The following is a 71,083-nucleotide window of genomic DNA, read 5'->3' as shown; positions in this document are numbered from 1 at the left end:
TACACGATGATATATATACTTGTTGAAAACTAAATAAACTCACTGTTGTTACCCATTTCGTCAGTTTCTATCACTTTAACGGATTATTTTACAGTGGTGATGATTTTATAAAAGAGGAGGAGCTTATAGAAAAATGTTGCCCTCGTGGTCATTTTCTACCTCATCTTGCAAGAGCGAATGAAAACCGACCATTTCATTAACGCATAACCCACTCGATCACTCTGGCTGCTCGAGAAATAGCGTGATCGAGTGGACTATACTTAAAATGAACAATTTCTTAATACCTTAAAGCCTTGGCTACTTTTTCACAGCAATTTTGAAATTTAAGTAAGATAATGAATGTAAATCAGTGTTCAACTGCATAGTTTTCTGACTAGGAGGATGGATACCATTTATACCAGGAGGCCAGGCTACTTGGCGTACAAAGTGCAACACCAAGTAGCCTCGACTCCTGGTGTAAATTGTATCAATTCTCCTAGTCTGAGAACTATGTATACATTTAAGTCACGTGACTTAAGAGACGAAGCAACATTCCAACAAGATGGCCAAGACCATAAGGATTATTTTATAAAACCAAGTATTCTGTTGCGCGTACGCCCATAAAGCTCCCGATTTCCGTGATAGTATCCTGGAAAAAGTTGTGCATGAAGACCGAGGTTTCTTTATCGGAGGGACATGACTATTCCAGTAAAAAAGAGGATTTATCGACTAGTACGGTAAGACGAATGGCAGAAAACATCGTTAATGTCGGACCCTTTGATGGTAAAACGGAAAACTGAGAGTCATACGTTTAAAGATTTCAGCGGTTTTCTGAAGTCTACGACTTTCCTGAAGCGAAGAAATGTCAAACGCTGCTTTCGTTGCTCGGCAAATGAACTTATGGGCTGGTAAGAAATTAAACGGCACCGGACAAGCCCAACACCAAGACATAGACTGAAATAGTTCAACTGGTAAAGGGCCACTTGAATCCTACTCCGCACCTTACAGACTGCGCTAAGTGCCTTCTGGTCGGGTTTTCGTCCTCCACTGGGAACTTATAGCGACAGGCGACCTACCTTTAGTACTTCCAGCCCTATAAAACGCCTGTTTGGCCCGGGACTCCTCGTGTACCTGTGAAATGGGTGGGAGTAGCGAAACACACATCTATATCTTTTAGGGTTAATTTATTTATTTATTTATGAAGTAATTATGGCTCGTTTATTGTCTAGGGGATTTAGTTAGGATTATTATTAAGTTTATTTATATTTATTTTTATTATTTAGATTGCTTCTGGTTTAACGCGCTTTGGTTGCCATGCCATTTTAGATTTAATAATTGAAGGGTAATTATTTACATTGAAGGGTCAATTTATTTACAGTGCGCGACTTCCATTCATTGTTACTAATGTTAAAAGTACTTTACGTTTTCCTGGTCGGAATAGTTCCTCTCGCTCTTCCTTGCGTTAAGGCAATCCGCGGCTCGGCAATGATCAGTGGTAGTCCACTGGGGAAACTTTCTTTTTCTTTTTCGGAGTCAACTCGAAGGTGACTGTTTCATTCAAAGTCTCAGGACCAACTCCTCTTTTCTCCTTACCTTTTTCTTCGTCTTTGAAAATTTTACGTTCACCACCAGTCTTACTATAACCAGTGTACCACTAGTGTGTCCCACGGTCGTGGTCAGCCTTCTCCTCTACTGATTTTCTTATCAGTCCACCGATCATCTTGAACCCTTCGACCACGGCCAATGCCTTGTTTCCTCGCGCCATAAAGTCGCGCACCTTTCTTCTTACTCTTTTATATTTTGGTCCGACTCACTGTCGTCAACATCGCGCACCTTTCTTCTCTTTTCTTTAAGTCCGACTCACTGTCGCCATAGTTCAAATTATTTTTACCCTTTGACCCCCTTTTACTTTTATACATTACTACAGTATTGGCAACCATATGAACGGTTTTAGCATAGGAGTGCTCTATTTTAAAAGTACAACTTAAGGTAGGGCTAAGATGTGCGTCGTGCTATTGTTAGGTTTGGTAAAAGGGTTTATAGATAAAAGGAGGTCCAGTACTGAGAATTCCTTGGCCGGAGGCCCCAAGAAGTCCGTCGCCGTCTTAAGCCGACGCAGTACCACTCTGATTGTATAGACTTTTATTAATTGCTTTACTATTTTATATATATTATACTATTTTCAGCTAGCTATATGGTTTATTTTCAATTTTGACGCTACAAACTTGAGTGCAACACTCGCCCAAAGTCGCATTTTCCACTGACCCGAAAAAATTGCCAGAGAAGTGCTCTTTCTTGCTCTGAAGAATTCGACGTGCTCGACTGTGACGTAGTGGAATGTTAAATTGTGTTCCACTGACGAAACGTTCTCCGCCAAAACTCGCGTAGTTCGACAAAGTGTTCCCAACCTGAGAGCACACTTGAAGCATCTGGAAGAATCCAGTGGAAATCGCTATAACTCTGCAACTTAATCACATGACCTACTACTTTTCGCAAAGAGAGACCCGTGTACTGACAGAGCTTCCCTCGCTAGATGTTAATTTCGTTAATTAACTCAATCATTTCACGAGTTGTTCCAATTTGAAATAAATTTCTCAATCGTCGATAATCGGGAATTGCTTTCTGGTACAACATTTATTCTTTTTTTTTTCAGATATGAATATATTTACTTACATTTAGCTAATTTTTATATTTTTAAAAGTGTTCTATTTGCTTTATATTAATTGAAGCTTCATCTACAAAAGATGTACACTCAAAGCTTTTGTCTATTTACAGTTATTTCTCATTGCAATGCATATAAGGGCCGCAGCTAGCATACAGCGCCCTACACTAAGTATAAGGGAATTACAATAAAACTTAGGAAGATTTAATAGGATAGATAAAAGGACAAAACCGCGTATGAACGCCAGGGCCGTCTTAAGGCGTCATGGGGCCCAGGGCTAATTATTTCAGCAACATAAAAAATATTCAGTTGTAAAAGACTCGAGACAGCCTATTATATTAAAAAGGCAATTTCATGTCGTCAAAAATATACAAATTCCAAGAAAAGCGTCCATGTTGTTTCTTTACAGTAGCGATAAGCTTGAAACATTTTCTTTCTTATCTTTTCATGAGTTCTGATTCTCTTTGATTGTCACGATCTCTGGCTCATCCTGAGATACATTACGCTTTTGGTGTAAATGAGAATCCGATGATGTTGTCCAAAGTTTTGTTGTTAAAAATTAGGTTAATTTCGTTATTTTCGAAGAATTTTCCATCTCCTCTAGCGCCGTTTTTCTCTTTGTAGCTTAACTTTAAAATTTGCGGCTCATAGTTTTTACTCGTCTGAAACCCACGATGATTAAGGATATTTTGAAGTTTGAAAAATATACGCCTGAAAAGTCCATGCGTTCTCAAACTATAACCGACTCCTTTGCATGGCTGCATAGCGTTTGAGGGACAATGCGTCACGTTATCAGTTAGCGACTTAGCGTTAGGAAAGGTAAACAAGAAAAGTCGATTAGTGTGGTTTATTGAAAATTCAAAATGAGTGTTTAAATAATATCAGAAGTCCATAACCCCCTCGAAGTACTGAGATGTAACGGTTTATACCCTGGCCGTCTTCAGTGTGGATATTTTGTTCCAACCCCCCCCCCCGTTTTCCGACTAGTTTTGGGGAAATATTTTCCCCCCCTTTCAAGCCGGGCTTGGCGCCAAAAATATTTCTGAGAGGGTGGTTTTTTCACGAACGGGATGACGTTTTGTAGTATTGTCCAATCGAAACGTTCCCTTCTCTATCGTTTCCTCTTGCCACTAGTCCCTACCACAAAAAATGGTATACGGAAGGGGGGGAAGGAGTAGAATAAGGCTTGGCGGGAGAGTTCCACAAGTGCTGTTTTTTTCACGTACGTAAAATCTTAAATTTTGGATTTTTTATCAGTTTTCGGCTATTGTTACCTCTATATTTTTTAATATATTGCTCATATTCAGAAGACTAAATTAACTAAGTTATATAATATTCTTCATAAAATGTTTTGATCTTAACTTAAACGATAAAAAAAGGTTTTTTCGTATTTATAAAAACTACCGGGTCCCTAACACTAATATCCACGCTGGCCTCTGCGCCGCGTTGCGTTCTGGGGAATTTCCGTTGTCATTTTTTACAACCTCTCAGACACGCCCTCTGTTCTTATAGGCTCCCTTATGTTCGGGAAATTCAAAAGCCAAAAAGAAACACCCCTTTAGAGACACTTTTTCTCTCTTGGAACCGCCACTATCGCACGGCTCTCTCAGAGACGAGAATTTATGTGGTGGCGTTAGCGTCGCGTTGTTTGACTGAATTGAGCCCTGAAGAGGGTATGGGGGAAAGCTTGATTTTTGTACTTCAAGTGTGATGGACTCCTGATAATATGATTTGGCAATCATTTTGTACTTGTTGTATGTTGTAAATTACGTATATATTTTCTATGTAAATATTTTTACGAATCAGAGCTAATGCGCTCGCGCAAATATTCATGTTTTGAAGAATTAAATTCACGTTTTAAAGATTTATTTTCATTAATTTCTATAGTAAAATATCTTAAACTGTCCTGCTAAAGGGGATGTGAGTAATCAGGACAATTAAAAAAGAAACTTTGAACGAAGGGACCGGTTCCCACGACAATAAAACTACAAAAACTTGTAAGCATCAATATCGGATAGCATTAGGGTTTTCTATCCATTTTACCGCGAGATGGCATTACGAGCTGGATCAAAACGTGCGCGAAAATGAACATTTCAAATTTCATGCTAGGGAAAATGAACATTTTAATTTCCTTAAGTCCAGCTAACAGGGAATGAGGGAATTCGGCAACATAAGTTGCCAAACGAAAAATGAAAATCGGCGCCGCGCACAGGCCTTGATTAATGTAGGCAATATATAAAGTAACAGATTAAGTAAAGTAGAGTGAAAAGACAGTTTAGATTGGATTTAATATACCGTTTGAATTCGGCTAACCGCTAAAGCAAAATTGGGTGACGTGTTACTCATCAGGCTTGTTGTTTAATTCCGACTCCATGCATGACGCAATCCTATGTACCAAGAGGCAGAAGAGTGCAGGGCCTAGGGGGTCGCCTTGCTGGACACCGCGCTCAGAGGTGATTAAATTTTCCCCGAAAGCGAGTTGCGACGGCGTCTTGTAACACTGTCTCAGGTATAAATAAAGTTCAGGAACCTCCTTGTATACACATTCCAAGAACCGATCTCTACGAGCCAGATTGAAAGCGTTTAAAAAGTCTATTTTTAGTAGTATTTTAGGGCATTTATGCGGGTGATTGACAAATCTCCTAGCCGCATGGGCAGCAGCTTCGGCCCCTTCTCTAGTACCAAAGCCCAGTTGAATTGGGCGAAAAAGCGGGCCCAGTGTTGGCATAATGCTCTTGCATCCCAGTTTAGAGACCAGACGGCGGATGGTGCTTCCCACTGCTATGGGCCGGATACCACCGTCCTTCTTCCTTAGAGCGCACAGAGGCACCGTACAGGACGGGGCAAATGTCCTGAGGAACAAGGCCACCTAGCATCAAATTGCAAAGGGCCGTGAGAGATTTTAACAGACCTTCCCCGGCCGCACCCATGCCCGCGCCTGTTAAATCCTTCAAGTGCTGGGGTGTGATTAAGTCCACACCCCCCGCCGAACCAGCGGGGAAAGAAACCAGCGCAGCCCGAACCTCAGCCTCGGTGGCCATTAAATGTGGTAGCGATGATAAAGTGTCCTCAGTTTCAAAAGAGAAGTCGTTATGGTTAGCGCCAGAAGGATGCTTACCTCGGAGGGTCGAAAGTGTGGCAGCATCGTTTGGGGCGAAAGAGTCATCCGAGCAAACGACCCGGACGGCCCCCGTAATATCCCCGTCTGCAAGTTTAGCTTCTACCACCTTAGCGAAAGCGTGTTCTTGTAAAACAGACTTTTTCGAAATTTTTGATCTGCAAGCGACTGTGGGGAGGACAAGGCCCTCCTGAAATGTTAAAATATTTTGTTTGACGCGAGTTGCCAGAGAAACCACCCTGCCATCCGTTTTAGCGGGAATTTGCAGGCATGCTGCCGCGAAGCAAAGGAGAGCATGCCAAGACGCAACAGTGTTCTCACGTACCACCTTGTTTAAAACATTGGACAAGGAAACCGCCGCTTGGTTCCTGGCTCCCTTGGGGATACGACGTAGGACACGGCGGCTGGACTTGAGATTAGCGAGAAGAGACACTATATTTACATGGTCCGAGGCAGCCAATGAGTCCAAGATACACGGGTCGGCCGTTGAGGGTTTGGAACACGTTGAAGACTTGCTGTAATGGCCGTTAAGACTCTTGAAATGCTTGCCGCACTGCGGACATACACTTAAAGAATTGTTTTGGGAAGCCATATCTAACCTAAAAAACTTATTAAATTACTTAAATTAGACTAATTTATCAAGAAAGATAAGAAACCCGATAACGTGGCGAAACATTGAAAAACCGACAAAACCGCGGAGCGCGATAAGAGCATGACCGTACTCGACGAAATCAAAACTAATTTTCAAATTCAATATGTATATTGACAATATTATGCCTTTAATATAAACCCATTTAAGCTTATAGGAGGCAATACTAAAATGAGCCGATGATGTGCTTTATAAAATTTTATAACACACCATGAAAGTAAGCCTCAAACGAATTGGTATGAAATTATACCACATTTAAAGAATATTATTTAAGCATCTCAAAAAAAATATATTTTATTTATCCTTTTATTTCCTTTTAAAGTACATTTTTATTATATCAATAATTTTTTTTATTTATCCTTTTATTTCCTTTTAAAGTACATTTTTATTATATCAATAATTTTTTTTATTTATCCTCTTTCTTCCATTTAAAGGTACATGTTAAAATATTTGAAAATTTAATACGGGGTGTAAACCCAGGCCCCTCTTCCTCGGCTGCTACCTGGTCCTCCTGTTCCTGGGTCCTTCTTTAAGGTATCCATACATTTCCTATCGGTCATAAGCCGGAGAGTTGCCATCCATTGAGGGCCAAATTGTCTGATTTCTCCCACACGACCTCTTTGAGCGCCTCAATGGTTGCATCCTCCAAGTTAACGTGGCTTATTATGTTGTCACGACGCATTGGTTCAACAGATGTATTGTCTTGGAGGATGCTGGCAACCTCTCCGGCAAAAAAATTGGCAAGTGTTTGCTGTCCTTCGTTGTGGTTTTCATTTGCCTAAAAAATATTTTTATTAATAGATAAATAATATGAATTATACTAGAAAAATAATAAAAATAATAAAAGCTTGTCTCCCATACGACCGAACTTTGCGGATTTTTTAATCGGTCCAATGAGACAAAAATCTTTGCTTCAATATTCCCGATGGGGGTAAAAAAAATTACGGAAACGCAAAGATTCTACATTTACCCGCAAAGAAGTAAAATGCTTAAAATTTGGAACCGTAGATCTTGACGTCACCTAACCTAACCTAACCATAACCTAACTTAAGCTAACCTATCATAGCATAAAATAAAACAAAGCAATCGTCTACTTCCTAAGCAATTGGAGCTTAGACTTTCACATCTTACTAACATTAATTCGGTCCTACGGGAAATGACCATAATGCTTATAAATAATAATGAGATGAAATGAAATGGATTTTTATTGTGCATATAAAAACTAAACAAGTAGTTCACTAGAATAATAATATATATATATGAATAATAATAGTTATAAAAATTATCTTTTATCTAACGAAAGAATATCCACGATAATATAATTAAAATAATAGAAACACTTACGTCCAAACTTCTGTGGGCCTCCACCCACCGTTTCCACTTCTGACACAATTTGTGTTGATGATCGAAAAGTCCGCTTTCCACCTTTGCGGCTTTTCCCGTAATTTCTTTTTTTTTAAAGATCGTCGACGGTCGGTACATGGTATATGACTTCGGGTAGCTGAAGAATAGTTTAAAATGGTTATTATTTTATGATAGCATAAATGGAAATTTATCAAAGGATTACAGTTGTGATCAGTCGGACTTTCTGTAAACTGGAAACTAAGGCGTATGAACGTAAGATCTCATAGGCAAGAAAGTAGTGACTGACATAACTTATAGGAGTTTAAAACCAGGCTTGAATTTGTATTAATCTGGATTAACTAGTCACAACATATTCAGGCATGAGAGAGGCCATGTATTTGTGACGTCAGTCAAGTTCCTGGAAAGGTACCCCCATCCCAAACTAACATGATAGAAGGGCTAATGATTATATACATACTTTATAGATTATACATATTTTCGCAATTTAAAACTCCTATTATTTGACATTTTCTATAATATATATAAAGTTTTGGGGTAAAATAGCTAGGTGACTTAATTGCTAAGAAAGAATATATATACCAGATTATCTATGTTTAATGCAGCCATTTCTTCGTTCAGGTTTTCTTCGTTGTTTCCGTTTGACATGATTTTTAAGGGTATGTTTGAAGATGAAAGGTTTCGGTCGTATTTATAGACTATTCGATTTCAAGACGAAATGGCAGTACGTACGAAGGTACGACGAGTCATCCTTGCTTTTATCAACAGACCAACGATTAGAAATAAGAATTACCTTAGCTTTGTATATGCAGACTTCTCAAGGTGGAATTTAATATAAGCTAGCCCCCGGTTCCTGAAGAAACCCTCAGAACCGTCAAAAACCCAATTTTGGGCACGAAAATGTTAAAGGGAGGGTGAAGAGGAGAATCAAGTGATTTTTAATCGATTCTTCTACTAATTATAAAACCTAGCTGCATTGTAAAACATTCAGGAAATATCGCGTAACGGTTTTATAAATCAAAAGAGATTCAGATTTCACTGTTAAATTAGACGAGTATTTTGTTTGCTGGAAGAAAGAGCGTTTCACGATCTTGTTGGAGGCGTTGCGTTTAATTTATCAGTGAAATCAGAATCTATTTTAATTTTTAAAACCGCTGGGAGATATTTCCTGAAAGTTTTAGGTTTTACAATTAGCAGCATAATATATTAAAAATCAATCGATTTTCCTCTTCACCCTCACAAATCTTGAGTTCTGATTTTCCCCCTTGGAAATGGAAGAGGGTTTCTTTAAAATGGTAACATCATGGAAAACCCCTCACTAAGCGAAACTTAGCTATGGGACGTTCCCTGAGAAACCCACGGGTAATTTTTAGACTTTAAAGAGCTATTGCTATAAACTATTTTCATTAAATGGCTAGTAGCCTATAATTTTTAATATCATAAGTCGAAATTGTATGTAATTTATTTCTCCGAGGGCTAGAACGTGTGGGGTTTTTATGTACGCGTTTTTGAAATTTGAGAAAGATTTTGGATTTTAAAGCAACATAGAGGGATTTTATGAATTCATTGTTAATTCTCCATCGAACATATTTAAAGATTTTTTCGACCAAAATTTACGAGGTTTTAGCAACTGTCTGACCCCTCGAATATCTATATTTCATAAACGATTTTTGCTTTGAAATGGATTCCTTTGATTTTAATATTAGGACGTCACAATAAGTGTATAAAATATATTCTTCAAGTCTGACACTTCCTATGACTCATAATGCAAAAAATTTAGTGAAAACCAGTTCGACGACGACGACGCGACAATTGACTATACGCGGCCTTGCAGTCCATCTCCGTATTTATAAAACAAATGTTTTTGGACCTAACCTATATGCATTAACCTATAATTTCATAAGATCTCCTATAAAACCCTATATTTCTGACTGAGTCTAATTTTTCAACATAATTATATTGTTTAGTAGTATAGCAAAAACATTTTCAGAGTTCTCTTATTGACCCGCATTTTCCAAAAAATATAAACCTACTAAAATCCAGGCTTAGTTTTTAGGGACTTAAAAGTTATAAAGTTCCTATTTATTTATATTTTTTATAACTCATCTGATTGTCGGATAATCATAAAAGTGATACTATAGGTTCCATTTGAGATATAAGTTCATCATTTTAAAATAAAATTTAATTTGTTACAGTTTTCAAACATTTATTACATAGTTTAAGCGAAAAATAGTTCTATAATCGTCTATACGTATAGGAGATATTTTAGTCCTATATTATCTTATAAAATAAAATTTTTGGTCTTATAAAACAGACCACAAAATACTATTTTTCCTATAAAGAATTTCATTTTTTAACTGGCTCCCTGTAAGCCTTTGGCAATGCCTCACCAGGCGTCGCTTCACGAGAATCTATGACGTTCCACCTGCGTCACTCCACGACTAGCTCTTAGTAACCAGCGGCACACTTATGGAACATATCTTATAAACTTATGGCCCAAATTTACCACAGAAAACCCGATTTCACGTAGGATTTTCCTCAGCGAGCCAACTACCAGAGCAACCATTTGAAACGTAGAAAAATTTCCAGGGAAATAACAGGCGTGAGACTCTGCCTTCCATCTCGCTTTTCGGCACCTGCGCTGTGGGATCTTTGCACAGAGACCGTGATCCACCCCCATGTATGACACGATATTAAGGGTTCCCTACCCCCTTTTTCCGTCGAAATGGTCAATAGACGAGGGGGGTTTGGGTATACTGTTTTTAACGTCACGTATTACTTTTACATTCCACATTTCAAATTAATTGATGTGGAGGCACCTTAGCTATACACATCGGTGATACTAAGTTAATATGGGGCCAAATAGTAGCCATTTCGTGCATAGTACTAAATTACGCCCTCCCCTCGACGCGTTACCTTTAACAGAACTAATTATAAAGTCAGGGTCGTCAACCAACCATCTAGCCAGCCGTAAGCTATCAACCCAATACCTTTGCAAACCCTAAAGGGTGCAAAGGTAAAAAAAAACGAACGAAAACATCATCATCAACAACCCAGGTCAAACTAGGAGCCTCATCGTATATTACGATGTGGCTAAAAAAGGTTTTACTTGAATGAAAGCAAATATTTTTTATGAAGAATGAAAGTATAGGGTTTTTGTATGTTTGACTAACATAGCCTTAGGCAATAACAAACATAGCCCTACCCTTGAGGTATTGTTATTTAAGCCAGTCACCATTCCTACCTTTGTACAGGGAAATTTTAAGAATGGGGTAAGTATAGATTTTTTGAAATGAGAAATGGCAAGTCTATACCTTCTTCTGAATAAATCGCAATTCGTTTTTATGCGTACTGCTGCCTGTAAAAAAGCATAGAGTGAATAGTCCCTCGACTTCTTAAAGGCTAAAGTAACAGCCGTAAGAGAAAATTTTAGTGAATAACCCCTCGATGCGCTGCGTTTAAGAGTGCTGAAAGGCCAGAGTAATAGATATAAGAGAAAAACATTTTTAAGTGAACACTATTTTACAGAAAATGCTTATATTTAAGTTAATTAAGGGTCATTTTTAAGTGAACACTATTTTACAGAAAATGCTTATATTTAAGTTAATTAAGGGTCAAATTTGTTTAAATTCAATAGTTCTATTGAGAATATTACGCTGTTTAATATAAACGCGTTTAAAAATTAATATACACCCGTGTCTTTTGCGGGGGGAAGTACTTCTGGCACCACCATGTACCACAGAGATTAATAGAATCACGGAGGCTAGGACATTTCTCTTCGAAACAGTGATAAACAACTTTATAGGAATGCAACCCCTTTGAAAACAGGTAAAATGGCGCTAAGAGTCCATGTCAAAATTTGCTATTCATTTCCTCTTTCTTGTTGGTCGATCCGATTCTCTCGCCGCGACGGCGACATACGCGAATCTTCCCTGTTCAAGGTTGGTTGGAGCTTTGTGGTTCCGTGTTCTATCTTTTCTCGCTAGAGAAGATTCGTTTTTATTTTTGCGCGTATTGAATGTGCGAAAGTTTTTGTCACTCCTTTTTTACTGGCTGGGTGGTGGTATATCTTCATTCTTTGGCAATTGAATGCCAAATATTATTTTTCTTCAAGAAACTAGAATCTTGGGACGTTTTGGTCTTAAGTTAAAAACACTTAATAAGTGACCCTGTGGACTCGCAGTTTTTGCGTTCTGACCACATAAAGGGAATTTTAAAAAACTAGAATCTTAGGCCGTTTTGGTCTTAAGCTCTGCTAGTTCCAATCACTAAATAAGTGACCCTGTGGACTCGCAGTTTTTGCGTTCTTACCATATAAAGGGAATTTTAAAAAACTAGAATCTTAGGCCGTTTTGGTCTTAAGCTCTGCTAGTTAAAAACACTTAATAGTGACCCTGTGGACTCGCAGTTTTTGCGTGCTGACCATATAAAAGGAATTTTAAAAAACTAGAATCTTAGGCCGTTTTTCTCTTAAGCTCTCCTATTCAAAACACTTATGAAAGTGACCTGTGGACTGTCGATATAAAGTTAATTTAATACTGAAATATGATTCCTTGTGAAACTGATTTGAACATTAGCATCTCTAAAGACCGCGCATTGGAAATTTTTACGAAAGCGAAAAATGGCTCTCTCAAACATATGTCAGATCAAATTCCACGAGAGTTGATCAAAGGCGGAAACCTATTTGTTTTAATGGTAAATGATGATCGCATATACTAAAGCAAGATGGCAGGTTATGGAGAGCAAGGGCATCCACCAAAAATAGAGACAATCACGCAGTGATTAAACGGTACTTCCATATACGAACTGGTAATGGGCGAGAAGCTCACTCAGTTAATTTTAAAAGGGAAATTTATACGCTACGGAATGTAGATAATGAATATCCCATCATTATTCTCTTCATTGGTGATGAGAAAGTGGGGATATCGCGCCAAAATAATAAGAAGTCAATGAATAAACCTTGTCTAGTACAGACCCTTGATCAATAGCCAAACTCTCATAAAGAGACGGAGTCTACAATACCCCTCATAGAAGGTACAGTTTCAGAGTCTGAGCAATTAGATAAAAGCCGTAGTGAAACATTTCACGCTTCAGATATTCATAAAGCAAGACTCTGCCGGCCTTCACTTTACTCTGTAAAGGCAAACCGTATTTCAAGAAACTATACGAAATTTCTCAATAGAAAAAGATGTTAGAGTGATTGGCGTGCACAAAGAAGCCATAAATCTGGCCAATCACCTGCTTAAAGCGAAACACGCCAAGCAATAAAGACCACTCAAAATCTTGGTGGTTTTTATGTAACAACTATTGCAATGCGCAATATAGAAATGATGGACGATCCACAATTCGATGTGTGCTTCCTACTTCATCAAAATGTTATCGTGGCAACGTCATTTTGGGACGAATTCCTTTTAAATGAATTACATTTAGCTTTAAGATGGATAGCTTTATTCAGTGCAATTTAATGTATCGTGAAACAAGTGACAAAAAAGTCACAAACCATTTTAAAACTTAATTCCGAAACTAATTTACTTTAATTTAAGGGTGCCTACAACTTACTAATTTACAGAAAATGCTTATATTTAAGTTAATTACGGATCAAATTAATTCAAATTACCTACATCTACTAAGAATAATACGCTCTGTAATATAAACGCATTTAAAAATGAATTTCTATCAAATATACTTAAATTTAAGGGCGCATACAGATTTTGTACTCGGGAAAAGATGACTTACAGGAGGCACTATTTTACAGAAAAAGCGATTATTTAAGTTAATTGCGGGTCAAATTAATTCAAATTCACTATACATAATCAGAAACGTGTTTGGTTTAATATACACTACTTAAATAGTTAATAACTTGCTATTATCTCACTTAAATTCAGGGTGATTACAACACACTATTTTACAGATTCATGGGTGCCTCGAAATATTTTATTTTACAGAAAATGCTTATATTTAATTAAATTACGGATCAAATTTGTTTAAATTCAATAGTTCTATTGAGAATATTACGCTGTTTAATATAAACGCGTTTAAAAATTAATTTCTATTAAATATACACCCGTGTCTTTTGCGGGGGGGAAGTACCTCTGGCACCACCATGTACCACAGAGATTAACAGAATCACGGAGGCTAGGATATTTCTCTTCGAAACAGTGATAAACAACTTTATAGGAATGCAACCCCTTTGAAAACAGGTTAAAATAAAATGTTTCCTGTCCGTGTGATGGCGCTAGGAGTCCATGTCAAAATTTGCTATTCATTTCCTCTTGCTTGTTGGTCGATCCGATTCTCTCGCCGCGACGGCGACATACGCGAATCTTCCTTGTTCGAGGTTGGATGGAGCTTTGTGGTTCCGTGTTCTATCTTGTCTCGCTAGAGAAGATTCGTTTTTATTTTTGCGCGTATTGAATGTGCGAAACTAAAGCATGGTTTTCACTTGGCGTAAATCACGACGTTTCGCCCGACATCAAGCGACGACCCAAAAAAACGTAGTTACGCTGGACAGAAATTACGTTGAGTGTGGCGATATTAGCTTTCTATTTTTTCGGCCGCGTTCAACGTTAAAGCTCTGCGCGAGCCAATCAGCAATGAGCTAGAGTCGTGACGTCATTTTCGACCACGCTCCAAGGAATTGGAAGATCACGAACTTCCATCAAGTTGCGGAAGCGGGGAAATGTTCATGCCTGAAGAAATTAAAAAAAAGTGACTTAAACTTGAGTCTGGCAGCTGTTGGGCAGTCACCCGTAAAGAGAGTTAGTGCTAAGGAAAAACCCGGATATATTAAATCAAAGATTTCAAAACTAAATACCTCGGATGAAGATGCAATGGGAAAACTGATTGGTGAAAGTTCTACTGAAAAACATTTACCTGCTTTTTTTCAAAAATCCTGTAAAAACTGCGAAGGATTAACTAATTTAATGAAAGACCTGAAAATCAAAATTAATAATTCTACACGCCAAGAGAAAATAAATTTGTTGACCTTAGTTCCAGAGAGTTACACCCAACAAGAAATAATTAATGAATTTAACGTTTCCAAATATATGGTGAACACCAGCCGGAGGTTAAGACGGTATTCTACCTGGTTGCCCCACTAAGCAAGGGAGAAATCTCAAAAGCACCGTAAAAGAAAAAGTGATCTACTTTTACAACAGTGACGAGTATTCAAGGATGTGCCCTGGAAAGAAGGAATGTGTATCAGTTAAAGTAGCTGGTACAAGGCAGTTGGTGCAAAAGCGACTGATACTGGTAAACCTTAAGGAACTACACGCCTCATTCCTGAACTCAACTGATGATAAAGTTGGATTTTCTAAGTTCTGTGAGCTTTGACCAAAGCACTGTGTTATTGCTGGGAAACCAGGCACACATACTTTTTGTGTGTGTGAGTATCATCAAAATGTTAAACTGACCCTCTACGTTTTTCCAAATCAACGAATTTCATACAAAGACGTATTAGAAAAACAAGTGTATGATATTTCAAATCGAAACTGCATGCTGAACCGATGCGAAGTTTGCCCTGGCTCTGAGGCACTGGAAGCGCACGTTGGAGCTGTCTTTGATGATAATAACATTGATGATGATGACTCATAGAAGTAAAGCTATGGGTCCATACCCACCATGCCTCATTGGAGAAATTTCAACTTTCAGCCATTGAGTATATAGAAAAACTTTCCGCAATTTTCAAAGTTTTAGCCCCGCATCACTTCATTGCGAAAGAGCAGGCTAGTTTCCTAAATACCAGCAACGATCACCTGCCGGGAAATGAAGCGATCGTTCTACTTGACTTTGCTGAAAACTACACTTTTCGAATACAAGATACTATTCAGGGTCATCACTGGACCAACACACAAGCGACACTTCATCCATTCGTAATACATTTCAAAGATGGAACTGGATTGGCTCATTTCAATTTTTGTATCATATCGGATTAGCTTCATCACGACGCAATTACTGTGCACTCTTTTCTAAGAAGATTAACAACGGAAATAAAGGCATCCCTTCCTATGATTAAGAAGGTGACATATTTCAGTGACGGAGCAGGCAGCCAGTATAAAAATTACAAAAATTTATCGAACTTATTACACCATTATACCGATTTTTGTATTCATGCCGAGTGGCATTTCTTTGGTACGGGCCATGGAAAAAGCCCCTGTGATGGGATTGGGGGTACTGCCAAGAGACTACTTTCCAAAGCCAGCCTTCAAGCAGCGTACGCTAATCAAATTCAGAATCCCAGAGAAATGTATTTGTACACAGCTGCAAAAATAGCAAATATAAAATTTGCATACCTTTCCAAAGAAGACGTCCTACTACACGTAGAAAAGTTTAAATTGGCGGAAAGGTATGCATCCATTAAAACTATACCAGGAACTCGATCCCACCATGCTTTCATACCATTGTCAGAAACACTTTTAGATATGAAAAGAGTATCATCGGATGCTTTTGCCACCAAGGTCGAGCTTTTCACTCCTCCCAGTAAAGCTAAACAGGCCGATTGGGATAAATGTAATCCAGGCAAATACGTTGCTTGTACCTATGATAAAGAGTGGTACATCGGAAATATCAAGGAAAAAAGCGTAGAAAACAATGATGTTTTGGTGACGTTTATGGAGAGAAACGGTAGAAATCTATCTTGGCCAGAAAGAGAAGACGTATTCTGGGTTCCTTTTTTGAACAAAATAGCTTTAGTTGAACTTAATAATTTTACCTAAAGAAAAATGCTCTCCTTGTCATCTAAAGATAACAAAAGAATTCCATTACTTACAAATGGTAATTCAAAATGATACTTATTCTCAGTTATAATAACATTAAATTTTTCACACATGTAGTGTATGTTTTTAAATGATTAAAAAACCTGTGCTAATAATTCATTTCATACAATAACGGTAGTAATTTCTTATCTACATTGCGTTCATAATCATTTTCCAATTGTTTGGCTAACTTAAAATTTTAACTTTTTTCAGATTTTCTTTCAGGTTTGATGCCGCGTTTACATACGAAGAAATTCTATATCATCCTTGGAATTTTGATATGTTATAGATTAAAACAAGGGCTTTCAGATGGTCTGTACTTTGGTACATACTGTATTTCAACTGTGGTGGTACTTGGCACGGCTTCAAAGACCACCATGTTTTTACTATTTTTCAAATCTTGGCGGTGTTCGAAGTCAAATGGCACCGCATCCCTTCGTCGTACCATAAATCTAGAAACGTTTTGGGGTTCCCCGGTTCAATTACTACCAGAAAGCGTTATCTTTGATTAATTTTAGCTTGGTTTTTGGAATCGGGAGATATTAAGTTATAGGCTACTTTTCGCGTTTGGTTGAATTCAAAGAGCGCTTTGATGATTTATAGAAATAAAATGTTCTCCGCAAACTATTATTAGCTTAATCTAGGCTTTACCACCCATTTGAAGAGAAAAAAGGTTGTAAGGTTATATTTGGTTTTATTACCTAGATATCGGCTGTCAAAATCGCTGGAATTGGGGGTGAAAAGTTTCCTTCACCCATGTGAGGGTTTTTAAATTATTCATATCTTAAAATCTAGATTGAATTTTAACTTGCAAACTTGGATTTCCCGATGAAATAGTCTATATTTCAACTGGTTAAAGTTTCCTCAAAATCGGTAATGGTGCCGTCGGGACACTACCTAATTTCACCTGAAGAGATTGAAAAACATTTCGAAACTCAGACCTGTGCAAACATAGCTTACGCGGATGTGCTTCAACCCTTACGAGATAAAGCTCCACCTATTTGTATTTCTCTTTTCGGCACCGACAATCGGCTTGATGCTCAATCGGTTTTAAGAAGATGGAACTACATACAGCGTTCGTTTCAAGAAAAGGGTGTGAAAATACTTGGTGTGTCAACTAATGGTGATAGCTGTTGTCTACGTGCTATGCTTGTTGTAACTAATATAGGCAGCAAGACTGGAAATAATGATTCTACGATCCCAACGCACTGGAGAAGCTGGTATTACACATATATCAATGAGTCTTCAGATTTAATCTGCATACATGACCCAATCCATATGGAGACTAAAGCTAGAAATAGGCTAACTAAGCCATCTGTGGTGCTACCTTTGGGAAATAAACTTGCAAGTATAACCCATCTCAAAACACTCCAGAAGAGCGTCTCTAAGAACAAACACTGTCTTTGTGTTCAAGATTTGGATGGATCTGACCGAATGAACTTCAGATCAGTCGAAAAACTTTGTTCTACTCATGTACGTGAAAATCTCCAAGAACTACTCATGTACGTGAAAATCTCCAAAAACATGTGCCAAAGTGTGAAGGAACATTGGCTTACCTTTCTCTCATGACAAACATGATCGAAGCTTTTTTGGATAAAGATCTCAAACCATTAGAAAGAGTAGCTTAAATATGGTACGCCACTTTCTTCTCTCGCATATGGAAGACTTGGGTCAAAAACCATCCCAAATATACCTTAGAAGCTAATTTCCTCGCATCAAATATCTATTCCTGCATTGAATTAAACGCGCATGGAATGGTCAAAGTAACCAGAATACCAAGAGATTGTGGATGTTGTGAAAATCTTTACCCTGGCTATTTTCAAGTCAGGCTTGTGAAGAATGTTTCTGAGCTGTTAGATAACTGACAACAACGTTTTCTACCGTTGTTTGTTTTACCATGTTAGATCTGGTTCACAGACTCAGGCGCATTGAGATTCAAAAATACATAGTTTGTAAATTATCAGGCGATTTTGTTTTTGCTCATAATAAAAGAGCTGAAAGGATGAAGCTAAACAGTGGTTATATACCCGATATTTTGTAGTCAGATCTGTAAATTATAAGGGAGGTAGAATTTTCACTGGTTTTGGGCCAAAAGAGAGGCTAGGAATTATTTGCAAAACTAAATTCCCACGTGTGGATTTCCAACCCTTATGCACCAAATCTTCCGAAGCAGACACCTTATATATTCAAAATGGCATAGATTATCACGACATCGAAAATTCGATCCAAGAAGCATCCGAGAAAACAAGCCTACCCATTGATGATGCTTTTAACGTAGACCCTTCTTTACAGCATGATTACCACACTCTTTCATCGGTTTCTGGTAATAATTGACTTTCATTCTCATAAGAAAATCAACACTGTGCTGGCATTTGCGCGACGAAAAATGTGCATTAAGTAGTGATCGTTTAAAGCGTGTAATAGAGTACACTCACGTTAAACCGTCCTAAATCCCGGCAAAATTCTAGTCAAGATTCTTGGAAGGCAGGTGAAATAATAAAAGCCGAATGGTATGCCTTTCTCAAAGAAAAGTCAAAAGAATTTCTTATTGGGTGTATAATAGATTTCAGCTATTTGTCAGGAAAAGGGAAACAACAAATGTATTCTTTAGACATCGCCCCGATTAAGCCATCTCCTTTTATCAAATGTAAAGGTCTTGAAGTCCTCTGTAATTGGTACGAAATGAATAAAGCTGTAAATTAAAGGAGATATTAGTTGCGGCTCACGGTTTCTATGACATCAAAAGTTATTTGTGTCTTAGTTGCGGCTCACGGTTTCTATGACATCAAAAATTATATGTGTCACCTACCAGACCCCATTATTGAAGAAAAAAAACTTCGCTTTGAAGTAAAAATTCATTTGTCATGTCACACTATTTATATAATAAACATAATAAACGAACAAGAAACGAAAAACATCTTTATAGTTTATTTTCTATATTCTTTATTAAACAACATTAGGCTAAGATTACTTGCGAAGTTTTAGCAATTTTTGCGAACTCGTGAAAAGTCTCGCGAACTCTTGAATATTCTCGCGAAAACTCTCGCGAACGCCTTGGAACTCGATGAAAGCCACTGTGACTTGCGAGAACTCTAACAAACTCCCGGCAACTCTAGCGAATTCGCGAGCAACTCTTGCGAACTCGGGGCAACTCAAAGGAAATTCAAGTCCACTCTCGCAAACTCACCCCCACACACACAAACACACAGACGGACACACACGATCGTTACAGAACCTCTCCGTGACTTACGTCACTCGGCGAGGTAAAAAACATTGATTGTCACGTATTGTGGAAAAATTTTGCCTTTTTACGTTACTTCTAAGACTTCAAAACAACGCTCCCGGGTGGGGTCGAACCACCAACCTTTCGGTTAACAGCCGAACGCGCTAACCATTGCGCCATGGAAGCTTAGAAAAAGATTGATTGTCACGTATTGTGGAAAAATTTTGCCTTTTTACGTTACTTCTAAGACTTCAAAACAACGCTCCCGGGTGGGCTCGAACCACCAACCTTTCGGTTAACACCCGAACGCGCTAACCATTGCGCCATGGAAGCTTAGAAAAAGATTGATTGTCACGAATTGTGGAACAATTTTGCCTTTTTACGTTACTTCTAACACTTCAAAACAAAGCTCTTGGGTGGGCTCGAACCACCTACCTTTCGGTTAACAGCCGAACGCGCTAACCATTACGCCACGGAAGCTTAGAAAAATATTGATTGCCGCGTATTGTGGAAAAATTTCGCCTTTTTACGTTACTTCTAAAACTTCAAAACAACGCTCCCGGGTGGGCTCGAACCACCAACCTTTCGGTTAACAGCCGAACGCGCTAACCATTGCGCCACGGAAGCTAAGAAAAATGTTGATTGTCACGTATTGTGGAAAAATTTTGCCATTTTAAGTTACTTCTAAGACGTCAAAACAACGCTCCCGGGTGGGCTCGAACCACCAACCTTTTGGTTATCAGCCGAACGCGCTAACCATTGCGCCACGGAAGCTTAGAAAATGATTGATTGTCAGGTATTGCGGAAAAATTTTGCCTTTTTACAATACTTCCAAAACTTCAAAACGTCGCTCAGTGGTAGGCTCGAACCACCAGCCTTTCGGTTAACAGCCGAACGCGCTAACCATTGCGCCACGGAAGCTTAGAAAAAGATTGATTGTCACGTATTGTGGAACAATTTTGCCTTTTTACGATACTTCTAAGACGTCAAAACAACGCTCCCGGGTGGGCTCGAACCACCAACCTTTCGGTTAACACCTGAACGCGCTAACCATTGCGCCATGGAAGCTTAGAAAAAGATTGATTGTCACGTATTGTGGAAAAATTTTCCCTTTTTTACGTTACTTCTAAGACGTCAAAACAACGCTCCCGGGTGGGCTCGAACCACCAACCTTTCGGTTAACAGCCGAACGCGCTAACCATTGCGCCATGGAAGCTTAGAAAAAGATCGATTGTCACGTATTGTGGAACAATTTTGCCTTTTTACGTTACTTCTAAGACGTCAAAACAACGCTCCCGGGTGGGCTCGAACCACCAACCTTTCGGTTAACACCCGAACGCGCTAACCATTGCGCCATGGAAGCTTAGAAAAAGATTGATTGTCACGAATTGTGGAACAATTTTGCCTTTTTACGTTACTTCTAAGACGTCAAAACAACGCTCCTGGGTGGGCTCGAACCACCAACCTTTCGGTTAACAGCCGAACGCGCTAACCATTGCGCCACGGAAGCTAAGAGAAGTATTGACTTTCACGTATTGTGGAAAAATTGTGCCTTTTCACGTTACTTCTAAGACTTCCAAACAACGCTCCCGGGTGCGCTCGAACCACCACCCTTTTGGTTATCAGCCGAACGCGCTAACCATTGCGCCACGGAAGCTTAGAAAATGATTGATTGTCAGGTATTGCGGAAAAATTTTGCCTTTTTACGTTACTTCTAAAACTTCAAAACGTCGCTCAGTGGTAGGCTCGAACCACCAGCCTTTCGGTTAACAGCCGAACGCGCTAACCATTGCGCCACGGAAGCTTAGAAAATGGTTGATTGTCAGTTATTGTGGAAAAATTTTTCCTTTTTACGTTACTTCTAAAACTTCAAAACATCGCTCAGTGGTAGGCTCGAACCACCAGCTTTTCGGTTAACAGCCGAACGCGCTAACCATTGAGCCACGGAAGCTTTGAAAATGGTTGATTGTCAGGTATTGTGGAAAAATTTTGCCTTTTTACGTTACTTCTAAGACGTCAAATCAACGCTCCCGGGTGGGCTGGAACCACCAACCTTTCGGTTAACAGCCGAACGCGCTAACCATTGCGCCATGGAAGCTTAGAAAAAGATTGATTGTCACGTATTGTGGAACAATTTTGCCTTTTTACGTTACTTCTAAGACGTCAAAACAACGCTCCCGGGTGGGCTCGAACCACCAACCTTTCGGTTAACAGCCGAACGCGCTAACCATTGCGCCATGGAAGCTTAGAAAAAGATAGATTGTCACGTATTGTGGAACAATTTTGCCTTTTTACGTTACTTCTAAGACGTCAAAACAACGCTCCCGGGTGGGCTCGAACCACCAACCTTTCGGTTAACACCCGAACGCGCTAACCATTGCGCCATGGAAGCTTAGAAAAAGATTGATTGTCACGTATTGTGGAAAAATTTTGCCTTTTTTACATTACTTCTAAGACGTCAAAACAACGCTCCCGGGTGGGCTCGAACCACCAACCTTTCGGTTAACAGCCGAACGCGCTAACCATTGCGCCATGGAAGCTTAGAAAAAGATTGATTGTCACGTATTGTGGAACAATTTTGCCTTTTTACGTTACTTCTAAGACGTCAAAACAACGCTCCCGGGTGGGCTCGAACCACCAACCTTTCGGTTAACAGCCGAACGCGCTAACCATTGCGCCACGGAAGCTTAGAAAATGGTTGATTGTCAGGTATTGTGAAAAAATTTTGCCTTTTTACGTTACTTCTAAGACTTCAAAACAACGCTCCCGGGTAGACTCGAACCAAAAATATTCATGTTTTTTGTGTTTGTATTCATTTGTGTTTATATTCATTTGTGTTTATATTCTTTTGTGTTTTATATTTTTTGTAAACCTTGGATTATTATCGTTCCTTGAAAAAACAGTATAGAAAGCTTTAGTCGGATATTTGTGTAAGGAAAAATAAGTATAACTGCTTTAAACAGAATCTTTGACCGAAGGGATCGGTTTGCTTGAAAAACAAAGTAATAAAATTTGTTAGCTTGGATAGGACAGATCAAAGATTCAGAGTATTATATGACATGCACGTGCATTAGTAAAAAGTAGAGATGGGCCGATACCAGTTTAAACCGATACCGATATGATCCGATACTTGGGAAACCGATACGTACCGATACCGATATTTTACCCGATCCTTCGATTATACCGATATCAAACCGATACCGATATGGTATCGGTATCGGCCCATCTCTATAGATGATTCTCGATCCAATTTCGGTACTTGAAACTATAAAACTGGCTTTTCATACGAAAAACCCATTTTAGACACTAGTTACGTTATCCAAAAATAGATGAAAAACTGTGCTGTCTCAGAGTTTAGGTCTTATGGCGCCATCTACTCTCAACATAAGTATTTATTTTCTTCAAAAAATATCGGTTAGAAATATCGGTTCATTTTTAACCGATACCGATATATCGGTTAAAGCCAAATATCGGTACCGATACCGATATGGTATCGGTATCAGCCCATCTCTAGTAAAAAGTGAAAGATAAGATAAATAAAAGAGAAAATGAGGGGATAGAATAATAAGGGTAAAGGCCGATGCTCTGGCCAAAATTGCAAATTGGTAAAAACATAAACTGAACTTTGAATATGGGGGTGGAAAATTGAAATGGAACTTTGAAACCTAGCTAGGAGTCCTGACTTGGACGTAAATAATAATCACTTTGGAATGGGCTAGCGAAGAAGTCGGGCATAAGAAATAAAAAGAAATGAAGCTCCGACCTAGGCAAGGAGCTATAGTCTTCGGACATAATAATTAAAAAATGGAACTTAGGAAAAGAAAAGGCATCACGGAAATAATGGAAAAGGTTTAGATACCCAGGAAATAATAATGGAAATAAGGAAAAGGTTTAGAATACCACGGAAATAAAAGAAATGGAAAAAATTTAGATACCACGGAAAAAATAATACAAAAGAAAAGTTAAAGTAAAGGAACAGTTTGAAAATAAAAGAATTTGAGTTGGTTGGAATTGAATAAAACGTTGAATTCGTCTAAAGCAAAAAACTGAGTGACTTTGTTATTGATTGGAGTGATTCTTATAAGTTACGCGACGAACGGGGATTTAAGGTTTCGATTTTTCAGTCGGTCGGAACACTTATACAAATTTTGAGCTCTCCCAAAAAATTTAGAGTAACGGATTAAGAGAATAAAGCTATGAAAACGAAACAACTCATAGTTAAAGCGTGAAACAATATTTAATGTTAACATTCACAGGGTCATGATTATTATAGAGCAGAACTTGATCCACTATAATTCAATACCGAAGAAAATCATTTATGATATGTCGAAATGAAGGCGACCTCCGGAGGAATTATCACCTTTGACAATCGAAGTTGTCAGTGGATCTCTAATCTTGTGGCTAATTGGTCTTTCTATTTCAACCTTCGTATTCATCGGAGAAATGTTTTCGATCAACAAAAAGTATTACTAAGGGAAACATTGAGATTCAAGTAAATTCACTACGGTGATAGAAACCAACATTTTTCTCCCCGTCATATTCATGAGTGCGTAAATATAATACTTGGATAGTAAACTGAAATTGATGGCACATTCGAGCAAATCGTGCACCCAAAGAGAGAAAAATCTATCATATATTTACCTATATTAGTAAAATTACAGACATGTTATTTGACATCAAATCATTTTTTCTGCCATTTTAAAAGATGGCGGATAATTGCTCCAAAGGCCATTAAGCCCGTCTGAAGTTAATAGCGATCCGGTATATTAAATTTTAGCGAAATCGGTTGAAACGCGCTAACGTTGTTCCTTTAAGGTTATTACATTTTTGGAAGACATTTTAAAATATGGCGGCAAATTGAACCCAAAAAGCCACTGCAAAATTTTAGCTTTTAGGTAAAGTGGCTTGGGCTGGGAGTTGATTGTCTGTCAGTCAATCAATCAATCAATCAGTCAATGTGCCAGTCCGGACTTTGACTTATATAAATATTGATAGATATATTTGTAAAATCAATATGCTGATATACAGACTGACCGCTGCCTTCAGAACGCCTTGAAGTTGCTAGGAAACTGAACATAATTTGTGAACTTCCAACAGAATCAAGGCACATCCGCAAATTAGCCCCCCCTAAAACGGCTGTAAATAGTTTAGCTTCACTACATATTGTCTTTAGTCTCACAGTTTTAAGTACACCAACTAAGTCCGCAATGGCATTAAATTAAATTTGTGTTCTTGATGGAATTCAGAATTTTTGAATGTACGCCATCAACATAAATGGAAACTTACAGATAATCCACGAAATATATTTGTGAAATCAATCAATTCATTCACTTACCTTTTATTGAATCCCAAAAGCGACTTCATTTTAGACGCTCCTTAAAAAGTATCTTAATAATTCGATGCAATCCTGAATCGATATTACAAAACGTGACTACTGTAAATATTTTCAATATTCAATTTTTGCTTTCAAATTTTAAGTGTTATATCTTTCTTATCTTTATTTCTCTTAAAAAAATGTTTAAAATCTTGAACTGAAAATTCACCTACAGTAATTTGAAGCGAGTGAAGGAGCTTTCATTGTTGTTATCTTGTTCGGAAAATTAGCAGTAGAGAAAACAGTTAAATGTAAAAGGTTTGTAGCGAATAAAAAAAGCCATAAGTTGTCTAACACAAAATGAACACTATTGTCTCCTCATGTAATGGTTTCGTAATTATCGTGAAGTAAGAGGATATAATCGACACTTTTCCATGAGGTTATAAAAAGAGCTTCATACAGGGTTATTCTGATAACCATGTTGTAAATTAGCCTAAAGGGTGTGTTTTTAGATCACACTTAGTGAAAATAGTCAAAGAACATGGGGTCTAAAAGATTTAATTTCGGGGTTAGGGCTTCTAAAACACGGAAATAGGACTAAATGGGGAGGAAGGCCATATCAGCCTGCTCATCTTGTTTGGACAATTTCAATAGCTTCCAATCTAATAACGCTAATGAGCCTTTAGAGGCAAATGTTTTGGGGGCCGTAACCCCGAAACTAAACCTTTCAGAGCCCATGCTCTTTGAAACTTTTCACTCAGTCATGTAAAACACTCCATAACATCCTGTTTTAGTGAAACAAATTGGGAAAACCTGATATAGCTTAGATAGGCAAATTCATGGGTGTTTACTAATTTCTTGAAGTCTTACTTAACTTAAACCTACTTTGCGAAAACAACCTGCGTCGTAAAAATGAATTTCAAGGGAGAATAAACAAATGTTGAACATTATTGCACTTCAATGCCTGCACTTGTGAAAATGGGTTTTAACAGTATTTATAGTGATACCTTAACTGAGATTAAACAGGAATTTTCACTCTTATATTTTTAAGGTCAAACGTAATGGAAAAAATTTCATTACGTTAATGAACATTTTTCATTTAAAAGTTCGTTACTAAGATATCTTGATTAAAGGGATATGAAATGATCAAGAAAAAGGTTATACAATATTTACCGTTTCGAATATGTTTAGACAAGAGGTTGCACTAAATCCCCAGTTGGCTCAGAAACAAAAGCAATTTTGGTCTCATGGATCTATTCGATAATAAGTATTTCATTTAATATAAGTGTTGTTTCTAACTTATTTCTTGGTTTACATTTTTACACAATTTAAGTTTCATCGTGAACATAACAATACACTTGGTTATAAGTTAATAAAATCTGGGAAAATATAGCCTTATACTGGGTTTAATAACTGTCACCAATGCCACTAAAAGTAGCTGACACTACCAAGAAGCTAGTGTTGTTTGGATGGATATCTGTAACGATTTTACTACTGAACTGTCGAGAAAGTCTAATTTAGTGTCCTCTCAATATGAATGCGCGATAACCATTTTCTTGAGAACTTTTCTTGGCGTCTTATCAATTATTTGAATTTCTTTCACTTGTTAAAATTCAAAGATTTTGTACCAAGTTTCGACGATAAAACAGTTCAGAATAGGAGCTGTTTTTAATTCAAAGCATTGGAATTACCGAATGACTGCAAAAAGGAATTTAACAATTTTCTACATTGATCAGTATTATGTTAACTTTTACTTTTAAGGCTACATTATCAACCTTTCAATAACAGTGTCAAGTCTCTTTCACGGTTTTTTAAGAGTATCAAATCAACAGATTCTTTTTGATTTAAATTCCAAATTTTCCCTGAATACAATTGGAGGGATTCTGCTAATCTTTTCTCTATATTAATCCCAGTTACCCTTTAAAATTCCAAATTTATCTGAAAAAAAAGTGTAATTACTCTTATGTAAAATGTTTTAACTAAAAATACACCTAATTACCTGTCTAATATTACACAGTGATGGGTACGTTTCTAAAAGGCATTGTAACGACTGGTTTTCAATAAGATCTCGCCTATGAGAGTATGTCCGATCCTTCATTTGGTCAATGGCCACCCAATCTTTATTATTTTTACGCATTTCCAACTGCATATATTTAATGTGTTGTTTAACACTAATCCCGTCTTCCATATCTTCCAAAACCTTAAATAAAAATTCCATTAGTAAAGATATTTGTTTTTCTCATTTTTAAGTAAAGATAAATAGTTTTCCCAGTTTTAAAGTAAATATATATAATTTTCCCAGTTTTTACTTTAAAGGGTTAGTGACTCGTTTATTGAAAAATGTCTAGTTTTGGTTTTCCTAAGTAAAAGTAGTAAAGTATATTCAAAGAAAGTTATTCTTTTTGTAATATGAAAAACAAACGCACATTTGAACATACTTCAACAAAAAATAAATTCATTTGTACCCCTGGGGACGTCAATAAGGGTACCGTTTGTTATTAAGCCTAATTATTAAAGTAGTGAAAAAGCTGCCGATAAAGAGTTTGGGGAACGTGCTCGCGCGCTCTTGATCATGACGTCACCAGGGGACCGTAACTTTAAACTGATAGAATAGTTGGAAAAAATTAAATTTCCAAGCTTTGAAAACGGGCTTTTCAACAAGACTTAAAAAATTATAATGGACTGAATCAATTAGATCTGTTCTATCAGATAGGATTATAATGGTTTTATTTTAAGAGATTCGATTTTTGGTGACACTAACCCTTTAAGTAAAGATAATTATTTTTATTTTACTTACTGGAATTTGTGGAGATGGTATTTCCTTTGAATGGTTTGCTGACTTTCTAGTTAGTTCTGCTGTTTTTCCTGATACGGGTGAAAATGATTTTCGGGAAATTGTCAAGGCTTCAGGTTCTTTGTTTAATGATTCTGCATTTTCAGGTGCTAGACGTTCAATATCACATGTTTCCAAAATTTCAGACCCAATTTCCGATGTTCCCAAGTTCAAAGATTCTTTATCCAGAACCTTCGATGTGGTAGATTCTTTGTCTGGGGTTTTCGGCAATGCAGAACCTTTCTCAGGGGTGGTCGAGAAAGTAGAATCTTTCTCTGCGGTTTTTGCTGTTATTGAATCTAAGTCTGACGAAGCTGTACTTTTTCGTGTCATTGTTAGACTTGAATCTTCATCTTTATTAGAGCTATCAGTTGGAGGACCAAGTCGTTGTTGGTTATTTGCCTCAGCAATTTGATGTCAGGTTTCCAGGAGCGTGGATTTTATATGAGCTTTTCCCATACTTCTTTTTCGCATTTTGAACTGCCGGAACTCCTTTCAAACTGAAACGAAAGTTCTTATACTTGGCTCGAAGCTGCTTGTACCATGGCTCCTATAAAAAAAGCTTATTCAATTAAACATAATCCTAAAGACTTTTATTGTCTTGGTTCATTATACCTTTGAATACACGAAACAAAGGACTACTTACATATGTTTCATTAGGATTCTGTTTCAAATGTGGATATACAGAAACTAGTTTTTGAGCCACGAGCATATGTGATGGGGGATACCTTTAAAAATGAATATATTGTGCGATATAAATACTTAGGCTAAGAAAGAGCAATAACAGTATGTTATTCAACTTACAGAGAATATTTTTTTAGGTTATCATGAAAAAGAATGTTGATAAGTTCCCTATTTATCAAGCCTTTATTTTCCTTAGGAATTGCAGCGTAAAGCTCTGCCTTCGTATATGTCTCAGAAAGATCTGGCAAAGTGTAGGTTAGTGAAAAATTTGTACGTGATCCGGTGCCAACGCTCTCCTTTTGAGTATTTACAATCCTGTAATTAATAATTCATATTCATCTCTATAGAACGTACTTGAAAGTACTACTTCAGATTAATAAAAAATAACAGTTGTATATTATATTACCATGAAGTACATGTTGCTTGTGGCACTTCATTTTCTGCTTCTGATAATTCATTTACTGCTTCTGACCCTTCATTTACTACTTCTGATCCTTCATTTTCTGTTTCCTTTGCTATCATTAGGTGAGATTTCTTTCGAGGTGAACATTTTCCTTCCATATTATCTCTTTTTTTCTGTGTGGATAAATTTAAAAACAGTTATATGAAGAATATTTTCAATACTCTTTTTATGTTCAAGGATGATCGACGCGAGGGAGGATAGACCGTATTTGGTTTTGCAGTTCATATACTCAACTAGTCAGTACTAGTAAGCCTTTGACAGAGCCTCTTCTAGGCGTCGCTTTATACAAGAACCTTTCACCAATCAAAGAACTGCCTATGACGTATGACTTACGTCACTACACGGCTTGCTCTCAGTAACCAGTATCAATCTTATGGAACATCTTTTAAAATTATGGTTCAAGGATAAATAAGCTTACCGTTACAACTTTAATCTTCATCTTGTTTTCAAATACCGTTTCATTGTCAAGCTCCACGAACTCGTCAAAGTCATGATCATAAACCTTCAAAATTTTTAATATTATCAAGATCAAAGAAAATAACTGTACTTAGTTTGCAGACAAGTGTTGAGGGTCCTTTGTGACCGCAATTCAAGCACAACATACATTCTGCCGAATGGCATGAAGTTCAGTTCAGTTCAAATAGCTTCTGAAGGACACGGTTGCCAAGAGAGAGTAATTTCAGGACATAACTAAAAGCTTGTTAGGAGTTCTCATTATATTTTCCAACTTATCTAGCACATCATCTAATGTTCAGCCAGATGACATTCCCATGGCGAAAAGAAATGAAAATAGCCTAAATAGGACATCCGAGGAAGACAATAATGCAGCTGCGTTCGAGGTAATAACCTTAAATTTTTTCTTTCTGGCATATTCTGTTCAAGTTCCTTCAATCCTAAGATTGTTACAATTGTAATTTTTGGTTGTTAAAAGATTCTGTCAAACCTGGGGCAAGGCGGTATCGATATCGATATCGAGATTGAGGAAAATGATGCTTTAGATCCAACTGAACCAGGAACCGCAAAGAACAAACCAAAATCTAACACCGCACCCAAGAAACGCAAAACAAATGAGAGTGCCCCGCATATTAATACGTTAGATAGGGAAATTTCAGTTGTTGATGAGTACGTGGAATTAAATTGAGAAAGAAATATTTGGTTTTATCTATGGGATCCTGATTAAATGGATGGAAACATATTCTAGATTATTGAAGCAAACAACTGCCCAAGATGACGATGAAGAAAAATTTGGTAAATATATTGCTGTTTTGTTGAGACGTGTTGGGGCAAAGTACAAGTCCAGATGTGAGTTCCAATTACTTCAAACTCTATATGAATATGCTGAAAACCGCTCTCCTAGAATAATTTCCAAATTCTATCGCTGCAAGTTTGGACAAAATCTGGGTTGTATGTTGTTATTTGCTAAACTTTATAAACGAACCACTTCTGAACAGAAACGAACAAAACACAACAGTTACTGATGACAGTTTTTAATTGTGTGTCAAATTGTTAATTGCTTTTTCACAATGAAGTAACGTACATGATTTTTGTTTTCATGACTTAAATTTGCTTTTGAGATCAGAAAATGTTCAAAATTATACTCTTATACTTGGTTATTGCTACCCAATTGATACTCAATTTTATAAAGCAAGTCTAGGACTATAAGACATTATTGCATCGTGCCCCACTACTTTGGCTATCAACATTTCTTTACAAAACCACAATAATAATTAATATCACAGACGTTTGCAAATTGCAATCGTCATAGGAACCTATTCCTACACGTCGTAAAATAAAATGAAAGTTTCATCGCGTGATTTGAAATTTTAAAAATAATAAATAACGAAAACTAAAATCAGGTACAGTCAAACTAAAAAACTAAACCAAAACATCAGGTACACTCGGTTATCTTAATTCTTAAATAATGACAAAATAAAGCATATTGCGCCATAAATATAATTATATAAAAAAGACTTGGTTTGCTCAAGCCTTAAAAACAAAACGAAAAGAGTTTTTCCATTTGTTCAAAGCGCGGATATTATTTTTTTTTTCTATTGAATTTTAAAGACAATCCGTATTTTACTACTCTTTAGAATTTAATTCAATCACCTGATTTTACTGCTAATGGATTAGTTTCCTGTAAATTAATTGAAATAAAAAATTACTTATCTCAGATTTTTCAAGAACAATTCCATTTTCCTGAAACATTTTATCATGAAATCTTTTCTTTGCAATGGAGAACGTACTTTAATTTTCAAATAATACTCTCATTAACAATGTATTATATGCGGTCTTTTCGAATACAAAAGGGGGCTGTTATCACCTTTCTTATATTTGATAAAGGTGTTCGTTTCATCTTTAAGCACAGTCACAATTATTGAACTGTGCATATCAGTACTTGTGGGGAAGATTTTAGAAGTGTTGGTTGAGTTGCTATTTAGTTGACAACATTATGAAAATTTGATGTGTTTAAAACCTTTTGAAAGGAAAATTCACAGAAATTAAAAAAGAAAGAGTCAATTTGATTAAATTTACATGATATCCCTCAAAATAATAAATTTATGATAAAATGTTTCAGGAAAATGAAATTGTTGTTGAAAAATCTGAGATAAGTAATTTTTTATTTCAATTAATTCATAGGAAACTAATCCATTAGCAGTAAAATCAGGTGATTGAATTAAATTCTAAAGAGTAGTAAAATACGGATTGTCTTTAAAATTCAATAGAAAAAAAATAATATCCGCGCTTCAGACAACTGGAAAAACTCTTATCGTTTTGTTTTTAAGGCTTGGGCAAACCAAGCCCTTTTTATATAATATCTGTTCCTTCAGCGTTATTTTGTATTAATCATTATAAAAATAATAATATGCTTGTCAAACGTCATTAATTCGATGTTCCAGTAAGATGTTCCTGAGCATATTGGCTCACTCCAAGTGCCTCTCATTATTTTATGGGAAAGATTAAAATTTTAAATCATTTGGCAGGGGAGTGGTAAATTAATTCACAATTGGTAGGAGGGTGGTAAATTAATTCACCATAGATAGGCGGGTGGTAAATTATTTCATATAAAAAGGCGGTTGGTGACTCAATTAAGTTTAGTTGACCTTTTTGTATAGATTTAAAAAAGGTTGTTTCTAAACCAAGCGCCAGCACTCGCACATTTCATTGAAAGTTTGTTATTTAAGAACTTTACCTTATATATACTAAGATTCTTCATTAAAAATAGACAACGAGCTTTCCAAGACTCGAACCTGCAATGTTTTGCCTCGAATGCAAACGCGTTATCCATTACGCCACAAGCCCGTACTTCGTAACGAAAAAACTATCCAAACATTGTATTTATGGGATTATTTCATTTATGTTGAATAAAAGATCTGTAAAAATAAACACCGAGTTTGACGGGACTCGAACCTGCAATCTTCTGCTCCATAGGCAGACGCGTTATCCTATGCGCCACAAACCCTATGGAGGCTGAACAATATATATGTCCGTAATAAAATAAATGGAACGGTTTTACTATGATTTATAAATTAATTAAAATAAAATAATAAGACTTAATTGTTCTTAATCAAACTTCAGAAGTTCAACATTCAATAGTTGCTTGATAATTCAAAAGTGTTCCGAACCCTAACTTCGCAGTAGTTTCTGAGTTATTCGATGGAGTGGACCACCAAAAATCCCATGCTTTTTCTATGGGACACTAAGCCTAAAATCTGTGAATTATTTCTTTAACATTACGGGCGGGTGTGGGTTCTTATCTAGAAGGGCCTACCGGCCCTCTAGAATAAATAAAGAAAACTAAACTTAACATTTCGATACAGTGTGCATTCTTAGCGTAGTTTGAATTAATAAACCTATGAAAAACATTAACATGTACAAAAATGGACCAAGCCTCGCTTCGTGCCCTCTCCGCCGTAAATCGTTCTGAGATTCCATGTAGAGCCAAGTCTGTCTTTTGTTCTCATTCAATCGCCAATTGAACAATTATGTTATAAATTAAGTCCTTTTCCTAATTAATAACCAATAGTATTTGACTCTATCATTATTATACATCTTTGTTCGTATCAAAAATATCGTGACTTGTCAATCGCAGGTGAGTAATGTTAAAAGGAAGTCGAGGGGATATTCACTAAATCGTTGTTTATGGTGACTTATGCATAACCCTATTTACAAGTTTATAAGGCGAGTTATGCATAACCTTATGTACACGTTTATAAGGTTCTTTAGCTTTTGATAGGGTTTTGATTTTCAAGAGGCCAAATTCTTTCTCCTTTTCATCAAACACCAACCCGTCAGAAGAGGCTCCTAAGACTGGTAAACCTGGATTGATAACTAATCCTACGTTGAAAACCTGCACTTCTTGGTTCTTGTAGTTGCAGTATTTGGTTTTTGCCTTCTCTTCATTTTCAATTCCTTCTTTGACATACTTCATGCGACTTATATCAGCGCCACTCCTGTAACTATTGAGAAATTTGTCAGTTACTTCAGCACGCCTCTTGATGATTTGTCCAAAATGTGACACTGTCAGCCTTTCGCGTCTTTCAGCTTTCCACAATTGTGATGCAGCTTGATCTCTCGTTTTTTCCTCAATTAATTGACAGTCATCCGTAGAAACCATTAATGATTCGGGAAATGTTATTTTTTCATTTTCTAACTTCGCTTAGATTATTTGGACCGGTAATGAAATTCTACCAAAATCACATGATGACTGCTCTTCAGGAGGAACTTCGATGTTTATTGGTTTGAAATCCAACGGAGTATATTGCGTCTCCATTAATATTTGTTGCCACATTGGCCTTCTTTTCATGGATTTAAATTCTTCCGCCAAACGTTTAATTTGCGCCTTATCGCCAGCCAGGTTTGATCCCCGAGTTACTGATATATAATTACAAACGCACATCTTTCTAGCGCTCCTGGTACTTTTCTTCTCCCCAGGGTTGTGTTTTAAGAAATGTAAAATGCTGAAACGTGTCGTAGACAACGTTTTTTTAACGTTTAACTTACCCCATTTCTGGGCAACATCAGTGGGTGAGACGTCATTTGGTACGAATGTTAAGCGTTCTAAAGTTCAATCCAGGATAAACCACAGAGTCGCAGCTACATGGCAACATACACCACATCTTCCCGATTTACAATCACAACATCCAGCCTTGACATCTCCACTCTTTGCATTTAACGCATCATGTACATTGTATATTTTATGCGCTTTGAACGAAGCATGTACTTTTGATTTCACCTGTGTAATGTTTTTCGAGCTTTCAAGTGAAATAAACACATTCGCTTTAAACATGCGATACCCTTTAATTTTGTGTTTGCTACTTTTCCTCGCAATATGGTGATCATGGATAATCTTATCACTAAAGCTGAGTGGAATGGCTTTTATTAGCTTCGTCCAATTCCCTTTTGGTAATTTCAATTCATTTGTGACGTCCGACAATAGCCCTGATCTATAAGAAACAAACATTACAAACAATATATTATTTTATAAGCCTTGGCTTAACTAACAATATTTTAAATCGAAATAACATTTCTAAAAGAAATGGTTTTCTTCCTTACCTCTCACCGGGGATTTTTCGTCCATATTTTCTCGTTCACAACATTAAGTAAATCTATATATAAGTCAAGACACCTTAAAAATAAAATTAATTTGATGTTTTACCATAATATTTACCACCTCGATTCCATCGAAGTAAAGGTTGTCTGCATAAATTCCCACAAACCCACCATCAAGCATCAACCAAAGACAAAAAACGGTGCTGTGTTATGTTCAGCACTGAATATTGTAACCTGCGTTCAGGAATATTAACCATAAATGTCAACGCCGTATACTATAAGACTTCGGTTTTATCGGTTACAGTTGACTGAACGCAGTTTAAGGAACCAATCAGGTTCGCAATACGGGTTGTCTTTTCCCAGCAAGCTCTGCGGCTACTGGAAAAACCGTTGGGATTTTTGAACGATTAGTTTTAAGCGCGTATTTGGTCTCTCCGAGCCTACTTATACGGACTATGGCTCGGCCATGGGAACTTTAACATTCTTCAGAGGGAAAGGAGGAGGGAAGGTAGGGGAGGGACCCAGCCCATGTTTAAAAATAAAATCTTGAGGGTGTGAGGCTTACGCTCGGGGGAGTGACGACCTTCGACTAAAAATGAAATAGGTACTTACAGTGACATCAGTAGTGAGTTTTTGAACAAGAACCAAAATTATGTTTTAATTCAATATCTCCTCTAATTTCAAATATTTTATCACCAAATTAATTCAGGGCACGTAGGATTTAAAAAGTCATCGATCAATACCAATTTCGAAATTTTCGGCTAATTGGTTCGCTTTAATCAACGGAAAATGTCATCACAAATCCTTTTCCATTAAAAATTAATTTCAAAATTAATTAAACATATTTATATGTTGAGATTACTTTTACTGAAAACCGCGTATTTATAAGTAAAGTGGTTGCTTCTAATCAACGTGAGAAAAATTACTAATTTTCTATAGAAATTTAGATAAGCTTTACCTTCCACCTTAAAACTTGGTTGAAAATGGGGTCTTAGAAAATTTTACGTATAGCAGGTCCAAAGCGAAGCTTGTCATATTTTTACAAATAATTATAATTTTACGGATAACTTGTTTAGAAGTTCACATATGATATTCTTCTGGCTTCTTTAATTTTAACTCACAAAATGTCAAGTTACAATTAAGCAACCTATTTATGAGCAACTGCGAGACGCTGACCGTACCACTTGTTGTGTTTTTTAAGTATTAGACCACTTTTCCTAAACCCACAACCATCATATTTGAAGTTAGAAAGCTGTTGGTATATGACTTACTAGCTTATTTTCTATTAAATTATATTTACGCCTGGCCGATCGTCTACAGCAAAGAAACAATTGTAAAGAGTTTTTTCAGTGGCTTAGGCTGATTCTTTCGAGAGCCAAAAAACTTAAACCTGCGTTTAAATTCTACTTTGTGATTAGTTTACGCAACGGTTTTGCCGTCTTGGGTAATACTCTTAAACATCATGTTCAATTGACAATTTGCCCTGGTTTGAAAACACTGGTATTTTGCTAAGAGACGAGACTAACTAATTTAATTCGATCCTATCTGCTACGTAACGACGATTACTTTTCACTACGATCTTTTTTCTCGGTTCCACAGACAACTCGGACCTTCTGCTTCCCAAAGAAACCTTTATGTTTTTCTTATTTTGTCCAAAGTTTCAGGTTTTTTCTTAGTATTTGTGCCTTTTTAACAGACGTATTGTTACAATTGTAACACTACAGACCTTGTATTTCTAATGGGACCAGCAATACTGCAACACTGATCCGAAAAACCAAGATGGTAATTGTTTGGACCTATCGGGTTAGGACATTGGAGGACAAAACATACCGTGGTGTCACGTGTCGAACGTTAAAGCGACCTTCACTACTATACACACCATGACCTGCTCAAGCTGGCAATCTTTGAAAACTCAACTTTGAGGAACTTCCGGTCTTTTTAGATATACAGGGTCTTTCAGTGTCGCAGCTAAGTAGTAGAATTACAGTAGTTAGTCTCGTTTCCTAGCAAAATGCCAACCTATTCTAACCAGGAAAAATTGGACAGCACGATTATTTTGGGTGAAGGTCGGGGTAACGTTCAACTAAAGGCAGTGCTTTATGCCGAACGGTCTCCACACCGACAACATTCGAGTGCGAGCACCTTCGTGATTTCGGTAGTGCAAGATCGTGAACGTAGAAGAGACTGTGTAGTCTGTAATGAGGATAGAGACTTTGACATCGTAGATAGTTTTGAAGCCAATCTCATGCTAGTAGTAGAGCGGTGGAACATGATGTTGCACTAAGCCATTCTACTGTTCGTGCCAGTTTACAAGGACAATACTACCGGCATAATCATATCCCCCTACATCAAGCCTTAACGGACGAGAAGTACTTAAGACGGCAATACCATTAGTCTTACCATACGTCTCGAGTTTAGTGGTTGCAAATGTAATGTAAGACACGGACTGTCCTCTGGAAGAGTGCCTCAACCACAATGGTAGACACTTTGAATATTTACGTTGAGTTGTTTACCAAAACAGTTTAGAGGTTGCAATTTGAGACCCAGGTTCTAAGACTAATCGTAGGACTGTGCTTTAATATATTTTGTTGCATTCAGGCATACAATAAAACATGAATTCTAAACATTTATTTACACCCTGTATAATTTAGTATGACATCTCCCGTTGGCGGTATTGGGGGTTTTACATAAAGGAAGCTGTTGGTCTGATCTCGACAACACTGTATATGTATACAGTGTACGAAAAAAATATTTTTCTTCCATATTTCAAATACCGTCGTTTTTAAACTTCTTTCATAAATAAAGTAGCAATGGGGAATCCATTATCAGCACCAATCGCCAACCTGGTAATGGAACATATAGAGGAAAGTATACTAAAAAAACGACAATTAAAAAACAAGTAAAATTATGGCGAAGATTCATCGATGATATATTTATAATTAAAAATAAAACTTAAATAACAGAAGAATTACTAGGGATAGTAAATAAGATTCATAAAAACATACAATTTACATATGAAGGAGAAACAGACAGAAAATTACCTTTTCTAGACATATTAGTAGAACATAATAACCATAATAACAATGTATCGAAAACCCACCCACGCAAAACTATTCCTTAATTTTCAGTCATCACACAAAGATAAAATCAAGATAGGTATTCTAAAGTCATTTAAAAATAAAATAGAAACAATATCGGACAAACCAATAGAGGATAAGAATAAATTTAAAATACAGTTCATAAATAGCCGATACCAAAAACATTTAGTTAATCAAATTTTTAATAACCATGAAGTCAAAAACAATTCGATAAAAGAAAAACCAGAATATATTATTTCTTTACCATATATAAAGGGGATTACAGAAAAGACTAGCAGACAACTAAAACTACATAATGTTAGTTTAGTAAATAAAACCCAATGCACGATTAAAACAGAACAAACCAAAAACGAAAGAATTAGACAAAACGGGAGTGATATATGAAATAAAATGCGAATGTAATAAAAGTTATATAGGACAAACAAAAAGGAAATAAAAGAAAAGACAATCAGAACATAAGTACTGTGTTGAAAACAAGGACGAAAATAATGGATTAGCATTGCATGTGAAAAAAGAAAATAATCATAAAATTAACTGGACCTCAACAAAGGTTTTATGTCAAGAAACCGGATGGTACAAGAGAAATTTCAAAGAAGCAATCTATATTAGGGATAGAGGGGAGTTAAATTTAGATAAGGGAAATGTAAACATAAACGGGTGGGGGGATTCAAAATTAAATAAAAAATAAAAAATAAATCAGGGAAAAAACTAGGGTACATTATGGTGCAAAAATGTAATTAATAAAAGAGATAGGAAATTAAATTAGAAATTGTATCGGCTGAAGAAGGACCACGGTTCGAAAGCTCCCATTATTTTAAAGTAATAAATAATTTTTTTTTAAAAAAATCCATGAAGTAGCAGTCCTTTTATAAAAGAAAACAACGAAATAAAGTACAACATTATTTGCTTATCGAAATCAATGTTTTTGAATATAAGTTAAATGTAATTAACGATACTTAAGTACTTCTTTAAGCAATTAGAAATGGATCAACCCCAAATGTATGACGGTAAAGCAAAAATAAAATTATTAAAATTTTAATTACAATAAGACTGAAGTGACAGATATTATAAAAAAACGTCTTGGTTTGGACCAAGGCCGAAAAAACAAACAATATGTGTGAGGTTCATCATTTGACTGAAGATTCAGATATTGCAATTCTTATAGTTATTTTTATCCATTTAATCCTTAATCAATATTAAATTCAATCAACTGATTTTACTGTTAATCGATCCATTCCCTCTAAATTAATTGAAAAAATTACATATCTACGCTTTTTCAAGAACAGTTACATTTTCCGAAAACATTTTATCATGAAATTAATTATTTTGAAGGGATTTCGTGTCGTTGCTCACTAATTTGTAAGCACCTTGACGGACATAGTTTTAATTGTTGCTGGCTTTACAAATTTTCAAGTTTGCACCAAAAAGTTTAAATCTATAGTAAGTTTCTGAGAAGACTGATGTTAGAGAAAATATGATAAAGAACTTTTTTTCTCAAACTAATTTATAAACTAATGTCGTCTTCTTAAGACAAAGCAACAATGTTTATCCTGTGTGGTTTCGTTTAGTAGGTGGCTTTCTGTAGCACAGGAAAAATATGCTATCGGTATAAATATAACCAGCAGTAAGATAAGGGACTAGAATTAAAGTGCCCTAGCATTGGTAATAGAACCTAGCACTAGTGAACAAATTTGACGATTTTATGCCGCTTTCATCGCCAAGTGAAGAGTTTGGTTACCTCGTTACTTCTAGTCCCTTATCTTACTTCTGATATAACCAAAGGTAAGGGTAAAGATTACATAAAAAGAAATACTTCTCAGTACCAATGACTTGTTATATTCATTTCATAGGGAAATAATATGGGTACACACATTATTCATTACCAGTTATGCGTAGGTCACACTTTACTCCGACCCCCTTCCTCTATTTTCCCAATATAAAAATTTTTAAAAGCACCAGTGGTTCAAGTGTATGGGTCATCTGAGCCGTCGCAACACACTCAGCCAATAATACCATATAGTTCGAAACCTTTTCACATTAGTGACTCTCCGGACTTGCCCGCCAACCTTAATAACCTAAAACTATAAAACATTCGTGTACATGACTGATTATGGTTGTGGCTTGTCACTCGCTAGTGCCTGAAGGACCGATCACTCAGTGTAATTTGTGTACATTTGTAAGTGAGTAGACCATTTTAGAAATTACATACAGAGAAACTAAAACACAAGGGTGAGGCCGCCATTGGGGTCTTCTCTCTCTCTCACCTAGAAGCACCGCTATAGGCAGAGCGAGTTGACTAGCCTCCTGCCTCTTGTGAACTTTGGCACCGTCTGGCGGTGACCCTTGTATACCGTAACACCAATTTAATATAAGCGTTAACAGGGGAAAAAATGCCAGGTTTCCTTAGCAAGGTTATGTTCTCTGACGAAGCTACATTCCATCGAGATGGAACAGTCAACCGACATAACCTTCACTATTGGTCCCAGCAAAATCCTCACTGCCTTCGGGAGCATTATTATCAGGTGCGTTTGAAAACCAATGTGTGGGTTGGCACCATTGGCGACAGAATCATTGGGCCATTCTTTTTTGACGAGAACATCACCGGGCAACGTAACTTGAAGTTTTTGCGTCAAGAATTCGCTGATGCCATTAATGATTTACCATTGGCAGTAGTGAGGGATATGTGGTTCCAACAGGATGACGCGCCACCGCACTTCGCCGTACCCGTAAGAGAGTGTCTGAATAACGAGTTCCCTAACCGATGGATTGGTAGGGGTGGACCAACGCACTGGCCTCCAAGGTCTCCAGACCTAACTCCGGTAGATTTCTTCCTCTGGGGCTATGTCAAGGGAAAGGTATAAGCAACTGAACCAGATTCACACGACGACCTTAAAGCCAGAATAAGAATCGCCACTGCCAACATCACCACAGGAATGCTTCGCCACGCCCGCGAATCAATGGCCAGTAGACTTGAAGAATATCTACATCAGGATGGTAGACACATCGAACATTTGCGCTGAAGGACATTAATTTCCTGTTTTTTGCAGGATTAATGTTGCAAAATTTATGATATCTTACAAAAACTAGTTTTTCATTATCATTATTGTATTGATTTCCTACAAATTGTCATTTTTGTGATAATTTGAAACTGCATGAACGATTTGTTTAGTGATGCCTGAGAATTCTTAAACTAAATTTCCATGAGTCTGGAAATTTATAAATTAAAATATTCGTTGAGTGCAGTCGCAACATTTTTCTCTCTCTATGATTATCGTTATCTAACTTATCTTATCTAGAGTGGTATATAGACCGAGTGGGGAAATGTGAAGCCCCGCCCATTGACATGCGCGGTAACCACTGGATGTTTTACTTCCAACAATAACAGGTAGATGGCGGGAAAATTTGGTCTTTGGCGCGAAATTTAAAATGCTTCGTTTTTAGAACATTGGTGTTACTAAAGACATTGTTGGTTGAAATTGTAATAAAAAACGGAAAATTGGTCTTATTTTATAGATTGTGAAAAATATTCCCTCCATTTTTTAAAGACAAATTACACATTGTTTATTACTAAAGAATAAAGTTGAATATATTCAAGTTCATGAGTTTTTCTTTATTCAATTTAAAGCCAAGGGTGTAGGTTGTATTTAAATTTTCAATTTAAAATTTACTATGACTTGTAAATGCGCATTCCCGCCTTGCACAAACACAGAAAAGGATGTTTATTTATTTTATTTTCCAAATAATCCTGACGTTAGACAACAATGGTTTAAATTTATCGGTAGAAATAGCAATGATGCCTTAAGTGGAAAATATCGGCACTTGCGTCTTTGTAAGGTAATGTCTTGTTTTATTAATGAATGAATAATAGTTATCTAATAACCACTTTGTTTGAAGGATCATTTTTCTCCGAATTGCTTTGGCACAAATGGTAGAATACTCCCAAATGCAGTTCCTACAATTGGAGCACCAAACCCAATTCAAATAGAAGTATCCATGTCTGAGAGCAATAAAAGAAAAAACACTGGAAATGATATGGTAAGTTTAGATTTAATAACATCGCGATATTGTTTGCTATCAGGGATGTTTTAGTTATTTATTGCAATTAATCCCAGGACGAGATGGAAAGACTTTGTAAAGTGCGGCGTTTGGAATCAATTGATGTGGCCAAAAATGTAAATAATCACGATTATGAAACAGATTGAATGTATGTTAAACCTTTTTAGTGTTGATCTAAACTTTGCATTAATATGTTAAAGGCGTCTGTTGAAAATCCACGAAAGTGCCACATCGAAACACAAACAGAAACGTTTCCTGATGAGTCAAAGAATGCCTCTGAAAACCTGAAAATAATTATGCAAAATTTGAAGACGTCAATAGCGGCATTGTCAAAGAAGAATACAGACCTTGAAAAACAGCACGCTAAACTGTTTTCGGAACACAAAAGATCGAGGTACCAATTAGAGAAAGTAATGACGGCCTTTGGCAAACTCTTCACTGCGGATCAAATAAATCACGTTGTAGAACAGCGCAAACGATGCAAACAGTGATCTCCTCAAGCCATACAATCGTCGTTACAACTTCTATACAATATTGGTACAAAAGGGTACAATTTTTTACGTGAGCAAGGTCATCCACTTCCAACAACAAGGTGCCTAAATCAACATCTAGAGACGCTTCAATTTCCACCAGGTATTCAAAGTGCCACGCTGCGCCTGCTGCAAAAACAATCACCCAAAATGACAAAGATAGAAGAAAGTGTTATACTCTTGGTTGACGAAATGCAAATTAAGCGGTCATACGAATATGATGCTGGATTAAAAACTGTATTGGGACATTCAACATTGTCCAGCCATGCAGTCGCTACCCAAGGATTAGTGGTAATGGTTCGTTCTGCTTGCTCCAAATGGAAATACATTCTTGGTTGGCATTTGGTTGGCAACAGTATAGACAGCGGTGATCTGAAAAATTTTATGACGGACTGTATAAAATGCCTTCATGACATTGGATTTAACGTTGTGTCGATAGTAAGTGACAATGGCCCTAAAAATATGGCTATGTATCGTGACCTAGGAATTAAGGTGTCATGTTGTGAAAAGAAACACCACTTTACACACCCGTGCAATCCAGAGAACAAGATTTTTGTAGTACCAGATCCACCTCATGTTTTGAAAAGTGTTCGAAATTCTATTCTGGTCAATGTCTCGGAGCTGCCAGAGTAATGTGTTACGAAATATAATCTTCTTTGCAAAAATGTTGACATTAAGTACTTGAAGCACCTCATACACTTTCAGGCAACTTCAGAACTGAAACTAGCGCCTAAACTTACCCCAACACATGTTAATCCAACACATTATCAGAAGATGAGAGTGCCTCTTGCGCAACAACTATTAAGTGCCGATACAGCTGCTGCGGTGGAAACCGCTGTTCACATTGGACATATTGAAAAGGAGGCCTTAACAACTGCTTGGTTTTGTCGGCTTATGCATAACTGGTTTCAAATAATGAATGGTCGTTGTAAAGGCAAATCCTTAAAAGCAAGCAACATTGAATATTTACGTGAAGTGGTAGTTCTGTTTGAAGGAATGAAAATTGCTAAAGCATGGAAGCCAATTCAAACTGGTGTTATAATGGCATCACTGTCAATCATAGAATTGAATACCTACCTTTGTCAAAGGGGTTTCAAGTTTGTCATGGCTGGGCGCTTCAATCAAAATGCACTAGAAAGTTTATTCTCGTGTGTTCGCGCCAGGGGTAATAAATTTCCATCAGGAAGAGAATTTCGGCATCGTTTAAACATTTTGCTTGTGAAGCAAGCCCAAAGGTTTATGCCTGATCTAAATGTTGAAAAGATCATGAATGAATTGGTAATATTATTAGCATTATCAAAGCAAAGTGGTGCTATGGTGTTGCTTATCTAACCCTATAGTTATAACATTTTTCTTTTTTCCTTTTTCAGAACCACATTGAGACGGAGGTGGAAGAAATAGCATATACTGCTCCAAGCACGTCTGTAAGTTTAACTTGCTCATATTGTAAAGAACATAATAATTATCTCTGTTACCTTTCTTTCTATTTAGCATGGCCTGTTAAACGAGCCACTACATTCTAGTGAACGTGAAAATCAGGTGCTTCAAGATTCGACAGCCTTGGAGATGACTCAAGTGACTGAGCATGGTCAAATCCTGGATATCATGCCGTTAAATCGAGACCAATCTGTTAAGTGATATATCCTATACTATTATAAAATGCTAACCTTCACATTTCCATAGATATGTTTAGAAAAACCGGCCTCTGACATTCTTCGAACTCTAGTGGAAGACATATTTGGTACAGAGGCCGTTTATAGCTTTGTGGAAGAACAAAATAGTTCTGGCCACAAGCAAGCAAGGAGTTCTGATTCATGCATTGATAATTTAGAAGACTTGGTGGAATTCCTTGGACTTGCAGGCTTGGCACAAAAAGACCTAAAAATTACTAAAGTAGAGAGCATAGACCCAAAGGAAAGGGCAAAAGAGTTGACAATTTACCATATAGCAGGATATATTTGTTTTAAACTCCAGAAACAAATTTGCGAATCCTGTTATAACGTAATTTCACATGAAAATAAAACGTACGAATTACCTTATCATCAGTTCTTACACAGCACAAGGCTTTTGGTAACCTCAAACATCCTTCATCGAGACTATTAGACTTCGTTAGCCTGTCTGAACAATTCCTGGACACAGTTCTACAAAACATTACAATCATGAAATCTCCACTTGAAGAATTAAGTTCTTTCATAACTAGAATGCTCCACAATCAATTGGAGGTTGAGCTAAGTTGTTGCAATGTCGAGCGAAAAATTGTAAACTTGTTTGTAAGGCTAAGAATGCACATTAGAAACAAATTCCTTACCTTTAAAATGAAAAAAAAAATGTTCTACATTACACCAGATCATCAGCTCTGTAATATGCATATAATAAAAGTCGTGTAATGCACTTGGTGCGTGACATGCCACTATTGCCCATATTCTATAGTACAGTCTCAGATTACGCATAATGTTGAGCAGACGATCTTAAAAAAAGTATTTTAAATTTCGCGCCAAAGACCAAATTTTCTCGCCATCTACCTGTTACTGTTGGAAGTAAAACATCCAGTGATTTCTGCGCATGTCAATGGGCGGGGCTTTACCTTTCCCCACTCGGTCTATATCCCACTCTAATATATGCGACTCCTTGGTTTGATTTTAGATCGAGTAGCGTTAATAGGCCAAACATGCTCTCAAAGTCCTATTTTTTGAGGAAAAGACGTTGGAACACGTGTTGTTTCTGCAAGAACTTTGACTTCATTTTTGGTCTATAGACACCAAGGATCACACAACACAAGGACTTTTGGAGAGACCGAATGCTCCGTTAGCCCCCCCCCTTGTAAATTGAGTTACCGAGCTGTAGCTATAGCCAAGTGTTTCGCACATGCGCAATCGGCGCAACAGAGAGGAAAAACATCAGTTTTTACAACTTACGGCCTACATAAAAATGTTACAAAAAACCAAACTCGCCTACAGTTATCTACTCTGAGCCTCAACCCTTTTGAATTTACTTCCTAACGGATTTTGTGACGTCTGGCTTCTCATTTGTTGTGCCGAAGTGGATGCGCGATAGATGCGATCATGCTCTGCCGTAATAGTTTCCTTTCCCCAAATCGAACTTTAGCTCTCCTTCTGATACCTCCTCCGTGATAGATACACTATTTTTAGCGAGAAACGCTGTTTTAAAAAATATACGTATATTTTTACAACTCAGATATAAAGTGCACATCTAGGGTAATAATACATTATTCTAGATTTTTAATATCGGTTAAAACGTCCACTTATTACGGCAAGATGTCTACGTTGGAGGAGATTACAAGACAATTTCCATTTTTAAGCTTGTTTGGGACAAGCCATTTGAACGTTGAAGAAATTATTAAAGAAATTGCTTACAGTAATAAATGAATAGTAATTATGGCAAATCTTTAAGGCCATAACCGACTTCTATAAAGGGGCGAGTATGCAGACATAGATTTTTAGAATTTTGAAAGGAATGTTTGTTTTTTAGTTGATTTTTATTTAATTTTGTAGACCACAGGAATTACAGTGGAGTTAAGCGAGTATAATTTTGTCCCGAACCTGCATGAAATTTTCGAAGGGTAAAATGTTTTGTCAAATCTTTGCCAGGCGAAAGAAAAGAAATTGAAACAACGACAACGTGACTTTTCATACCAATTAGCCTATTTGGAACACTTGTTAAAACCGAATCCTGAAGTAAGTTGTTGTTCATAACTTATCTTAAACAATATTAATGGGGCTTTATACAAGACCGGAAGACTTAGAAAATAAGTAGCCAGAGAAGGTCTAATCCTATATTTCATGTCAAAGTTGTGAAATTATTTATTTGGAAAACTTAGTAACTGGTTGTTATGGTTTTAATTAATGTTTGGGTGAATATCTTTCGCAGCCAAATACCAAGCAGTGCCTCGATTTACTAAGATGCTTTACTCTAAGACGTATGCTTGAAATGGAACAATACCGAAGGGAAAATACCATAGCGAATTTCGATGAATCAGTCAGGAGTTCAGTTTCTTCCGAACGACACGCTACCCTCTTCCACCAATATCCTAACGTCCTATTTAACTAAAAATATTTTGGTACTGAAATGGAATGCTGTAGGATACTAAATGGTATAATGAACATGATCTTTCAGATGCAAGCAAAAAAAATACAAAACGTCGACCTTGCCAAGGTTTTCAACAAAATGGGGTCGATTCTACAGAAAACGCCATCACAATTAAACACAATATCTGTATATTTTGTATTACAAATAAAATGGAATAAGTATTGAACTACAACGAACATTTTAACGTTTTCTCGAGGATAGTGAAGGCACTTCTCAAGTATATCTTTATTTACAAAGATTTTCCCGCATAGAACCAACTTTACCTATCAACAATTATTCTTGCGGTCATGATGACGATTTTTTCTTCTTCTTCGATGGCTGTGGCATTCGTCTTGGGATCCGAAATGGATGGAGTTGGCCAGGGCTCCCGACTGGATAGCCATAGAGGTCCCTTCTACCAGAGTTTATGGTTTAGTAGCTTGGGCACTGAAACTCCTCTGGAGGCTGCATCAGCTGGATTCTCAAGTCCGGGAACATGATGCCAGTGTGATACCGGAATTATCTCTTGAATTCTTGAAACACGGTTTGCGACAAACGTCTTCCATCAACGTGGACAAGAGGAAAGCCAACATAATACGATCGGCGAATCTGTCCAAGCTTAAACTTGATTGAAGTTCAGGTTAAAGGACTCTTGAACAGTTTCGATGAGATCCGCAAGGAGCAATGCACCGCAGAGCTCCATCCTCGGGATTGATATCGCCTTATTAGCCGGAGCCACTCTTGTCTTTGCTGTGAGTAATGAGATGTGGACATTTCCAGCTTGATCGACCGATCTCAGATATACCACTCTAGCGTATGCTTTCTCGGATGCATCCGAAAATCCCTGAAGTTCGAGGACGGATATCTCAGGTAAAGAATGCATCCATCGGTCTATTCGAAGATCTTGAATGTGTATAATGGAATTCTTGAAATCCGCCCATAATGTTTGAACTCCTACGGAAGGTTCTGCATCCCAATCGATTTTCTCCTTCCATACATCCTGCATCAGGATTTTCGTTCGGATAATGATGGGGGCAAGCCAACCCATGGGATCGAAGATTTTCGATATTTCGGAAAGTAGTGTCGTCTTCGTAAGAGGTGACTGACAGGGCGCAGGTTGTACTTTGAACAGGAACTGATCTTTCCTCGTATCCCAATAAAGTCCGAGTGTCTTGACAAGAGCATCGTCATCCATCGCAAGTATGTTCTTGGAATCTTGTTACTCAGGCGGTACTTCTGTTAAACAATCAGGGTCGTTTGAGGCAAACGTATTGAGACGTAAACCGGCACCATCGCAGAGTGAGCGAATCTGGGATATAGCGATCTTGGTTTGTGTTGCGGTTTGTCCTCCACTCATTACATCGTCCATGTAAAAATCCCTTTTGATAATCGCAACTCCAAACGGATGTTCATGCAACCCTGTGTCGCCCAGCTCCTGCATACTCGAGTTGCCAAGAAGGGTGCCGAGGCTGTTCCATAGGTTACAGTGTTCAATTGGAATTCTTGGACTGGAGCCTTGGGTGTCGACCGCCCCAGTGTGCATTGCAGATTTCGTTGTTCTGGGACTACTAGTATCTGGCGGTACATTTTCATGATGTCAGCGACATAGGCTATTCGATGTATTATGAGCCGATGACAATGGCATATAGCGAATCTTGGACCACTGGACCCACGAGTTGCGCATCGTAGAAGGAGAATCCAGAGGTGGTCTTAGAAGATGCATCGAAGACCACTCGGAATTTACAGGTTTGGTTCCAATCTATCATTACATAGTGATGAGGAGTATAGACTCTTGAAGACTTATTTTGGTTCTCTGGTAAGACCTTCGACATATGTCCCAACTCTTCGTATTGTTCCATAAATCCTTCGTAAAAGGCTTTCAACTCCGGGCGTCCGTCAATCTTCCTTTCAATTTGGTAGAATCTTCTCAGGGCTATCTCGCGCGAAGATCCAAGATGGCTCTTTCATAGGTATGCGTACCACGAATCTTCCGGCTGGATCTCGGTAATGGGACTTTAGAAAATCCTCCTCGCGAGCTTTTTCTTCCGGCGTCATGATTTGTTTCTTTGGTATTTTCTCAATCGCCCAAAATTGACTCAGGATTTCTTCAAGTGTGAGTGTATTATGAAGGTGTACTCTAGGTTGTTCAATGCTCGTCGGCCCGGAAACCAGCCATCCTAGCTTGGAAATGATCGCATCTAGAGAAAAGGCATCCTTGGTTCGTTTCCCATTTAAAAGGAGTTTGAAAAACACGTCAGCGCCCAACAGTACATCAATGTCGCCAGGGATGTTAAACTCGGGATCCGCTAGTCGCAGCTTCCGGAGATGAGGCCAGTTGCTTGTATCATATTTTCGTAAAGGCAGCTGACATGTGATTTTCTTCAATACATAAGCGTTGACGCAAAACATTTCTCAAGTTGCGTCCTCGAAGAATGGTTTGAAGTGAACCAGAGTAAGTCCTCTAGCTCGACCGAGTTGCGTCGCACCTAGTCCTACTACTTCCGTCTGGACTTTCTTTCGTGCGAGGCCCAGTCTCGCCATGCACGCTTCGGAGATGCAAGATACGGACGATCCGCCATCCAATAGAGCTCGAACTTGAAGGGCTGTCTCCTGCGCAGTTTGTACTTTGATTACAGCTGTAGCTAGTATGGAATCATCCCTTGCACAGGCGACGTCCTGGACATGAAAATTCTGCGCCTGGCTTGGTTGTTGTCTATCGGAATCTTTAGTATTGGATGGTAGACTACTTGAATCTGGTTTCTCATCTTCCATGTGAAGAAGGGAGTGATGCTTTTTATCGCAGGTCTTGCAGTATTTTTCCAGTGGACATCCTTTCACTCTATGTCTCGACCGAAGCAGTTGAAACAAAGGTTCGATTTCGGTATTAATGATCGCCTTTCGTGGACCTTCATAGCGGACAGTCTTGGGCATCGGAAATTGAAATGATTGGCGGAACAGAACGTACATTTACCATCTGAGTACGATGCTCCAGTTCTGGTGTGCAAAGTCACTGGGTTCCTCGTGACGTGAGGATTGCGACCGGATGATGACGCCGCCAAGGAGCGCTCTTTGTTTAATAAATTCCAGCAGATCGCTTGACTTTGGTATCTCTGTGTTCTTGAGACTAAGTTCCCATTGCACCTTTGAGGACGAATCTAACTTCTGGGTTAGAAGGAACACCAGAACCGCATCCCATTTATTCGCTATCGGAAGAGTGTCGAGAGCTCTGGTACATTCCATCGCCGCATCTACGATCGATCGTAAGGCATTAGAGTTGCTTGTTGGTATCATGGGCAGCGAGAAGAATCGTCTCATAATGGCAAAGTTGAGCTCTCTGTTGTTTTCAAACCTCTTGGTGACCATATCCCAAGCAATGGCGTAATTGGAATCAGAAATGGTGAGCGATTTGATTAGATTTACGGCGGTTCCGTTTAAACTTGACTTGAGATAGGTAAATTTCTGGGCATCTGATAATTCTTGATTGTTGTGGATGGCAGTGAGGTACATGTCCCGGAATGATATCCAATTATGTATTTCTCCCGCGAACGTTGCGAGGTTGATTTTAGGTAACTTGATCTCCGAATGTGATCCTACAGACAACTGACGTGTCGAGATTGGAACCATAGTGGCTAGCATAGACTTAAGAGAGGTATTCCTATAACATTTCAGCGCTATACGGAGTTGATCTGTATACAAGAGAGAAAATGAGCGCTTGTACACTCGCGAGCGTAAAAATTGACGGTCAAAGGGAAAGAGACGGTGAAAGTCAGGAGGGACCCAAGAGAGAGAAAAAAACTCTCCAGCCTTCACAGCGCTCTTGCGGGTATCGGGCTGGGTAAAGAGAAAGTGAAAGGCAGAATAAAAAGGGGACTTAGCGGAAAGAGAGAGCATACACTCAAGAACAACCTACACCCTTCGGGGGGAGGAGGTGAGGGGGAGACACACCAACCCCCCTCCGGGGGGTGGAGGCATGGGGGACACACACCAACCCCCTCCGGGGGTGGAGGCATTGGGGCCAAAAAATTCGTCCCCCCCTTCGCGGGTATAAACCATGGGTGAAAAAATTCATCCCCCCTGCGCTGCCCGCGGGTATCGAGGCTTACTATTCTCTGACATGAGAACTCATTGTGGAGAGAATATTATGTTTAAGTTAAACAAATCAGTCATAAAACATCATTTCATACTCAAACATGACACGAAGTAACATATACCTAAATTACTACTTGAACCAAACCGGAAGTGGTCTTTGTCACTTCCGGGGACCAATATTTCAGAGAGGAAATGGTCTCGCAAGTATTTGTAAAAGCTTAATAAGATTTATAACACCAGTTTTTAAACCCGTTGGAAAAGCATTAGGAAGAGAAGCCCTAAGAACTGGGTCCAAAATAGCTGGTGATTACATTGCGGGTAGAAACCTAAAAGTCTCTGAAATCTAATTTGACTGAAGCTGGAGCAAATTTATTACAAAAAGCGAGTCAACACTTGTCACAACCGCAAACTGGTTCGGGTCGCCGTAGAAAGCTGAAGACTAGAAATCGAAGCATAAAGAAAAAAAGAACCAAGACTGACTTTTTGGACTAAAAAACATTAAACATGGTTGAGGGTATGATGTCAGAACTGGATTTTTTCGCGGTACCACCGGCGAATTACAATGTAGAAAATAGTGACTACGTAATTTACAAGCCTTTGGCATCAATTTCGGATCAAGGCCCTATTGAGTTCTTTGTTCCAGGATCTATTGATCTCTATACGGACTTGGCTAAAACATTGCTACAAGTTAGAGTAAAATTACTCAAAGATGATGGTTCTGCTTTAACTGCTCTAGAAACGGATGTGGGTCCTGTGAATTTGTTACACGCTGCTCTGTTTAATCAAGTAGATGTGTTTTTCGGAGATACTCAAGTTAACACTTCGACAAACGCTTATCCGTATTTGGCATTCTTTGAAACGCATCTAAATTACGGTGACAGTGCAAAAAATTCCTATCTATCTGCAAAAATGTACTACAAAGATAATCCAGTAGACGCCGCAAAAATGTTTTTAGCTGCGAATAAAAATGATAACAATGGTATGTTGACAAGGAAAAATCGCGTAGCCCTCTCAAACTCCATTGATATGATCGGTGATTTACATCTTGATGTGTGTCGAATGGACAAGTTTCTTTTAAATAAGGTCGGTGATTTACATCTTGATGTGTGTCGAATGGACAAGTTTCTTTTAAATAAGGTAGATGTTAAGTTTCGATTCATAAAGTCAGTAAACGAATTTGCTATTATCTCAACAATAGCAAATCAATAATTTAAATTTAAAATATTAGACGTAACTTTACTAATTAAAAAGGTTAAGGTAAATGCTGAAATAATGTTAGCTCACGCTATGGTTCATGAAAAACATAACGTTATTTACCCTATTAACCAGACCGTGTAAAAATACTTTTCTATTAGCAGTGGCTTAACGGATATTACACGCGAAAATGTATTTATGAATAAAATGCCAGCAAGGGTAATTATTGGTTTAGTTAGAACGGCAGCCTTTAACGGTGATCTGAGTTTAAATGGTTTCGAATTTGCTCATTTCATTTTAAACTACTTCGCGTTAACAATAGGGAACCAAACATTTCCCAACCCTCCGTTTACGCCAAACTATAACGTTAACGAGTATTCCCGAGAGTATCTTTCAAATTATACGGCTTTGGACTTGTTCAAAAGAAATAAAGGAAACTGTTTCTTACGAAGAATATAAAGAAGGTAACGTTCTCTACGGATTTGATTTAACCCCGGAAGAACAAGCTAGTGCTGGCCATCTATCACGGATTAAACAAGGAAACTTGAGAATATCAATGAAATTTAAGTCTCCGTTGATTCATAATGTAATGTGTGAATCCGTAACAAAACAATTTTTCTCGGTGTTTTGCCTTTGATCAAAAACCATTACCACCCAGACAGAAAAAATGTTTTTTTTAATACGGAACCAAAATCAAACCGAGGCGTTCACTGGTTAGCAATCTACGTAGATAATGGAATAGGTACCTTTTTGATTCTTACGGAAATGATCCTTTTTACTTCAATCTTGTAGACCTTAACCTTTACGCTAGTAAATGGTATTTTAACCACGTACCTATACAATATCCTTTGTCCAAAACGTGTGGACTACATTGTATTTTCTATTTTTTTAACATGTGTAACGGTTATACCCAAGATATGATTATTCACGACTTATATAATCCTCATGATTTAATGTATAACCAAGCAATGGTACTTTTGTTTATGTGCAAACATTTATTAAATCATAAAGACATATATTGTAATCAATAAACTTTATTCGTATAAATCGATCCATTTATTTTCCGTCTTTCGTTTTTACCTCTCCGAGTGACGTATGTCACGGAGAGGTATTACACCGGCCGTGTCTGTCTGTCTGTGTGTGTGTCTGTGTGTCTGTGTGTCTGTGTGTCTGTGTGTCTGTCAGACCCCACGTGACCGCGTTCGCAGTTTGCGTATCGGAGCAAACAAATACCCGATATCCGGAACGCGTTCGCGGTTCACGGAAATTTGGCCATTCATCTACCAACACTAGTCTTTAATATGGCTTCTAAGGACCACAATCTGCTAGTCTTTGTCCATCCCACATGGACACTAGTCTGTATTTGCTAGCTTCCAAGCACCACCATCTTCTGTTCTTCGTCAATTTCACCTTGACACCAGCTTCTATGCACCACCATCTTCTGTCCTTCGTCAATTCCACATTGACACCAGCTTCTATGCACCACCATCTTCTGTTCTTCGTCAATTCCACATTGACACCAGCTTCAATGCACCACCATCTTCAGGTCTTTTGTCCATTCCACATGGACGCCAGTCAGTACATTCTGGCTTCTTTTCCTCCGTCATCGCTTGGTTTCAAGATATACGTGGCGATCGGCTAGGGTTACGAGAAACGTCTAGCCTCCCAATGGCAGGGCTTCCACCATCGGTTCACGCAAATGCGTTTTTATCTATTATTTGGTTTTAAGATATACGCGGCGATCGGCTAGGGTTACGAGAAACGTCTAGCCTCCCAATGGCAGGGCTTCCACCAAAGGTTCACGCGAATGCGTTTTTATCTATTATTGTAATGGAATCGAAACGTATATATACCCCAAAATTTGAAAAAAGCGGGCAAGAGGGGTACCCTTCACTTTAAACGTCAATATTAGCAAAGTTTCGAAAGATAATAGGAACAACTTTATTTTAAACGATTTAACTATTTTTAAAGTTATTTACTGGCGATTAAAATAATTAAAAATAATTATATTTATTTAAATATTAAAGATAAACCCAAGTACCGAAGTCGTTAAATCATTGCCTCCTATATCTTTCTAGGCCCGTGCATTGCGTTATATTTCGTACATTGTCTCTTATATCTTTTTAGGCCCGTGCATTGCGTTATATTTCCTACATTGCCTCCTGTATCTATCTAGGCCCGTGCATTGCGATATATTTTTGAGAACAACAACCAAAATGGGAAGCTCCTCTCAGAACCATAATAATTTGTTTTCTCTGTTATATGAAATGAAAATATGGATAATATTTTCGGCAATTCGATTTGAATGGCTCTTTCTGATGTATCATTCTCTCAGCACTGTTCATAATGGACAGGAACGTAGAGATTCGAGACACTTGGAATTACGATAGTGTTTCAAATCCTCTGTAATGAGGGCTTAACGACTTGGAGTGACTGGAAAGATAGATACACATCCTATTTTTTAGTTGTACCATGCGTACCACAATGTTGCCAGGCGTTTATTGAAGGATGCTTGGGTACTTGGTACAGACTGTTACGTCTACCAAGTTTCCTAGCATCCAAGAATAAATAGGATTCATAGAAGCCAGTGTTATGGGCATGTCATGGGTCAAGTCGTTAAATATATCGACGCAGTTAAATAGCTGATGGCATTATTTTATCCACTTTCTCATTGCGTTTCGAGTGGAAGTTCAACTTTGGCACGGACGACAGATGGCGCTCTTAACCTTCTACCCCCAAAAATCGCTGTTGTCTGCTCGTTTTCCCCTTCCGCGTTTTTTCGTTATAAACTTATGATTTAACGAACTGTTAAGATAAAATTTCATATTTCCTAAGACAGATAAGCTTCTACTCCTTTCATCTTACTCCCAGTTAGATTTAACCTTGTTAAAACTTAATCCGATGAATTTGAGTTATATTGTCGTAAAATCCTGCGCATACAGTTACCTAGGAGTGATATAGACATTTTTACCGATGTCTAGAGATGTTAAGCTTAAGCGAAATTGTTTTACGTTTGAATAAATATACCGCTTCCAGTAGTGGGTTTATAGTACTCCTTGTTTGTGTAAGATTAGTGTAGCTGTAGAGCGTTGTTGATGTTTAGTTTATACGCCCCCTAGGCCTATTTGTGAAAGACCTTTTTTACGCACTTTTATCATTCTTTATTTGAAAAAAGTGTTGGCAATGTATATTTTTTAAATATGACGGAATTGCTGTTGGTATGATAGCACTCTATTCGCGAAAAAAACCTTTTTTTAAACAGTTGATTCATTCTTTGATAGAATTTCGATGGAAGCAGTTAAGTGTAAAATTTGCTCGATTAATTTTGTTCGGCAAATAATATAATTAAGCCTTACGTATTACTGAAGGAGATTGATTTTGCCAACCTGTGTGAGTATTTAAGGAGATTGATTTTGCCAACATTTGTGAGTATTTAAGGAGATTGATTTTGGCAACCTTTGTGAGTATTTAACTGATTAATAAGTAAATGGAGGAAGATAATAATTTAAGTAAAGAGGAAATCAGGAAACGTAAAGCAAGGGAAAGAATGAGGGCAAAGAGGTCAGATCCTGAATTTAGGAAACGAGAAAATGAAAGGAGAAGAGAGTTAGCAGCTGAAAAAAAGGCTGTTTCGGGAACAGGTTCTAGCACACCCAATGTTGGTCCTACCGCGAGGCCAGTTGGCCATGATTCTGCGAAAGATGATGCATTAAATAAAAGCTCTATTGAAAGTACTGTAAGCGTAGGCATATCTTTTAATGAGGAACCCAATAATGTACAAAATGATAATGCTAATATTAGTGAAATAATCGAAGGCGATGAACAAGTACCTTGTACGTCCCATGGTAATGTCTATCCCTTAGAAAGATTAAGAATCTTGAGACAAAATGAAGAATGCAGTAAGAGGGAGTCGCTAGGTAAGGGGAAAAAGCGAGAGAATGAGTCAAATTGTGAAATTGAAAATCAGGGTGGAATATTTACCAAAAAATTAAAAAGGGTTGATGAATGGTATAAAGCAAGCGAGCGTGTAAGAAATCAGATAAGTAAGGCTACTGAACGCCAAGATCCAAATTATAGGGAAAGAGAACGTGTCAGAAACCAATTGTATAAGGCTGCTAAACGCCAAGATCCCGAGTTTAGAGATGTTGAACGTGCTAGAAAGCAGACAGGTATGGCGGCTAAACGCCAAGATCCCGAGTATAGAGATGTTGAACGTGATAAAAACCAGGCTTGTAAGGCTGCTAAACGCCAAGATCCCGAGTTTAGAGATGTTGAACGTGCTAGAAACCAGACAGGTATGGCGGCTAAACGCCAAGATCCCGAGTATAGAGATGTTGAACGTGATAAAAACCAGGCTTGTAAGGCTGCTAAACGCCAAGATCCCGAGTTTAGAGATGTTGAACGTGCTAGAAACCAGACAGTTATGGCGGCTAAACGCCAAGATCCCGAGTTTAGAGATGTTGAACGTGCTAGAAACCAGACAGGTATGGCGGCTAAACGCCAAGATCCCGAGTATAGAGATGTTGAACGTGATAAAAACCAGGCTTGTAAGGCTGCTAAACGCCAAGATCCCGAGTTTAGAGATGTTGAACGTGCTAGAAACCAAACGGGTAAGGCGGCTAAACGCCAAGATCCCGAGTATAGAGATGTTGAACGTGCTAGACAAAGATCTTCAGCCGCAGATAGGCGAGCAAACCCCTCGCTTATAGAGCAGACCTATTTTGATAGCATAAAAGATGGCCCAACGTGGCCGTGTGAAGGATGTTCAAATCTTTTTTTTAAGTCATCTGGCACCATTGTAAAGTCCATAGATTTTTTGTCAGTCCCTGGTATTGAACAAAGAGAGTTGAATGATGAAATATTTTTGTGTAGTACTTGTAATAAAAGCGTTAAGAGAAAGCAAATTCCAAAATTTTCAAGGGAAAATGGATTTGTGTTTCCTGAAATACCTGCGCAATTAAGTAACATAAGTAATTTAGAAGAAAGAATGATATCACCACGAATACCATTCATGCAAATACGAAGGTTAGGGTGTGACCAACAACGTGGTATTAAAGGAAATGTGGTTAACGTCCCTATAAATGTAGAGTCCACCGCCTCGGTTTTACCCAGGTTACCTCGAGACACGGATACTATTCAAATTGAGTTTATGAGAAGAATGCAGTATAACACACCCTATTTGTACGAAACTGTGAGACCCAAAGTCATTTTAGAGGCCCTTAACGTTCTGGTAAAAACGCCTTTGTATGTTAAACATGGAATTACCGTTAAGAGTGACATATTAGACCCCATTCCTGAAGAACTTGAATTTATTGTTGACGAAAATGACCGTCAGGTAAATCAAGTTGATGTATCAGGAGATAATCCAGTAGTGCCAATAAACGCAGAGAATGATAGTGATGATATGTGGAATGAACCCAACGAAAGTAGTTCGTTAACAGTTGGGAATCAAGACACATTATTAGTTTCTTTAAGTAATTTCTTGCCAAGTAATACCATGCATGTTAAGTTTGCTCCTGGTGAAGGTCAAACCCCAATGTCTTTACTCTTTGACGAGGATGCGGAAGAATTGTCATTCCCGAGCATTTACGTGGGTCAAAAAATGAACCTTAGGGTTAAGGGAAGTTTTGGTGATATTTTTAAATGGGAGCTTCGTAATATTGATAGGCGCTGTGCTAAAAATCCTTCGAAATTGTTTTACTCTTTTGTCAAATTGGAAACCTTGAAAGTTAGTCAATCTATACAGGTTTGCATGAGGAAAACTAAAAGAACAGATGGGTCGATATATACTGCTGGACTTTTAGCCTCTGCAGGTTCTCTTGATGCTTTAATTAAGCAGGATGATGGTTTTAGGGTTTTAGAAAGACTACAGAGCTCGCCTTCTTATTGGCGACACAGACAAAAGGAATTGATGGGTATGATTAGACAGCTTGGTACGGCTACCTTTTTCATAACGTTTTCGGCTGCCGAAAGTAAATGGCCTGAGCTACTGAATATTTTGAGACTAACCTCTGGGCAGGAGAGTTTACCTAACGATGATATTAACAATTTAAGTTTTTCTGAAAGGGCAAAACTGATTCAGGATGATCCTGTTACTTGCGCTAGATATTTTGACCACCGTTTTCGGGCTTTGCTTAAGGCTTTACAGAAATTAGGTCCTCTTGGCGTTATAGAAGACTATTATTTTAGAGTTGAAATACAGCAAAGAGGTTCGCCCCACCAACATGGTTTGATTTGGATAAAAGATGCTCCAAAACTTAAAAATGATCTCTCAAATGTTAAGGAAGTAGAGGAATTTATTGATAACGTTATTTCTTGTGCTGCTGAGCACAATGACGAACATTTAGATTTGTTAACACGATTACAAATTCACAAACACACAACGACTTGTAGAAAGAAGGTCGATAATAATTCCGTTTGTCGTTTTGGAATCCCGTTTCCACCTATGCCCAGAACCATAATTTACGACCCTGGTTTAAGAGAGCCTGGTAGCGTACAGGAAGAACTCAGATGTAAGGAAAGGTCAAAGAAATTGTATGAGATGTTGCAATCGAAAGAAAAAGAGTTTTGGGTAGATAGTTTTGAGGAGTTGCTAGCTAAGTTGCGTATAACTGAAGACGAGTATATTTCTGCCGTTACTTATGACCTCAAAAGGAAAACAGTTTTGTTGAAAAGACACCCTAAAGATACTAGAGTTAATCCTTACAATCCGTGCGCTTTGCGTCTTTGGCAGGCGAATATGGACATTCAATTCGTTCTTGATGCTTACGCACTGGTTATGTATATTGTATCATATATAGGAAAGTCTCAAAGAGGGATGTCTTTGCTTCTGCGCGAAGCTTCTAAACAGGCAAAAAATGATAAATGTTCAGTAAAACAGAAGTTGAAACTAATTGCTAATCAGTTCTTGAATGCCCACGAGGTAAGCGCTCAGGAAGCGGCTTACTGTGGTTTACAAATTCCTGTGTCCAGGTGCAGTCGCGCCTGTGTTTTTATAAACACCAATGCCCCTGAAAATCGTGTACACATTCTTAAGAGTCAATCTGAACTTGAAGAACTACCAGCAGACAGTAATGATGTTTTTGCCTCTGGGATGCTAGAACATTATGTTCAAAGGCCAGAGGAACTAGAGGCAATAACATTAGCTCAATTTGGTGCCTGGTACGAATATTCCAAAGCCCGTAGAGTGACTAAAGCCGCCCACGATCATGTTGATGAGGGAGAGAGCAATGAAGTTGAAGCTTGTGGTAAATGGCTGAAACTTAAAGATGAATCAGGGTTTATTAGGAAACGTGGCCATGCTAAAATTATTAGGTACAGAAGATTCAATTTAGAAAAAGATCCCGATAACTTTTATCGTGAACAATTAATGTTATTTAAGCCTTGGCGCGATGAAAGTAATGATATTTTGACAAAGGATATGAAATCAGAATATGAGCTTTGTCGCGAAACTATTAATGAAGTTAGGAAAGAATTTCACAGTGAAATTGACGAAGCAGCCGTGGAACAGGCTGTAGCAGATTTTGAAAATGGAGAAATTCAAGTGGATGTTACTAATATCCAGCCTGAATTAGAACATAGAAATGAAGTTGATAGATCTTTAGCTATGGATGATTCCGATTTTTTAATTAATACGGTTCAAGAACCTGTAGGAAATATTAATAGAGAAATTATTGATGGCAATGCCGAAAATACTGTTGCTCCGTCAATTACCTTAATTAATGACTCTGAGTACAACGCCCTTCTTAGAAAATTGAATTCAAAACAAAGAGAGATATATTACCATGTTTTGTATCATGTAAAAAGCAAAGAAACTCCGTTGCGCCTCTTTGTTACAGGGGGCGCTGGTGTGGGGAAAAGTCTTTTGATTAGTGCTATATTTGAGTCTGTGTCAAGGTTTTACAACAAACAACCTGGGAGTAATCCATCGGAAGCGAAAGTAATCCGTTGCGCACCTACTGGCAAGGCTGCCTTTAACATAGGTGGGGCAACTTTGCACAGTACTTTTAGTTTACCCGTTAGCCAATTTGGTGGAAATATATCGAGATTGGAAAGTGAAACACTTCATAAATGCAGGTTACTCTATGGTCAAGTAAAACTAGTAATAATTGACGAAATTTCAATGGTTGGAGCGAAAGTGTTTAATCGGGTAAACGCTAGGTTACAAGAGATTATGGGTTGTCCTGATTATTTTGGTGGTGTGTCTGTCGTTCTAGTTGGAGACTTTAACCAATTGAGACCAGTTTGCGATAATTTCGCATTTCAAGGTCAAAGTGAGAAAGATAATCCTTACGCGTCGTTAATTGGTAACCCAATATGGGAGCAATTTGAATTTGCCGAACTTGAGGAAATTATGAGACAGAGAGATGATAAAATATTTGCTGAAGCTTTAAATAGAATGGCTGTGGGAAGTATGACTCAAAATGATATTGATTTCTTTAGTAGTCTGGAGGTAACGCCTGAGCGTGTACCCCCAAAAGAAGCGATACATCTTTTCGCCACTAACGCGGAAGTAAACCAATTCAATCAAAATAAGCTTTTAAACATGAATACGGAAAAGGCTGTTTCGGTTTCAGTAGATGTTGTCAATGGTGATCTTAGTAGTGAAGTTAAAAATAACATACTTTCCCAAGTTGAAAAGTTAGCAACGTCTGATACGTATGGTCTGCCCAAACAATTGACTCTTGCGTGTGGCGCGAGATATATGATGACCAACAATGTTGACACCTCTGACGGACTAACTAATGGGGCGACCGGTTGGTTAAGAAAAATAGAGTACGGAACAAATAGGGTCGGGGATAAAATCCCGTTCAGGGTATGGATGGAGTTTGACGATCCCAAAGTTGGGAAAATGTTGAGGCAAAAATGTCATGGTTTATATTTGAATAGTAATATTAACGCTTCGTGGACGCCTGTTGAAAAGGTCATAAAGTCGTTTAATAGAAAATGGAGACAAAATAATGCCTCAGTTTCTAGGAAACAATTGCCTTTGGTTGTTTCTGAGGCCATTACGATACATAAAAGTCAGGGTGATACTTACTCCTCGGTAGTGGTTCATTGTAAGGCTACAAAAAAAATTGAAAGAGCGCATTTATATGTGGCTTGTAGTAGAGCGAAAACCGCTTCCGGTTTATATATTGATGGAAAATTTAAAGTTCCTAATTCACCCAAAAACAACCTAGTAGAATTGGAACTTAAGAGGTTGCGAGACACAAAAAGCATAGAACTACCTTTCTTGCATGATCCCGTTTTCATTTATGTACATAACGTGCAGTCTTTAAATGCTCATTTAGAAGATGTTTTAACAGACAATGTAATAATGAAAAGTCAAATGTTATGTTTTGTTGAAACGTGGAAAATAGAGACGGACGATTTTAGAGTGCCATCTTTTAAGGAAGTAGGTGGTATTTACTTGCCAAGTACGGCACGCAGAGTTGCTTTTGGTTCGTCCATATATTTAAGAAAGACGCCTGAAAACGAAGTTAAAGAGATAGATACTAGAGTTTTACGAAGCGACAGTCCTGTTAGAAATTCTCACGTGGAACGTTGCTGGTTAGATGTTTACATAGAAGGAGAACTTATATCTGTGGTATTGTTGTACAAATCTCCCTTAGCAAGTTTGAGAACTGTGTTTGAGGACTTTAACCCTTTGTTTGACATGAAATATGATTCTTCCATTCCAACAGTTGTAGTCGGAGATTTTAATATTAATTTCTTAAAAAGCAAAACGGCACTGAGCATGTTTTTTGATTCATTTGGGATAAGTCTTTTACCTGGTCTGGAACAAAAGTATTCGACTGACTATCATTGCCAATTAGATTTGGCTTTTGGTAATAAACTATTTCGAGACCGATACGAAGCTTGTTATAGAGAGACTTACTATTCTTACCACAAGGGCATATGTATTTTTAAAAAATGAATAGTTTGATATGCAAAAGTGGATAGTAGCATTATGCAAAAGGTGGTGATACTATACTGATGTGCTTAAATCTATAGCTTAGGCTTGGGATCCTAGATAAAGAAACCCAAATTTGGCTTGGGATCCAGGATAAGAAACCCAAATTTGGCTTGGGATCCAGGATAAGAAACCCAAATTTGGCTTGGGATCCAGGATAAGAAACCCAAATTTGGCTTGGGATCCAGGATAAAGAAACCCAAATTTGGCTTGGGATCCAGGATAAAGAAACCCACTTAAGGCTTGGGATCCTGTACTAAGAGACCCACTTAAGGCTTGGGATCCTTGACTAAAGAACCCACATCTGACTTAAAGATTTGAAAAAAAAAAAAATGGTAAGTATCATTATTGGAATTGACGGTCATATAAGTTTGGTATTAATCCTTTTAAAAATATGGTATATTTTATGAGTAACCTGGAGGATTGGCGTAGTTCATGAGTAGCCTAGAGGATTTGTGTAGTTAATGAATACCCTAGAGGTTATGCGTAGTTCATGAATACCCTAGAGGTTATGCGTAGTTCATGAATACCCTAGAGGATATGCGTAGTTCATGAATACCCTAGAGGATTGGAGTGATTCATGAGTAACCCTACAGCATTGGTTTAGTTCATGGGTAACCATGGAGGACAAGGTCAACGAAATTGTAAACAAAGTATGTAATAGTGATAATTAGTTAATGGGGAGAATCGTTGAGGTGATTTATTGTGGTTTTTCAGAAAATACGTCGGCAAATATATCTCAAGGCTTATCCTTAGGCTTAATAAAGGTGAAATACAACTCTGAAAACGTTAAAATGGTTGCGTCAGATAACTGAGATCTGGAGCGGCAACTGTGGGTTCATGTAAAGGCGAACCACTGAACAAAGTGTAAGTGTTGCATCAAGTTTCATAGGTTTGGTGAAGAATGGAGCAATTTTGTATAGCGTACTTTAAAAATGTTTTAGGTATGGCGAAGCGGAAATGGCTGAATAATCGGCGACAATTCAATAGTCCTAGTCGAAAATCCCCTTTTTTTCGGCAAAACACCGCCGAGGTGATTTTGAAAATGTTCCTGGCGGCGTTATCTGCCGTTGGTAACACTGCAGCGTCCTCAAAAGTTGGCCAACGCTCAAAGCGGAAGTTGGACTTCGCCGCAATTTATCGACTAGAACTATAGTTCTAGCACCTTCAATGTTATGGGAGCGGCAAGTAGAGCAATACAAGGGCGGGCTGCATAGCGGTCTAGCAGTGGAAATACAGAAAGGAGAAAAACTTAACGCCAAGAGGCAGAGTTTTCCTATTTTGTGGAACTGGAGTCGTCTTGGTCTTTGTTATCTGAAACGTACAGCGCCAATACACTTATGTAATAGTTTCGAAAAAACGAAACTTAATGAACCACGCCTCATCTACTAGGTTATTGCTTTCTTTAGGACGCTATCCACCAAACATTCATCCTTAAACAGTCTGAAGAGGTTTTTAATATTAATAATTCAACTGTGATTATGGTTTTTTCCCAAATGGGTTTTCCCAGAGACCTTTTTCCCACATGCGCTGTGGGTTTTTATGGTTCGAATTAGCTTGTATTATGACATGAATATTTGACATGCATTGCATCGTTCGATAATGCTGTTAATAAATTTATTCGTGGATAGCTCAGACGTCCGAGTGAAAAATCAACTATTAATTTAAAAATAAGTGTTTTAATATTAATAATTCAACTGTGATTATGGTTTTTTCCCAAATGGGTTTTCCCAGAGCCGTTTTTCCCACATGCGCTGTGGGTTTTTATGGCTCGAATTAGCTTGTATTATGGCATGAATATTTGACATCCATTGCATCGTTTGTTAATGCTATTAATAAATTTATTCGTGGATAGCTCAGACGTCAGAGTGAAAAATCAACTAACAATTTAAAAATAAGTGTTTTAATATTAATAATTCAACTGTGATTATGGTTTTTTCCCAAATGGGTTTTCCCAGAACCTTTTTTCCCATATGCGCTGTGGGTTTTTATGGTTCGAATTTGCTTAATGTTAAATTATACTGAAGGTTCCAATATATAATGTTAAATAACTATTCAATGTTGTATATAGATAGAAACGTTGAAGTATTATAAATACTGTTCTGTTAATGGTTTTTCAAGAACCTTTTGTTCCCATATGTATTGTGGGTTTTATGGTTTTAATTAGGTTATATTTAACTTTTACTGTACAGTTTAATGTATTATGTTATTTATTGCTTTGTATATATTGAAGTATTGTTGAAGTGTTAAAAATACTGTCTTCTGAGCCTAATGTACTTTCAGAATGTTATGGTCTTGAATTAAATGAAAAGTTAATAAAGTGAACGTTAAAATATATGACATCGTCCCTATATTATGTGGTTTGATATGCTCATAGTTTCACAAGAAATATAGTATATTATGTGGTTTGATATGCTCATAGCTTCACAAGAAATATAAGAAAACCAAGATCAGAAGAAGATTTTACATTTTTGAAGAGAATTACCTTAGGAGCCTAGCTTATGTGTGATTGGGTTATGGCTTCCATGTTTTGGGGACATTTGCTTTTTGTGTGGCGAGGTATGATTCAGCTTTGATATGGACAAATGTTACAAATCATACTATACGGTTGAGGTACAGCGAGAGAGTAGAGTTTCCACAGCAAAAAAAGGCTTGAACAATTGACTATTTTAAAATTGAATTCCTGCATTTGCAAAGAATTAAAAAAAAGCGATAGATGCATATATTTAGGTTGTTTAAGGGGTAGTGATAGTCATCTCCACTCGGAGAGGTAATATTTTGGCTTTCCCAACTTGTTTGTTTTGTCATCTTACAGTTATGTTTGATTCTTCTTCTTTTGGTTTGGATTTTGTTTTAGTTTTCTTTCTTAGTTCAAGCGGAGAGTACAATTTTTTCAGTTCTTGATATTCGTGAATTTCCTATTCTATTTAAGCCTTTCAGGATTTGTAATTCAGGAGATATTGGAGCAGTAAATGTAAATGTCGGAGCTGTAGGTGTTGATGGAATTATATTTGGAGGCATTGTAGGTATTAGATTAGGTGTCGATGTGGGGACCATTGGAACTGGCAATGGCTGTACAATAGAGGGTTGACTTAATTTTACGGTCAGTGGTTCAACTAATTTCTTAACGTTTAGAAACTTTTGTAGCGTTGTCAAATATTCTCTCAATTTTGTTTCGGATGTTCCTGGTTTTTCAAGAATTTCACTCATGTCTTTGTCTAAATCAGATAATTTCTGTCTACGGCCGACACAACTGTCGAAGCCGGAACTAGTATCATTTTTTTCATCGTGCAGCGTTAATCGCCGAAATTACACTAGGTACCAATGTTCCTAGTAGTAAAGGCCAGAATCCTCCTGTTTGATTCGTCATCAAACGACGTTTCTTTTTTAATGACAAAGATTTCAAAGCTAATCTTCTTATAACCCTTTTATGACTCCTAAGTTTTGCCTTTTGAGCCTTGGTGATTGGCAAGCCTCCAGTTGTAATATTATGACAAATATTGCAAATAGCTTTTATCTGAGCATTGCTACTATTTTTAAGAATTTTTTTTCTTTGTTTACTATGTTTTAAAACGTGTAAGAAGGGATAGTGTGGACGAAGTGATCGGGGTACCATCGTTATGGTAAATAATTTATTTTGGCGAGTTCACGTTAATTTAATCCTCGACAAAAACTATCATAGGACCATCAGAAGGAAGGACATTGCTCCTTAAACGAAGTTTATCATCTTGGTCCTGTTTACAATCAATTAATATATAACTATGCGGTTTCTCCGTAGCCATTTCATAGGCTTTAGCTAAAAAATGTTTCTTTTTGGGAAACGTTTGCCGTCCTAGGTATTCAACAGCGGACGAATCTCTCGGAGATTTATAGATAATTATATAAGAACAATTAAGACTTATTGTCCTGGCCTCTTTCCCCTTAGCGAAGAGGTTCTGCGTAATTAAAATCAACGAGGTATTGAGATGATGAGACCCCTTGACAAACCAATCAGAAATTTGACTGCTACTATTACACTCGGATGATAAGTCGTCGAAAATCAACAGATTATTTTTAGTCCTATCGAAGAAATCTTCGTCATTAGGCGGTAAACCTTTTATAAAATCGATATTTCCAATTTTTCTTTTTAATTCGTCAAATTTTGGTTGATACATAGAATAACAATAAACTATACGATCTGGAGGTGGCTCAATCATTAATCGACTATTTTCCAACAATTTAAATACAAATGTCGATTTTCCCGACATAGTTGGTCCGGAGCAAACCATTTGATAAGGATGAATAAATTTTAATCTGCATGCCATAATTTATAATAAGTGATAAAACCTTTTTTAGAAAAACGTTAATATATACGTACGAAAAAGGCTGGTGCAAAAGTCGTCAAGACGACCTCGTGGATATGTATCCCGCGAATTACGTTGAAGAAGTTAAGAAGTAATTGTCAAAAATTGCGCTTAATTGAAAAACAGCAGCGCGTGTGTGCATCTAGGGACTAGAGTACGTTACTTGAAATAAACCTCAGAAACAGATGAAATCGTTTCTTCGGTCCCTGCCCCCTTGTTTTATTAAAAATAAAAAGAACGAAAAAAGAAATATCAAGGACAAATAAACAACAACAATATCTCTTCATTTTAAAAAAAACAAACTCTTAATGAAACATCTCTTGTTTGTAAAGAAAAACATAAAATAAATGACACTATTAAACATTGTGGTGAACTGTTTTATTATTAATTTTAATTTTCTTAACCAATCAATTAAGTTATTAGGATATTATTTCTGTATTTTTCATAATAGAGTTGAACTGCCTATCTGTACTAGGTTGAATTCAGGGTTCGTACAAACCTGGGAAACTGGGAAAACTAAGGCAAAAAATTCAGGGAAATTTAGAGTTTATGGTAAAATTCAGTTGGAGCGGCGCCTGTACGTAATTAACTGTTAGAACGCGTCTTCTATTGTAGGTCTTGGAGTAGTGTTACGGTTAATGTCTTCCCCCATAAAACCGTGTTCGAAGGGATAATTATTTGACGGACTATGCCAATCAGTAGTTTGTTCGCAATCGTCAGCATCTTTTAATGAGAATAATGGTTGTAAAATGCAGTTGGAACACCAACTTTTGTTATAGTTCCAGATATAATAGTGTAACGCATCTTTACTATTAACCTGATAGTGATCAGTTAACTGTTCATATTTAGCGTTTAAACAATCGTTTAAACTATGATGAAAATAGCAACCGGGACATATTCGTCTATAATTTTGAGGGCAACCACAATAGCAAATTTTTGCAAAATATTGGTAATGTAAATGATTTTGTTCATTTGTTAAGATAAATGGTGGCGTTTCTATCCGATTGCGATGCACTAGTTCAAATTCTTCAAACGTTAAGGGAATGAATTCGTCGATCACTATTTTTCTCTCTATAGACGATTTTGATTTACTTATATCCAAATCTTCGAAAGTTCCAGGTGGTCGATGTTTCTCTACTTCGGCGGCTTTAAAAAAGACTGATTCTATTTGCCCCCAAAAAGTTTTCGGTATAAAATTTTTTACATCGTTAAAATTAAAATATCTTTCATTATGCAACTTATATTTAAAAACATGCATCAAATTTTTTATAGCGATATCTTGTAAAGACGTTACTTTAACGTCTTCTATTTTTTGTTTTTTTCTCGGAGATTCTATTATATTTTCTTCTTCCATTTCGGTCACAAGAGCGTGTCTCTTACTTTGATTCGCTGTATAAAATAACTATTTCCCTTTTACTAAATTTTCTAGTCCTTTTGAAAAGTATAAAGTACTCACCTTTTTATGGAAATTTGTTATAGCAAGTTGTTAGTAAAGTATTTTCCGGTCCGAATGATTCTCGTCCTTTAAGGTATGCTGAACCGAGGTTCATAGATTTTTGTAGAACGAAGTCTATAACCTTGACGTCACACGTATATTTCGAATTACCTTTGACGCCAACCTTGTTTTCGCTTTATAAAAACAGCTGTTAGTTATAAGAGAGAAAAATATAACACGGTATAGGCGCTATATTATTCACCTTAGGTATAACGAAGCCTCGGATCCTAGCTAGCTTAATAGTATTTTATGGAACGAAGTCTATAACCAACAACTGTTAAAGGAGCAAAATATATTTTTATCACGGTATAGGCGCTATATTATTCACCTTCAGGTATAACGAAGCCTCGGATCCTAGCTAGCTTAATAGTATTTTATGGAACGAAGTCTATAACCAACAACTGTTTGTTATAAGAGAGAAAAATATATTTCCAATTATCTTTGACGTCAACCAACCTTGTTTTCGCTTTATAAAAACAACTGTTTATTATAAAAATATATCCTTTACAAAAGTAACCTTGGTTCGCTTGTTAAGGACTCTCGCTAAGGGGATTCGAACTCGTGATACATAGAACAACGAGTTTAAAGGCAGATACGTTAACGAGCGAGCCAATGTTACTTGAGGGTGTATTCGGTTGATGACTATAGTACCGTGGATTTATCAATATAATATGATTCTTTCCCCCCGTGACGAAAAGTATATCTGCTGGATAATCAAGTTCGCTACTAACCATAAGTTACTGTATTCAGATCTAAAAACTATCAAATTCTCCCCGCCATAATAATAGTCATGTCTTTATCGAATATACCTTCTCTGTATACCTTGGCTAAAGAAGCGTCGCGCGAAACTTTTAATATACTATACGAGTATGAACTCGCTTCTCGGCATGATCTTTATTCGGGTTGTGTACCAACTCATATCGCTACTGAACTTGAAGAAACACTCGCTACCGCCGGTCAGTGCCTCGATTCAAACATTTTAAACTATCTTTCGGCGCAAGATGTTTTCGACACTCGAGTTAAAGCGCATTATAAACTTTCATTTCTTCAGTACAATTATGTTATGACGCACCCCTCGGAATTACCTCACAATATTCCCGATTGGCGTCACGGTAATCATGTTGTAAAAGACTATTTTAAATTAGAAAATGTTTTTGCGTGCCCCAACAAAAACACACATTGCTTAAGGTGTCACGAAAACGATTCAAAACGTATATTAAAACTTTGTTCCACGTGTTATTACGATATCGATATGAATATTGAGAAAGACTTTGATCAAGTGACCCGTGTAAAATATCATTCAATTATAGATAGAAACGATATTTACGACAATATCGTTCTGGATAAGGGTAACAATTGGTGTAACAATTGCTACACTACCCCCTTATTCACTATTTTTCCGGAAACCATTTGTAAAGAAACATTTAAAAATATTTACCACGCCGTTAAACGTCCCCTAATATTCGATGAAACAGACGTCGAATTCAAAATCTTAAAATATCCCCGCTTGTAATATTACTTTTAATGTATAAATTTAAACTTTACCCCCCCCCAGTTCCCGTGTAATTTAAAAATCCTTGTAAAATATTGTTTAATTTCTGTTACTTTTGTATTATATTTCCTATATCACGTAATACGTGGGGTACATGTGTATTTTCACAAAGTTTCTGTAAGACTCAATATCATATTGATCATAATAACACGTGAAACAAAGTTTTTTATTTAGTTTATTATTAGTGTATTTAGTTTATTATTATTAGTTTATTTATATATTGTGCATTTATAACATTAAAGTAAAACGAAATAAATTTCCTTACCTACATCCCCAATATCACTCCAAAATTATTACGATATTTTTCGTTTGAATCAACTAACCATTCCACGAACATCTGTCACGACAAAACGGAAACAGTAGGTGTACCATTCTTGAACGCTTTTCTCCCAATGTTAGTTCAATATAAACCAACTAGTTTTTTCTACCTTTGGCTGCATAGTGATAATTTATCTTGGTTTAGTGTAGTTTTAGAGTGTTCTATTGTGTTTTATTATAGATTTATTGTACCTTAGTGTATTTTATTTACTTTTAGTGTATTTTATTGTGGTTTTTTTATTTAAATCAGCAATTATACAGATCATAAACAAATAACATTGAGATTACTTGAATATCAAGTATAGATTAACTTAGTTTTGAAAAAGTCAATATCGTTTATGATACAATTAAAAAGAAATGGCTCGTCAATTGGTTGGTTAGAACCAAAATCATTTCTATAATTTTCCAAAACTTTTTCATAATCAATTTTTTTCAAGGCTTTAATGAGGTTTTTTTGCACTCTTTCATTCCAATCACTTTCCTCTAATTCACATTGTACATCGTGAGCAATCTGGTTTTGACAGGCCTCGTTTTGACAATATTTGGTTATTTCCAATAATATTTCAGTCAGATTCTTAAGAACAGCTTCTCTCATGGATTCCACGGCTCTAGTTTTCTCTACCAACTCATTGTCAAGCAGTCCTCTAATTTTTTTGAAGTGTTCCCAAGAAGCATGATTAAGGGAAATTCCCTCGCCAGTAGCGTACATGACGTTATATTTTTCACATTTTCCTCTAGTGTATTTTCTAATGTCCAATATACGTTTCTTTCCACGGGTAAAACATTCCAATTTCAAATTTGAAGTAGTAGGATATAACCAAACGGAAAAACGCGGCGAATTACCCTTGAAGAACGTATCAATCTCGTTGGTATACTCAAAGATATTACACCATAGGTCCTTTTGCAAACATAACTCTACACCCGTATCAGTCCTTTTCCAGTAAACCTCCGGGGATAAGACGTTACCGATCCAAACCTCTACTTTATCCGCTACACTATGAACTTGACACATCTTCATTTAACAATGATAAAACTATGCCGCAGCCCCTTACGCGACACAACAACTCTTTGAATGACGTCACAGATACAATTGTAGAAGATTTAAGCCTTGGCAATGTACGTTTAAAGCTTCCATTCGTCTCTTATCAATGACGTCACAGATACAGTTGTAGATTTTCCCGCCAATGACGTCACAGATACAGTTGTAGACAGGACTGCCAGATACCCGCGCAATGTTTTCCCGCCAGGGGGCGCAGCCGCCAGGGGGCGCGCGGGGGCCCGCGAGTTTTCCCGCGAGGGGGCGCGCAAGTTTTCCCGCGAGGGGGCGCGCGCGAGTTGGGGGCGTGGCGAGAGGGCATTGACACTGTGACCTTGACATTCTACACCTACACTCTACACCTACATTCTACACCTACGGAGGTACGAAGTGTAGCCCTATACTACTCGCCGGTGATTGCGTCATCTACTGGATGCTCATTGTTCCGAAGAGTAGTGGATTCTGTCTTATTGGCGGCTTATGTTTCGAGGTGAAATTGGATTCTGGGCTGAGATTGATTGGTCATGCAAGCAAGTAAAGATAAGTGATTCAGTTCAGTTAGCTTTTCAATTGACACTGAACGTAGGGTGTAATGTCGGCATTTTTTGTCGATTATCGATCGTTAACCTCTATGTTTTGGTTCTTTACACTATCTATTTCGTGAACCTTCAAATAGCAGACTATTTTCCCCAATTCCCACATGTTTAGGGCTAGGGTACTGTATATCGGTAAAATGACTCT

General features: G+C 37.4%; 6 protein-coding genes, 1 long non-coding RNA gene and 4 other non-coding genes across 14 annotated transcripts; 3 read left to right on the top strand and 8 right to left on the bottom strand.

Moving 5' to 3' along the window:
• Positions 1-20,300: 20,300 nt before the first annotated feature.
• TRNAN-GUU (transfer RNA asparagine (anticodon GUU)) lies at positions 20,301-20,373 on the bottom strand. Its single transcript has one exon. It is a non-coding gene; the product is annotated as a tRNA-Asn (tRNA).
• A 74-nt stretch (positions 20,374-20,447) lies between these two features.
• On the bottom strand, positions 20,448-20,520 carry TRNAI-GAU (transfer RNA isoleucine (anticodon GAU)). Its single transcript has one exon. It is a non-coding gene; the product is annotated as a tRNA-Ile (tRNA).
• Positions 20,521-21,330: 810 nt separating this feature from the next.
• On the bottom strand, positions 21,331-21,403 carry TRNAI-GAU (transfer RNA isoleucine (anticodon GAU)). Its single transcript has one exon. It is a non-coding gene; the product is annotated as a tRNA-Ile (tRNA).
• Positions 21,404-22,360: 957 nt separating this feature from the next.
• Positions 22,361-22,433, bottom strand: TRNAN-GUU (transfer RNA asparagine (anticodon GUU)). Its single transcript has one exon. It is a non-coding gene; the product is annotated as a tRNA-Asn (tRNA).
• Positions 22,434-40,980: 18,547 nt separating this feature from the next.
• On the top strand, positions 40,981-41,282 carry LOC149666987 (uncharacterized). The gene is made up of 2 exons (XR_016368291.1): positions 40,981-41,073; positions 41,130-41,282. It is a non-coding gene; the product is annotated as an uncharacterized LOC149666987 (long non-coding RNA).
• Positions 41,283-41,930: 648 nt separating this feature from the next.
• On the bottom strand, positions 41,931-42,635 carry LOC149666986 (uncharacterized). Its single transcript, XM_089841663.1, has 3 exons — positions 42,488-42,635; positions 42,203-42,403; positions 41,931-42,028 (listed from the first exon to the last, which is right to left on the bottom strand). Exons 1-3 carry the CDS (start codon positions 42,528-42,530, stop codon positions 41,931-41,933), a joined length of 342 nt encoding a protein of 113 aa, XP_089697789.1. The 5' UTR covers positions 42,531-42,635.
• A 1,308-nt stretch (positions 42,636-43,943) lies between these two features.
• LOC149666985 (uncharacterized) lies at positions 43,944-44,594 on the bottom strand. Its single transcript, XM_089841662.1, has 3 exons — positions 44,328-44,594; positions 44,216-44,265; positions 43,944-44,136 (listed from the first exon to the last, which is right to left on the bottom strand). The coding sequence occupies exons 1-3, from the start codon at positions 44,466-44,468 to the stop codon at positions 43,944-43,946; spliced, it is 384 nt and encodes a 127-aa protein (XP_089697788.1). The 5' UTR covers positions 44,469-44,594.
• A 3,363-nt stretch (positions 44,595-47,957) lies between these two features.
• LOC149666984 (uncharacterized) lies at positions 47,958-48,769 on the bottom strand. Its single transcript, XM_089841661.1, has 3 exons — positions 48,341-48,769; positions 48,184-48,297; positions 47,958-48,119 (listed from the first exon to the last, which is right to left on the bottom strand). Exons 1-3 carry the CDS (start codon positions 48,767-48,769, stop codon positions 47,958-47,960), a joined length of 705 nt encoding a protein of 234 aa, XP_089697787.1.
• A 558-nt stretch (positions 48,770-49,327) lies between these two features.
• Positions 49,328-49,984, bottom strand: LOC149666983 (uncharacterized). Its single transcript, XM_089841660.1, has one exon. The coding sequence runs from the start codon at positions 49,982-49,984 to the stop codon at positions 49,328-49,330; it is 657 nt and encodes a 218-aa protein (XP_089697786.1).
• A 4,840-nt stretch (positions 49,985-54,824) lies between these two features.
• LOC149666982 (uncharacterized) lies at positions 54,825-56,950 on the top strand. Its single transcript, XM_089841658.1, has 4 exons — positions 54,825-54,940; positions 55,012-56,127; positions 56,731-56,887; positions 56,944-56,950. The coding sequence occupies exons 2-4, from the start codon at positions 55,131-55,133 to the stop codon at positions 56,948-56,950; spliced, it is 1,161 nt and encodes a 386-aa protein (XP_089697784.1). The 5' UTR covers positions 54,825-54,940; positions 55,012-55,130.
• Positions 56,951-57,542: 592 nt separating this feature from the next.
• On the top strand, positions 57,543-63,935 carry LOC149666981 (uncharacterized). 4 transcript variants are annotated; one of them, XM_089841564.1, is made up of 4 exons: positions 57,543-61,933; positions 62,010-62,251; positions 62,316-62,465; positions 62,543-63,935. In XM_089841564.1, exon 1 carries the CDS (start codon positions 57,555-57,557, stop codon positions 61,560-61,562), a length of 4,008 nt encoding a protein of 1,335 aa, XP_089697690.1. In that variant the 5' UTR covers positions 57,543-57,554; the 3' UTR covers positions 61,563-61,933; positions 62,010-62,251; positions 62,316-62,465; positions 62,543-63,935. The 4 variants fall into 4 exon arrangements, with proteins under 4 accessions (XP_089697690.1, XP_089697691.1, XP_089697689.1 ...); XM_089841565.1 differs by having other exon boundaries at positions 57,543-62,251; positions 62,543-62,940; positions 63,008-63,935; XM_089841563.1 differs by having other exon boundaries at positions 57,543-62,251.
• Positions 63,936-71,083: the final 7,148 nt, after the last annotated feature.

This window comes from Phalangium opilio, unplaced genomic scaffold, assembly GCF_054372755.1.
Source record: "Phalangium opilio isolate 3A_F unplaced genomic scaffold, DU_Popi_V2 ptg000060l_1, whole genome shotgun sequence".
Taxonomy (NCBI): domain Eukaryota; kingdom Metazoa; phylum Arthropoda; class Arachnida; order Opiliones; family Phalangiidae; genus Phalangium; species Phalangium opilio.
The sequence above is the reverse complement of the archived record's forward strand: the minus strand, read 5'-3'. Positions and strand labels throughout refer to the sequence as shown.

Coding starts and splice junctions, on each gene's coding strand:
- LOC149666985 (XM_089841662.1), bottom strand. CDS start 44,468: ATGAAAGAACTTAATTCTTCAAGTGGAGATTTCATGATTGTAATGTTT. Junction 44,266..44,327: donor TACCAAAAGCCTTGTGCTGT/GTAAGAACTGAT, acceptor ACGTTATAACAG/GATTCGCAAATTTGTTTCTG. Junction 44,137..44,215: donor CAAATATATCCTGCTATATG/GTAAATTGTCAA, acceptor TTTTGTGCCAAG/CCTGCAAGTCCAAGGAATTC.
- LOC149666986 (XM_089841663.1), bottom strand. CDS start 42,530: ATGTTGAATGTCCCAATACAGTTTTTAATCCAGCATCATATTC. Junction 42,404..42,487: donor TTTAATCCAGCATCATATTC/GTATGACCGCTT, acceptor TTGTTTTTGCAG/CAGGCGCAGCGTGGCACTTT. Junction 42,029..42,202: donor CGTTTGCGCTGTTCTACAAC/GTGATTTATTTG, acceptor AATTATTTTCAG/GTTTTCAGAGGCATTCTTTG.
- LOC149666981 (XM_089841564.1), top strand. CDS start 57,555: ATGGGTATGATTAGACAGCTTGGTACGGCTACCTTTTTCATAACGTTT.
- LOC149666983 (XM_089841660.1), bottom strand. CDS start 49,984: ATGGTTCCAATCTCGACACGTCAGTTGTCTGTAGGATCACATTCGGAG.
- LOC149666982 (XM_089841658.1), top strand. CDS start 55,131: ATGGAGGAAGATAATAATTTAAGTAAAGAGGAAATCAGGAAACGTAAA. Junction 56,128..56,730: donor ACGTGCTAGAAACCAGACAG/GTATGGCGGCTA, acceptor CTATAAATGTAG/AGTCCACCGCCTCGGTTTTA.
- LOC149666984 (XM_089841661.1), bottom strand. CDS start 48,769: ATGTTTTGCGTCAACGCTTATGTATTGAAGAAAATCACATGTCAGCTG. Junction 48,298..48,340: donor ATCCAGCCGGAAGATTCGTG/GTACGCATACCT, acceptor TCTTCGCGCGAG/ATAGCCCTGAGAAGATTCTA. Junction 48,120..48,183: donor AGTTGGGACATATGTCGAAG/GTCTTACCAGAG, acceptor ATGTAATGATAG/ATTGGAACCAAACCTGTAAA.